The 72,089-nt window shown below is 36.7% G+C and overlaps 6 protein-coding genes across 6 annotated transcripts in view; 3 read left to right on the forward strand and 3 right to left on the reverse strand.

Moving 5' to 3' along the window:
• The window catches only part of LOC126659745 (myb family transcription factor PHL5-like), a 5,490-nt gene extending 3,013 nt beyond the window's left edge, over window positions 1-2,477 (reverse strand). Inside the window, exons 1-4 of the mRNA XM_056104127.1 lie at window positions 2,205-2,477; window positions 1,910-2,072; window positions 1,377-1,453; window positions 1,164-1,312 (exon numbers count right to left, since the gene is read on the reverse strand). Coding sequence (XP_055960102.1) covers window positions 1,164-1,312; window positions 1,377-1,453; window positions 1,910-2,072; window positions 2,205-2,477 — 662 coding nt within the window. The remainder of the gene's footprint in view (window positions 1-1,163; window positions 1,313-1,376; window positions 1,454-1,909; window positions 2,073-2,204) is intronic.
• Window positions 2,478-7,095: 4,618 nt separating this feature from the next.
• On the forward strand, window positions 7,096-8,259 carry LOC126661689 (uncharacterized). Its single transcript, XM_050355549.1, has 7 exons — window positions 7,096-7,146; window positions 7,231-7,269; window positions 7,329-7,529; window positions 7,616-7,693; window positions 7,784-7,858; window positions 7,915-7,920; window positions 8,044-8,259. Exons 1-7 carry the CDS (start codon window positions 7,096-7,098, stop codon window positions 8,257-8,259), a joined length of 666 nt encoding a protein of 221 aa, XP_050211506.1.
• Window positions 8,260-18,610: 10,351 nt separating this feature from the next.
• Window positions 18,611-25,185, forward strand: LOC126661690 (uncharacterized). Its single transcript, XM_050355550.1, has 8 exons — window positions 18,611-18,694; window positions 18,850-18,890; window positions 20,319-20,359; window positions 20,787-20,866; window positions 23,829-23,975; window positions 24,094-24,225; window positions 24,538-24,631; window positions 24,698-25,185. The coding sequence occupies exons 1-8, from the start codon at window positions 18,611-18,613 to the stop codon at window positions 25,183-25,185; spliced, it is 1,107 nt and encodes a 368-aa protein (XP_050211507.1).
• A 2,231-nt stretch (window positions 25,186-27,416) lies between these two features.
• LOC126661691 (uncharacterized) lies at window positions 27,417-28,331 on the forward strand. Its single transcript, XM_050355552.1, has 3 exons — window positions 27,417-27,658; window positions 27,843-28,020; window positions 28,116-28,331. The coding sequence occupies exons 1-3, from the start codon at window positions 27,417-27,419 to the stop codon at window positions 28,329-28,331; spliced, it is 636 nt and encodes a 211-aa protein (XP_050211509.1).
• Window positions 28,332-55,446: 27,115 nt separating this feature from the next.
• Window positions 55,447-57,761, reverse strand: LOC126661692 (uncharacterized). Its single transcript, XM_050355553.1, has 2 exons — window positions 57,218-57,761; window positions 55,447-55,484 (listed from the first exon to the last, which is right to left on the reverse strand). Exons 1-2 carry the CDS (start codon window positions 57,759-57,761, stop codon window positions 55,447-55,449), a joined length of 582 nt encoding a protein of 193 aa, XP_050211510.1.
• A 7,542-nt stretch (window positions 57,762-65,303) lies between these two features.
• On the reverse strand, window positions 65,304-69,004 carry LOC126660812 (uncharacterized). The gene is made up of 8 exons (XM_050354493.2): window positions 68,865-69,004; window positions 68,006-68,494; window positions 67,318-67,483; window positions 67,169-67,219; window positions 66,891-67,073; window positions 66,659-66,752; window positions 65,847-66,553; window positions 65,304-65,766 (listed from the first exon to the last, which is right to left on the reverse strand). The coding sequence occupies exons 2-8, from the start codon at window positions 68,467-68,469 to the stop codon at window positions 65,464-65,466; spliced, it is 1,968 nt and encodes a 655-aa protein (XP_050210450.1). The 5' UTR covers window positions 68,470-68,494; window positions 68,865-69,004; the 3' UTR covers window positions 65,304-65,463.
• Window positions 69,005-72,089: the final 3,085 nt, after the last annotated feature.

A 72,089-nucleotide genomic window follows, 5' to 3' on the forward strand; every position in this document is an offset into this window, starting at 1 on the left:
GTCTATGTTTCACTCATTCTCCATCACTTTCACCATATTTCACACATTCATTCTTCAATCTTCATGGAGACCTTAAGAAACATGCAACAAAGGCAAAAACACTTAGAAAACGAGATATATTGTGAGAAATTCTCCGTTTAGCGATAAAAAAATTCGTCGCTAAAAGCGGGATTTCCGTCTCTAAATCAGATTAGCGATGGATTAACGCTAATTTATCGACGGATTAACGATTTTTATTTTATTTTTTAAACTTAAGAAAAATAAATTATTTTTTTTAATTAAATTGTAAAAACTATTCATTGTAAATTATTATTTAATTCATCGATCACCCGATAGTTCAGCCACCGTCTCCCACATGAGCCTCTTTAATCCTCATGTTTTTCAACACTTAACTTCATCTTAACCAGTTCAAATTATTCTTATATATCTATGCATATTATATTTAACTTATAAATAAAAAGGACAAATTATTACTTTCCGCAGTTTACTCGTGTATTTCGAAATAATTATTTATTTATTTTTTAAAATTATTTTATTTAATTATTTTTTAATAATATTTTAAAAAATATAATAATTTTTTGGGTTATTTTCATAAAAAAAACACTACCTTTATATTTATTTTAATCGCGACCTTTAAGTATTGCTATATAAAACCATGACCTTTTATTTTTTTTTCCAAATCTATCATTTCGGTGTATTTTTGTTGACTAAATTCTTCATTAAACCATTGATGAAAGGTCTAAATTATAAATTAATACCAAATATTATTATTTTTTTAGTTAGAGCATGTAGAATTAGTAATTTTTAGTCAAAAAAATCAAACTAAATTTTACTTTGGTGATAGATTTGAAACAAAATGAAGGGTCGTGCCTTTAAATGCCAACTTTTAAAGATCGTGATTAAAATGAAATTTTGTGTAAAAATCATGATTTTTCATGATTTTTTTTGTGTAAAGGTCATGATTTTTTAATTATGAAATAAACTCTTCTTTATCTTCTCGAAATTATCCGCAAGAGTCTTAATTAGCAACTATTCAACTCTTTCTCTTGGATCTAATATAATATCTGAATCATGATTGAGGTTCAGGTTTTGATATCATAAGTACATTCGTCCTAAATATATATTGCGCTTCTATTTCAATAGACCAATGAGTTTATTCATACCCGGAATTATGCAATTGAAGCAATGCAGTTAGATTCATTGATGAAAAGAAAACAAAGAAAATGAATATAATGTAAGGGAAAAAAGAAAATAAGTAGGAAAGGAATATACCTTGTGTTGATTCCGGCGTATATCTAGCAATGCGATATTTCTGTAAAAAGAATTAAATGTTATCATCAACTACATGTATATGAATATATGATGATCAGTAATACCTGCAAGTGACTTTTGATATGGAAGATTGTTAATCCTTCAACACCCATCAACTTAAGAATCAACTTTGGAGTAGCCTCTACACACAAAAGTACTCTAATTAATCATCAATCATATTCGGGTTAATTCCATAAAAATTCACGACCTTTACACGAAGTTTCATTTTAGTCACGATCTTTAAAAGTTGGCATATAAAGGCACGACGTTTCATTTTGTTTCAAATCCATTAAAATAAAATTCGGTGTAGTTTTTCCGATTAAAAATTACTAATCCTACATACTCTAACCGAAAGACAATAATATTTGGTGTCAATTTATACTTTGCGTTTTTCATTAATGGTTTAATGAAGAACTTAATCAACAAAAATACATTGAAATGATATATTTGGAAAAAAAATGAAAGGCCATGTTTTTATATGGCAACTTTTAAAAGTCGTGATTAAAATGAAACTCCGTGTAAAACTCATGACTTTTTATGGAATTAATAACCCATCATATTCATTGCTTCATATGACTATTATTGAGTCACGACTTACTTTCAGCTCCCCCAAGTCGATTCACGCATTCGACAAATCTTTTGTGAAGATCATGAGTCCATCTGATGCGTGTTTTACACGCTACTGTTGCACCTAAGCAAGAATATGAAGGCTTCCTTGAAGTTGGTTTTGTAAATTCTATACTGAATGAGTGATAACCAAGCTGCAATAATATAATAAGTTTATGAATTAAACACTAAATCAATTGAACTCTCAAGAAACAAGGATATATATGAGATTTGAAATGGACATTTATGGATACATATCAATTCTTCACATAATCGAAATAACATACCTCTCGGTTTTCATGATTAAACGTAGCTAATTCATTCGCTGATTTCTGCAGTATTGGATGAAAGAAGTCACTTGTTCGATACAAATCTCGACATATCTTTTCTGCAGTCGGATTTTGATCGTCAAGATTAACCGGATCACTACGAGTTTCTTTAATAGGTAAGCTATTATCCGCTTCTCCAAATGCCATGCATCCTTGCATTGCAAACAACCAAGAAGTTGGTGGATGGAGATCATTGTTGGAGGCTCCTTCAGATGGGAAGTATAGTCCCATATTGTGTTCCAAAAGAGAGCTTTTCAATTTACAACACTCATTTTTTAATAATGACTCGGAACTTTTCAATTTCTATTATATATTATATATAGAGAGAGAGAGATAATAAAATATATATGCATATCCTCATCAGATGAACTTCAACATTAAAATAAACTTTCTGCAGCTTTTCCTTTCTTTATTTCTTGATGGACCCAAGAGAGTTGGTGTTTAATTTATAGTTTTGAAGATAGAAAATATATTTGAGAGGCATAAAATGTTTATATATATATATAAATTATCGGTAGTATTATTAAGCACAACGAAGTACGTAGTGGGAGGTAAAGAAACAAAATACAGCGAACTAATGAATGTCCGTAAAGCAATTTAAAATTTCAAAAATGTTAGTTCCCGAATAAAAAAAACGCTATTAAAAAGTCTATAGAAAACTACCGATCTGCAAATGCAACTAAAAACAAGACTCTCAATCTCCTGGATTTCATACTCGAAAACTCTTCTATTTCTAGCTTTCCAATTAAAGCAGATCATAAAATGTTAATAAGAGAGAGACATAATAATACAGCATGCATGAATCTTTTCTGCATCACATCTTTTGTACAAAACACTTGGTTTAAGCTCAAATGAGGGTTAAAATATTTATTCACTCTTCAAGTTTAATAGGGATATCAAACTCTATAGATCATTAGACTTTACTCAAATTACATAAAGATCACTAAAAAAAATTTTGTTACAAAATGATCATTGAACTATACTTTTTACTACGAAAATGTTTATGTTGTTACAAAAACAACACTAAACTTTTCGTGAATTACAAAAATGTCACTAGATAATACCTCTTATTACAAAAAGGTCATTGAACTATGTTCCTTTTTGTAAATTTGGCTTGCCACGTAAGCAAAAATGTTGCATTTTTGCTTAAAACGCAACGTTTTAAATGGCTGAACCCCTTTGTAATAAAAGTTATAGTTCAATGACTATTTTGTAACAAAAGTGTTTTTAGTGACCTTTCTGTAATTTGAGGAAATCTTAGTGATCTACAGAGTTTAATATCCAGTTTAATAGACATTCGCAAGCAAAAATATGTTCGGGACATGGGCGGAATCAGCGCTTGCCCATGATTACAAAAAAATCCTTGAACTATTTTTATAAAAACATATTAGTTAGGTATGAATTTTTGTATTATTAGCCCCTCTCAAATTTTTTCCTTCAAAAATACCTCTTTCTTTTAATTTTTCCTTAAATAGATACATTAAAATTAATATTTATAAAATTGTTCGCCGCCCCACCTATAGTTCGATTCTAGCTTCGCCCTTGAGAGATAAGGTATCTACTGTTAGCTTGAATTTTTGGATAATTTAATTATTTGAGACAAATTAACTAAATTCTAGAAAAAAATTAAATAAAATAAAGAATAAAGGTCTCAAGTTAATCAAGTGTTGATGAATTAAATGTGGAAAGCTTCATAAAGAAGAGTGTCTTTATATGTGGATATGGAAAGTTCATAATCCTTTTCAATAGATCCAAAATGGATAGGGATGAACAATGCATAATACATTTTGATGCCTCCAAAGCTCAAATAACTTCAAGAGGTTGTCAATGTAAAAATGTAACTTCAATGTGGATGACAAAAATTAGAAAGAAAAAAAGATCTATGTGACAATGCAGGCCTAATTATTGTTCTGTCAAAAGACCTTATCTTGTCTCTTATTTGATTTCTTACGATGATAACTTCCAAAATCATGTTGTTTTAGTAATTAGTCTGGGTTATTCCAGCCCGTAATTTTCCATATTTAATTGGCATAATGCAAATTTAGATTCTTACATTGTTACACTTTCAACAACAGAGTCTCTGTACTAATTAAAATGTTCACATTGGACTACTATACTCATTGTGTTTTGTATGGACGAAAATAGACTGAAAAAAATTAAAAGTTTTAATTGAATGAAATTAATAGTGTGGAAACCTAATGTCAACGTTGTCTAATGCATAAAATCAATCGTTGTAAGAGCATTTTTAATGGACTCTTTAAAATTGACAAACTCTTTAATTTAAAGAGTGTCAATAAATTAGAAGTCCAATGGACTAAGTTCTTCCGATTTTTGTGGAGCTTTCTCTTTACCCTAGTTTTCTAGAGTTAGGGTTTTTTTCTCTTCCTTGTGAAGATTTGCTATCGGATAATCGATTCTGATGCGCCCTTTTCACATGCGTCTAGCCCTTTCGTCTTCGTGGAGTCTTTTGAGGTCTAGATGGAGGAAGGTCTTGTTGAAGCATGCGCACAATTGCGCTTAACTGAGGAGGAACAACTTACTATTACGCTGGAAGATGTTGTTGATGACAACGTTGTTGAGAAAGCTGAACTCAGTCTGGTGGGTAAGCTTTTGACGCAGAAACCATACAACTTGAACCATATGAAAAACGCTTTGGCGAGTGCTTGGAGCCTGTCAAAAGGGTTTAACATGAAGGATATTTTTTGTGTGTGAGTTTGCTGCAAAGAACGACAAGTTAAGAATATTGAGGGAGGGTCAGTGGAATTTCTATAATCAACTTATTCTTCTCGAACCCATGTTCGGAAACATGCAACCCAATAACATGACTCTAAAACATTGTCCTATATGGGTTAGAATCTACAATCTCCCGATGAGCTGCAGAGGGAAAGCTGCGCTGAGCCAAATTGGTTCGAAGCTAGGTCGTGTTCTGGAGGTCGATGGTGAAAGTGGAGGGTACAACCGGTTTGAGGTCGATGGTGAAAGTAGAGACTTCTGCCAATTTCTCTTCGTGAGCTATTACCGAAGGAAGTGTTGGAGCCGTTAACCGAGCTGGATATCTTCTTTTGTGAATTAACCTCCACGTCTCTAACAGAGAAAGATTTAGAACGTATGAGGCTGGAAATCCCAAAGATATTATGCAAGCTGGAACGTATTTTTCCGCCCAGCTTTTTTGACTCCATGGAACATCTACCCGTACATCTACCGTACAAAGCTGTGATGGCAGTAGTATCGCTGGATGTACCCATTTGAAAGGTAATATTACTGAAATTTCTAAATTATGTGTATCAGTATATTAACATGTAATGTTTATTAACTGTGGCATGTGGAATCAGATATTTGAGAAAACCGAAAAAAAAAATCAGCAATATAGGGAGGGTGGAAGGAAGCATCAGTAGCGCATACTTAAATGAAGAAACCGCAAAAATTGCAGCTTATTACTTTTCAGAAGGTGTCCCAATGATACCTGAGCGGCTGCAAAGAAATGAAGTTTGTGACATTGAAGTCGACGACGATGTTGACAGACTATCTATTTTCAAGCCGCACGGGCAATCAGTGGGTGCTTGCTGCAAGAGATATCTTGAAGAGGCTGAGATTGTTGCTGCCCGCACATATGTTCTGTTGAATTGTTCAAAAATTGAAAACTACAGAAAGTAAGCTTTGATACTGCTGTCAATGTAATTAACAATAATGATTCAGCTTCTAATTATTGTTTTCTTCTTAACTAAAGGGTTTTCGAAGGCGAGTTGCGGAAAGGAAACCTCGATATCAGCACCTCGCAAATTAAAGCGAAGTTTGAGAGTGACTTTGCTTACTGGTTTCAACAATATGTAAGTATTTTACAAAATATATTTTGATTCTTTCAATAAAAAAGTTCGGATTTATAATACACTTTTACGCTACAGGTTCAAGATCCAACTGTCTGTGCTAATCCATTCATTGTCAGTCTCGCTAAAGGACCTCTTATATCAGTCAGAACATTTAAGGGGAACCATGTAAATGGATTAAAGTTTCAGACTCAAGCTTATGTGGAGGAACAACTTACGATGAATAGTGGAGTCTGCGTGAAGGGAACTCAATATTTCGATAGCGAAAATGACTTTTATGGATTTCTGACAGACATAATTGAGTTAGAGTATCCGGCGCTTCCAATGAAAACGACTGTCTTATTTAAATGCGAGTGGTTCGGCCCAGCGCAAAATTCTGGCACAATTAGTAATAAAAAATACAACATTATGGGTATTTATAACAGAAAGAGATACAATAAGTATGAACCATTCATCTTAGCCGAACATGCCGACCAAGTTCATTACCTGCCATATCCGAGTAAAAGAAGGGATAAATTAAATTGGTGGGCAGTTTGCAGGATAAAAGCGCGATCAGAACTTGACATGCCCGAGGGGATTATCCCGGCCTTTCAAGATGAGATAGAAGAAAATCCTCTCGTTGTTGCAACCGACGACAATCCGACATATTTGGCTGATCAAACTGGAGAAGCTGAAGAAGATGCATTGTTCGTGCCTCCTGAACAAGAAACAGAAAATGAGTTCATCTCATCCCTATTCCTGGCGATGACGATGTTGCTGAGGAGCAGTAGCAGTGCACCTGTTCAACCTTGGCAGCTGCGTAAGCCTGGAAAGCCCCCGGCTGTTCTGGACGACCAGGGTACGGCGAGGGTTCACCCGGACCCTACCACGTATGATTACAATTTAGTTCTTAATGTGTGTATTGTAATATGTATATATACTGAACTATGCTTATAAAATCACAGGACGATGTTGATCGACTCTGGGCTTGTTTCACGGGCTATGCGGGAGATTTTTAGGAAGTGCTGGTTCGATAATGGAACAGCATGGCGCTTCAAACAGCGGAGCAGAGAGAGTTCTACTTCCAGGAGTTCCAGGTAATTAAATTTACAGTTTAATACTTGTATGTTATGCTTTTGCTGAAAAAACCAACTCATGCAACATGTTTGTACTGTTTGCAGAAGGAGTTCTGGTGGGATAGGCCGGCGTACAGCGAGGAGGTCATCAGATAGGTCTTCATGGCCCACGCAGCCAACCGCTATAAAGACAACATCCACAGAATGAGGAGGACGAGACAGAAGAATATCTCTTGACGCAGGATATCTGGGATGCTTGGAACGCGTTTTGGGACTCAGAGAAAGAGAGGAAGAGGTCAGAAACTGCCCGAGCAAATCGGATGAGCGAGCCAGCGGGCGCCAGTTCTGGACCTGTCCGCCATACTGGTGGATCTCGCTCTGCTCTCAAGCATATGGATGTGATGGTTTGTTTTAAAATTCAGTAATTAAAATACTTAAATAACGTATTTGCTTTATTTTGATACTAATTAAAGTGTATTTTTTCTGTTAGGAAAGTCAGCTTGGCCGGAGACCGAGTGCAACGGAGCTGTACACTCGCCTTCACTCCACGAAGGCTGACAAGAAGCCAGTCGACAAGCGGCTCAAGATATGACTGTTAGTCCTTATTAAACTTATTATTCTCTAAGTTGATTTTAATAATTCTGAAATTGTATATTAGATTGAAAATGCTTGTTGGTTAGGTGCTAAATATGTTAGGGTAGATTGTTTATTTGAATTTAACAAGTTAGAAATGGTAGATTATATTGAACATGTTTATTGGTTGGATTATATATTGTAATTTGCTTGCAGGACTGGGTGATGCTCATATTATAGAAGAAATGCTGTCGAAATTTTGTTAGAAATTAGGTTTACTTTTTAATATGTTATTCATTTTAGTTGTTTTAAAACTAAACTGATATGTTTTTTATTGTTTTCTAGGAAGCCATCACTGAGAGGCTTGTTGCTGCGACACAGCCTCAAACCGGAGAGGGTAGCTCCTCGAGTCCAGCGGCAGTGGACGAGACCCAGGTGTTTCTAGACATCGAGGGCATCAACAAGAAGAAACGTGTATACGGCTTGGGTTCTGCGAGCAGCAGGTACGCCGGGATAAGCAGCACGGTGCAGCGAGGCAGCTCCTCTATGTCGTCGAAGTAGGCGGACGAGGAGGTCGAGCGCCGTGTGCAGGCCGGCATTCAGAAGGGTATGCGACTGGTTCAGGAGCAGCAGGCGGCGACCATGGCCCAGCTGATCCATGAGGAGATTGTCAAGATGATTCTTAACCTTCTTACAGAGTTTAGGCCACAGCCTCCACCTACCCCACCAGACGATGACGACACTACAACTTTGTATTGTCGTGTTAGCTTATCTTATTACAAGCATAATATGTTTTTTCTTCTTTTTTAACGTTTAAATGTATACTTTGATATTTATATATATACATATTTATTTATCTGTTTCAATTGGTTGTGATTTATAAATGATTGATATTATTGTATTTAACAGGTTTAAAACAACTGGAAAAACATAAAAAATGGCGGAAAATGGCAGAAATTTGCCGAAAAATTAGTTAATTTACGACAGACTATATACTTTTGCGACGGAATTATCCGTCGCAAAAGGTCTCAGCCAGGAGACAAATGCTGAGGCATTTGCTTCTTTAACATTTGCTCCTTTTAATTATTCTTCATTGTGATTGGCTGGCCATGTGACTTTTGTTAAGACTCTCGAACATATATATTATTCATCTATTACCAATGTTTTTAAAACCGGACCGAAAAACAAACCGACTTCATCGAGAATTTAAGGTTCGACAGGTTAAACCGGGTTAGATCGGATTTTTTAATTTTAATATTTATAAATTATTTAAATTAAAAATATATAATGTTATATATTAAAGATATGAAAAAAAAAGTATTGTTATATTTTTAAAATTTTATTTGTAAAATATAATTATACATGGACATTTTTAAGAGTATATAAAATAATTATTTATATGAAAGAAAACAATACTCTTTTTATTTTAATAAATAATAATGATTAAATTAAAGTTATATAATAAAAGTTTATAAATAAAAATATAACAATATATTTAAATAAAATTAAATATTCAGTATGTAAATATAAATTTAATTGATTGAAAAATAATAATATATTTAAATAAAATTAATTATTAAATATTTTGTATTAATTTTGTAAAAAAGAGATGGTGTGTGTTGGGAGTAATATTTTTAAAACTGGACGAAAAATCAAATCAATTTCATGAGGGGTTCAAATTTAAATTTGAATTTTAATATTATTAATAATAAAAAAATCAAAAAAATGTATGTGTTTCAACATAAATTTAATTATTTAAAACTTAATAATAAAAATACATTTTTAATCAATGCAATAATAAAATTAATATGTTGCATTAATTAAAGAAGTGTATTAATTTTATAAGGTAATTTGATATTTAATTTAAAATTTCCGTATTAATAAATTTTGTTTTTAAATATCAAACTTTTTAAATGGAAAAGGATAACAATTGTAAATGAAAGGAAATGATGTGCATAGGTACTTGAGTCTATTAGGAATTTAGGATGACATAAAGTGAAAAGTCTAATCAATTGTTAAATCATGTCTACCTTAGAAAATAGTAAGAGATATTCAAAAACCGGAGCTGTCCGTTTTTGTCCATAACCCGAATTTTTCCGGTTTGATCCGATTCTTACACAATTTTTTAAATGTTGAATTTTTATATTTAACCGGACCAGATAGATGGCCGGTTCCCGGTTAACCCTGTTCGACCGGCCAGTCCGGTCCGGTTTTAATAACATTGTCTATTACCGATCCAACTTTAAGATAGAATATATAGGATAATGGAGATCGCTTGTGCGAATCGATCCACGACCTAGCGGATTACTTATGAGAATCGATTCACAACCTAGTATATTTCTGTCAAGCGTTTATATCATTTGAATTATATTTCATTGGTTAAAATAGAATATATTTTCACCCTATATAGTAAATTGTCATAGTTAAACTTAATAAAAAAATGATTTTGTAATTTTTTTATACAAATCATGGGTTCTGTGGATAATATGTTGGTTCTGTATTTTGGTGAGAGTGAAATCTTCAATGACCTTTGTTCTTGTGGGGGAATAAAGACACCGGACCCTGATGATATTAACGTCTATCTTTATTGAAGAGTTTTGCCATTTATGAAAGATGCTATTGTTGATTTCTTTGTTGGGTTTTACAAATTTAATATATTGTCTAGAGGTGTTCATTCTTTGTTTATGGTGTTTGTTCCTAGGTGGTGGGTTCATCAATGTTAAGGACTATCGTCCTATTAGTTTGATTAATGGTATTTTTAAGCTGCTTTCCAAGATTCTTTTTAGGAGATTAGCACTTTTTCTAGCTAATGTTATTTCTAATAGCCAACACGTTTTTCTGAAAGGAAAGAGTATTTTGGAGTGTTTTATGATAGCTAATGAGTTAGTTCATTCAGCCACTAGGGGGAAGGAGAAAGTGTTGATTATCAAGCTTGACTTTCACAAGGCCTTTGATAGTATTGATTGGGACTATTTGCTATCAGTTATGTGTTCTATGAGTAAAATGGATAGATAAGATTTCCTATTGTCTTTCTATGGCAAGCATAGCAATTCTTGTCAACGGGAGTTCGGATGATCGGATCAACCTGAAGAGGGGTGTTCGCCAAGGGAACTCAATTCTCCTTATTCGTTTGTTATTGTGTGTAGGGGTTAAAGCAGATTTTGACAAATCAGGTGATCTGGATTTGACATGGGGATATCGTTATTCTACAGATCATGAGCCTATTTCTCTACTTCAGTTTGTGGATGACACTATTTTATACATTCCCTTTGATATTGAGAAGTTATGGAATTTGACCCGTATTCTTTATTATTTTGAGCTAATCTCTCTGCTGACTATTAATTTTCATAAAAGCTTTATTATGGAAATTACTGTTAGTGAGGTTGATTTTTAAGGTTAATGTTATTTTGAATTATTTATCTTGGAATCTTTTATTTCATGGGGATGTGAAGAAAACGTCATTTATTTGGAGAGGTATTTGAAAATATTTTGTTGCAATGACATTGAGGCTTGAACTGTTTTTATCAATAATTTGAGATATAAAACTTGAGATGGAGTTGTTGTTTCGCTATGGAATAATAGTTGAATTGATAATGGCTCAGCTTTTAATTTATTTTCCCGATTATATAATCTATCGAACCAAAAGGGTGCAACGATTTATAATGTTTGAGATGTGGGTTGACGTTGGAGGCGTCGTTCAAGAGGTGCAGAGTTATTACTTTTTGATAATGTTTGGACCAGTGATAGCAATATTACAGCTAGGGTGGGTCAATGTGATGAGGTTTTTTTAAAGTTCGAATTTGAAGGCCTACTCGTCTGTTTCTTATTGTCGTTTGTTATCGGAGCTAAAAGATCAAGTGGGTAAAGCTGCTTCAGCTCGGTTTGACTTTGTGGGACGGACGCCTGGATTTATTGTAAACGACGATGGTGAGCTAATTAATTCGAATAATTACAAGGGGTATATGACCATACTTTTAAAGTTAGTAATTTGCATGCATGGGTGAATATAATTTTCATGCACGTCGTTTTCAGCAAAATGTGGCAGGTCATATGGTTTTTAATAATGATGGCATAATGAAAGGGAATGGTTTGATCGGAAGAATTGGGTAGGTGGGGTGTTTATTATTCCATTCAAACGCATTTGGAAATCGCTAGCTCCGCCTCGTGTTAAGTTTTTTATTTGTCTTGCTTTGCACAATAGTGTTCCATCTCTTGATTTTTTTTGGTGACTCATTCTATTATATTCGTGGAGAATTTTGTGTGTTCTTTGTTTTAAAGAGTAATTTTGTCAGAGTTTTTCTGGCTTTAGCAGCAATCAATGGCTGGTACATGTCTCAGTTGGACATTAATATTGCTTTTCTCAATGAGGAGTTGAATGAAAATATTTACATGTTTGTTCCTCAAGGATACTCAATTCAGAGGGAGTCTCATACTACTGGTAAACTTATTTGCAAGTTACATAAGTCTCATACTACTGATACTCAATTTAGTGGCGTTTTTGCTGACGTGGTAAGACACGTGGCATACCCATCGGATGTCCAAGTCAGCAAAATTTTACCTAAAAATTTGCCCATGTTGTTTTTGAAAAGAAATGAAAGGTGATGCCCTGAATTGACACATTTTAAAAGTCTAGTTATTTTTTAAAAATCGTGTAACGTTGGTTATTTTATATGTAATTTACCCAAGTTTTTAATATTTATTTTTATTTGATTAAATAATAGTTAGTCACTTTATATTGTTATCTAGAAAAGTATATTTATTTAAATTTATTTTATTATTAATAAAAAATAGTTTTTTATGGTAAAAAAAAACTTCAATAAGATAAAGTCGAAACAGATACAAATGTAAGAAATTCGGGAAAGTTAGAAAACCAAACCCGATTACCTGACAAAGAACGAGCATTACGCGCTAACAAATACGCAGCTTCATTCGCAGATCGCCGTACAAACATAAACGATCATTAAAGTATTGTTTCGCTGACATAGCACAATCATTAACAAGCACATCTCCTTCACCCCTATCTTGGTCCCTGATGTCAGCGATAACCTCTTGCGCATCAGATTCTATGATGATATTCTTCCAATCTTTTAGCCAGCTAAGAGCTTCTCTAATGCCCATCAGTTCCACTGTTCGAGCTTCAAAAACTCCATTAAAACAAAACTGCATGGCTTGAATAATTTCGCCCGATTCATTTCTAAGAACACATCCTACTGCAGCTTTCCTCTCTTCAGTAAAAATGGCTGCATCAACGTTGGCCTTCACAAAACCAGTCGGGGGAGGCGTCCATATCACAACACCATCTCCATGCACTATGTGAACCTCGCCTGGAACAGTATGTCTGTTTCTGGCCGAGTTCCATGCAAACACTTGGTTACTCGCTGCATTCACTATCTCCACTGCCGATGCCCCTTTTTTCCCCAAACTAAATTTTTTCTATTTAACTATAATCTCCAACATATAACAGCTACAAGTTCACATCTTCCCCATATCATATAACCAGCTTTTGCACCAATTTCTTAGCTCCAGACCACTTCCCACCCCGACGTTCAAACGAGCCGCCTCCCAACACCTCCTAGCAATGGCACAATCTGTAAACAAATGCACTGCCGTCTCACACCATCCGTTGCAAACTTGGCACAACTCGTTAATGAAGACTCTCTTACGAGTCAAGTTATCAGCTGTGGGGAGGAACCCAGACATGTTCCTCCATAAAAAAATTTCGGATATGCAAGGGAACCTGGAGATTCCAGATTTTATTCCAACAGAAACCGTCCAATAACGCATCACCCTCTACTAACTCTCCACGCAAACAGCGATAAGCACTTTGCACAGTGAACTTCTTCTTCTCTAGACACAAAAACCATCCATCTTCCACCTCTCGCACACTTATGGGAACTGCTAATATGTTATCCACGTTGTCGGGGTTAAAGATATCCCGAATAATAGTTTCATCACATTCATTTGTCCCCTCCATGAACAATTGCCAAACCTTGTTGTTAAACAAATTTGGATTTAGCTCAGAAGTAACATAACCCGAATTAACTCTATCCAGCCAAGGGTCAGAGCCTATAACAGTGGATTGACCATCACCAATACTATCACCCTTTCTCATCACCTCTTGAGTTGCAAAAATACTACTCCAAACGAAGCTAGGATTACACCCCAACTTAGCCTCAAGAAAACTTGCCTTAGGGTAATATTTTGCCTTAAACACCTTGCTCGTCAAAGAATCTCGGTTGCTAATTAATCTCCAAGCATGCCTAGCCAACATGGCTAAATTAAAGTCATGAATTTTTTTAAAACCCATTCCTCCAAACTTTTTCGGCTTACAAAGTCTATCCCAACTCGCCCAATAAAGCCCTTTTCTCTCCTCTCTATTACGCCGCCACCAAAAAGAGTTCATCATTCTCTCTAACTCCCCGCAAAGATCTAAAGGAATTAATAAAACATTCATGATATAGTTGGGCATGGCTTGAGCAATCGTTTTCAAGAGAATCTCCTTACCACCACGAGAGAGGGCCTTTGCATTCCACCCCTTGATCTTGCCCCACACCCTATCTTTAATGAAGCTAAAGATTTGTCTCTTATTTTTCCCCACTAGAGAAGGAAACCCTAGGTATTTCCCTTGATCTCCCACCTCATTCACACCCAAGAATTCACAAATATACTTCTTATCATGGCCACCAACGTTCCTGCTAAACAAAATATTTGTTTTAGCGAGATTTACCTTCTGACCCGACATGCGCTCATAATCCCCAAGGATAGATTGGATAACCGCTACTTCCTCCATAGAAGATTTAAAAAGTAAATAGCAGTCATCAGCAAAAAACAAATGACTTACCGAAGGCGCACCTCTACAAATTGCAATCCCGTGCAGCGAACTCACCCTCTCAGCCTCAGACAACATACAACTTAACCCTTCTGTGCATATAATAAAGAGATATGGCGAAAGCGGATCACCCTGGCGCAACCCACGGGTCGGGATAATCGGCTCATCCCCATTAATCTCCCATATACTCGTGTAACGCACTGAAGTAATGCACTTCATCACCAAATCTACCAATTTACTATCGAACCCAAGCTTCAACATCATGAATCGCACAAAAGCCCACTCTATCTGATCATAGGTCTTGCTCATATCAATTTTTAAAGCTGAAACGCCCACCTTGCCTTGCCTTTTCCTTCTCAGATAATGGCCAATCTCAAAAGCCACCAAAAATTGTCTGTAATGAGTCTATTCTCCACAAAAGCACTTTGATTTTCAGCAATAATCAAAGGCATGAGGTGTTTCATACGATTTGCCATGACTTTTGACAGTATCTTATAAGCCACGTTACAGAGAGATATCAGTCTCAAATTCGAAACCGACTCCGGGGTTTTGATTTTAGGAATGAGAATCAACCCCGTATCATTCAGCCCTTCCTCTATCCTTCCTCTCACCATAAACGTCTGACACATAGCAACCAAATCATTGCCCACAATGCTCCAACAGTGTTTAAGGAAACCCGGATTTAGACCACCCGTACCCGGGCATTTATCGTTGTACATAATAATAGTAGCACATCTAACCTCCTCGTTCGTGATCAACCCAAAGAGCGACTCGTTGTGAGCTGCTGAGATACTACTTTCAACATCAAAATCTATCGGCTCCAACAAATGATTCGAAGAAACAAACAAAGTTGAAAAATACTTACAAATAATGTTAATGTAATTCTCCGTATTTTCAATTGTCAGTTTTGCCACATATCGTGATATTCGTAAGCGATATTATGAAGTTCAAATATAAATTTGAACTGAAATAATAATAATAGTAATAATCATTATTCGGATAATTTATTAAATTTATTGAAATTATAATATTGAATTTAAAATAATTGATAAAATAATTAAAAAGGATTAAAGTGTATTATTTGGATATATTATTAAGGATGTTTAAGTTAGTGGGTATAGTTTGTGAGCCATTTTAGGCTTTTAGCCAATTAAAAGAAAATAAAAAAACAAGAAAAAAATATAAATGATTATTTATAAACCCAATTCATGAAGCCCACTAAATCACTTTACCCATTTCCTTCATCACCTTCATATTCTTCTTCTTCCTACTATTCTTCTATTCTGCTTCAAACAAATGAGAAAACCCTAGGATTTATCAATACATAACCAAGCTTCAAACCTCCACCAAATTATTTAAAAATAACAAATTCCTCATCCTCGCTCGTCAATCTCCAAGCGGGAAGTTTCAAATCTTCAGTCGGTGAAAGTAGACGACGGATCGGTTGAACTAAACGACGTGATATTTAGAGTTTCAGTCGTTAATTACAGATGAACTTGAAGATTATGTAAGGATTAGTCGTTTAATTATTGTTTAGAGATTGTAATAGCTTATATTTTTAATTGAAAATTTGAGGGTTATTTTGAGTGATCGGTGATGATAGTTGCTGAATTCTTGATCTTTTAACTGTTATAGTTGACGGGTTTAATGTTTTATTGTATTTCAAACTTGATTGATTCGTGTGTTTCAGAGTAGTGTATTTATGGTATGGTTTTGCTTTTAGTTTCATTACATGCTCCGTTAAGATCAAGTCTCCAATATTGTCATTCATTAATGGCATACAAGGGTTGTTCATGTGTTTTCGATTTTTTTTATATATGATATAATAAGTCAAGGATTTTATTTTGTGGGCTCATGAATGTGAAATTATTTGAGTTCTTGTGCAGGTTTTAAACCTTAATATACTATACTCATTTCTTGTTTTGAGCTATTTTTTTATACATTGACTTATGTATTTTGCCTATGGTTCCTGGAAGTTTAATAATTATATAGCTACAATGTCATATTGATGGATAAAATGTGAATTGTGTATGAATGCATTGAATTTTTCTTTCATTTATTTAAAGCAATGGAATTCATAATTGTTGGATATTAAATGGAGATAAGGGTATGTGCAGCTAGCTTACTAGAAAAGTTTATAGGTTGTGTGAAAATGATACTTTAGCCACAGTTTGTAGTCATAATTTGATTTGTGGATCCTTAGCATCATTATCATGGAGAAGGAGACATTTAAATTTTATAAGTGATACCTTCGGGAATTATAATGAGCATATTTGCTCAAAGTTTTTACTTTTTTTGGTAATAAAATGTTAGAAGTGTTGAAGTTTATTTTAAATTTATAATTTAAAAAATAATTATTTGATTAATCGTTTAATGTGATTGAAACTTCGAATATATTATTCTAAATTAATATTACGTTTTAATTTGATTAAAGGTTTCATAGTATTAATTTTCATACGAATTGATAAGAAAGGGGGAAACAGATTAATAAAACTGTTTTTGAATAGGATTAGTAAACTGTTTATGAAACTGTTTTAATTCTAATAGGAAACCAGTTTTTGAATAGGATTAGTAAATTGTTTGTGAAATTGTTTTTAATTCTATTAGTAATTCTATTTTGAATAGGATTAGTAAACTGTTTGTGAAACTGTTTTGATTCTATTAGTAATTCTGTGTTGAATAGGATTTGTTAGCTGTTTATGAAACTGCTGTTAATTCTATTAGTAAAACTGTGTTTAATTATGTTATGAACATAATTTATAAAATAGTGTTTAATTCTGCTATGAGCTGAATTAATGAAACTGTTGTTATTTAAGTGTTAAATAAATTGTTTCTGATCAGTTTTTAAGATGCAGTAATTAGGGTTTTGGGGTTATTTTAATCTACTTCGAACATATTAAAATAGACCGTAATCAGTTAAGATTATTGATTTCGGATAAAGAAATTTAATACGGTTAAGTGTAACATGTGAGAAAAATTTCTGGTAATCTTATTGTTTATATGCTTTGCATGATTATTTTATATGTGATAAGATAGGATAACTAAATAAGATAAATAACAAACCCTTATTTAATATTAAGTCTTACATATACCTCCCATTGTAATAACACTTATCAAGACTTAGATTGCTATGTATAGGATATTGCCAAAAGCATAATGTATAAAGTCATCTAAGTAAGATAAGTTGGATAAAAGTGATATCCATATGTTTGATTTGGATAGATTTAACTAGGTTATCAAAATAGTTTTGAACCTAGGGTATAAGATAGAATATCAAGATTACATGTGATGTTAATATTCTATATTCAAAAATTGCATGAGATGTAATTGATAAAATGTTACCTACCTAAATAAACCACACTTAAAGTGATAAGCCAAAGCTTACTTGAAGTAGGGTGAAATATGGATATTGTCCCACTATTATTTTTCAATTGTTGAAATTATCATTAAGGGTTTTTATATGAATTATAGATATAAGTTGTGGGAATTTTATTATGCCTTTTATTAAATGCTACTTGTATATTTATTGTTGTAGAGATGGCTTCAAACATTACACATACTTTATCAGTGCGATCAATCCTTGAGAAGGATAAGCTCAATGGCACTAACTTTTTGGACTGGTACAGAAATCTAAGAATTGTTCTTAGGCAAGAAAGAAAGGAATATATCCTTGATCAACCCCTCCCTGAGGAACCAGCTCCTGCTGCTACTAGAGCTCAAAGGGATGCTTATACGAAGCATCTCAATGACTCTATTGATGTCACTTGCATTATGCTTGGATGCATGGAGAATGAACTCCAAAAGAAAATGATGGAATTGGATGCGAACACCATGATTGCTGATCTCATGGAAATGTTCCAAGAGAGAGCAAGAATTGAGAGCTTCAATACCATCAAGGATTTGCTTTCTTGCAAGTTGACTATTAGCGGCTCAGTCAGTCCTCGTGTTTTTAAGATGAAAGGTCATCTTAAACATTTGGACAGGTTCGGTCTCCCAATTGCCCAAGAGTTGGCTACGGACATTATTCTCCAATCTTTGACTGAGGCTTATGATGGTTTCATCATGAACTTCAATATGCATAATATGGAGAAGACCATCACAGAGTTGCATAGGATGCTTCAAACTGCTGAAAAGAGCATCAAGGATGAGATTAAGGATGTTCTTATGGTCAACAAGGGAAAGGGTATGAAAAGATCTTGTAAGGGCAAGGGAAAGGCTTCCAAGAAGACTAAGCCCAAGTCCAAGCCCAAGGATGAACCCAAAGCAAAACCGGCAAAGGAAGGAACTTGCTTTTTCTGCAAGGAACCTGGACATTGGAAAAGGAATTACAAGAAATATCTGGATTATCTGAAGAAAAACAAGGGTAGTGAGACTACCACTTCAGGTATTCATGTTATAGAAATTAATCTTTCTACTTTTGATTCATGGGTATTAGATACTGGATCTGAATCTCACATTTGTACTAATGTGCAGGGTCTCAAAAGGAGTAGAACTTTGACAAAAGGCGAAGTGGACCTACGAGTTGGCAATGGAGCAAGAGTTGTTGCTTTAGCTGTAGGGACTTATGAGTTATCTTTGCCTAGTGGACTTATTTTATCTTTGAATAATTGTTATTATGTACCTACAATGTGTAGGAATATTATTTATGTTTCTTGTTTGGACAAGGATGGTTTTGAATTTATTATTAGGAATAATAAATGCAGTATTTCGCATAATAACATTCTTTATGGATATGCTCCACGCAGTAGTGGTCTTTATATTTTAAATGTTGAAGACACTAATGAAAAATCAATCTATAACATCAATGCTAAGAAGTTTAAATCAAATGATTTAAACTCTACTTATCTCTGGCATTGTCGTTTAGGCCATATAAATGAGAAACGCATATCAAAGCTTCAAAGAGATGGACATTTGAGTTCATTCGATTATGAATCATTTGAAACATGTGAATCTTGTCTAGTGGGCAAAATGACAAGAACACCTTTTATTGAACAAGGTGAAGGAGCTAAAAGCTTATTGGGCCTTATATATACAGATGTACGTGGTCCATTAAGTACAAATGCTAGAGGTGGATTTTAGTACTTCATTACTTTTACTGATGATCTCAGTAGATATGGTTATGTTTATCTGATGAAACATAAATCTGAATCTTTTGAAAAGTTCAAAATATTTAAGAATGAAGTACAAAATTAACTTGGTAAAAATATTAAAACACTAAGACCTGACCGAGGTGGTGAATATTTAAGTCAAGAATTTGTAGGTCATCTAAGAGATTGTGGGATCATTTCTCAATTGACTCCACCTGGAACGCCACAATGGAATGATGTGTCTGAACGGAGAAATCGAACTCTATTGGATATGGTTCGATCAATGATGAGTCAAACTGATCTTCCAATCTCATTTTGGGGTTATGCTTTAAAAACCGTTGCATTCATTTTGAATAGAGTTCCATCAAAGGCAGTTGAAACGACACCATATGAGATATGGACTGGAAAAACTCCTAGTTTGTCTTTTCTTAAGATTTGGGATGTCAAGCTTATGTGAAGCGACTAATTTCAGATAAATTAGCATCCAAATCTGACAAATGCCTTTTTGTTGGATATCCTAAAGAAACTAAAGGATATTACTACTGCAATACTTATGAGAACAAAGTGTTTGTTGCTAGAAATGGTGTCTTTTTGGAAAGAGAATTTATTTCCAAAGGAACCAGTGGGAGTACAGTACAACTGAAGAAATTCAAGAACCACAAAGTAGCATTGTACCAAGTATGAAACCTCAAATGAATCAACAGGCAATTGCTGAACCAGGACAAGTACCACAAGGCCAAAGGAGGTCTGATAGGATACGTCATAATCCTATGAGATATGGATTTCTCATAACTGAGAATAATGATGTGATGATTGTGGAAGATGAACCCACATCCAATCAAGAGGCCATAAATAGTCCTGACTCTGAAAAATGGCTCGAAGCCATGAGATCTGAAATGCAATACATGTATGATAATCAAGTTTGGACCTTGATTGACCCGATGGATGGTGTAAAAACCATTGGGTGCAAATGGGTCTTCAAAATAAAGACTTACATGGATGGCAATGTGCATACCTATAAAGCAAGACTGGTTGCAAAAGGTTTCAGAAAAATACATGGTATTGACTATGATGAAACTTTTTCACCAGTAGCTATGCTTAAATCCATTTGGATTCTCTTGCCATAGCTGCATATTATGACTATGAGATATGGCAAATGGATGTCAAAACAGCGTTTCTTAATGGAAACTTGCTTGAGAATGTGTACATGACACAACCTGAGGGTTTTGCCAGTCTAGAGAATTCTGAAAAGGTTTGCAAGCTTCAAAAATCCATTTATGGATTAAAGTAAGATTCTCGGAGTTGGAATCTTCGTTTTGATGAAGCTATCAAAGAGTTTGCATTCATCAAGAATGAAGATGAACCTTGTGTTTACAAGAAGGTTAGTGGGAGCGCGATTGTTTTCTTAGTCCTTTATGTTGATGACATACTACTCATTGGAAACGACATTCCCATACTGCAAAATGTTAAATCATGGTTAGGGAAGTGTTTTTCAATGAAAGACTTGGGTGATGCTTCTTATATATTAGGCATTAAGATCTATAGAGATAGATCTAGAAGACTCATTGGCCTAAGTCAAAGCACTTATGTTGATAAAGTATTAAACAGGTTTAGTATGCAAGACTCCAAGAGAGGATTCTTGCCAATGTCACATGGCATCAGTCTCAGCAAGACTCAGTGTCCTAAAACACAGGATGAGCGAGACCGCATGAGTAAGATTCCATATGCTTCTGCTATTGGATCTATCATGTATGCAATGTTGTGCACTCGACCTGATGTCTCGTATGCTTTTAGTACAACGAGCAGATACCAGTCAAATCCAGGTGAAAGTCACTGGACAGCAGTTAAGAACATCCTTAAGTACTTGAGAAGAACCAAGGATGCATTTTTTCTATATGGTGGTCAGGAAGCTGAGCTGATTGTAAAGAGTTACACAGACGCTAGCTTCCAAACTGACATTGATGATTATAAATCACAGTCAGGATATGTGTTTTGTTTGAATGGAGGTGCTTTCAGCTGGAAGAGCTCGAAGCAGGACACCGTTGCTGATTCTACAACAGAAGCTGAGTATATAGCTGCTTCTAACGCAGCTAAGGAAGCTGTTTGGATCAAGAAGTTCATAACTGGATTAGGAGTTGTTCCTAGTATATCCGATCTAGTGAACTTGTTATGTGATAACAATGGGGCTATAGCACAAGCAAAGGATCCCAGATCACATCAGCGATCCAAACTCATACATAGACATTATCATCTCATTCGAGAAATCATTGAGAGAGGAGACGTGAAGATATGCAGAGTTTCGACAAATGATAATGTTGCTGATCCGCTAACTAAGGCTCTACAACAGCCTAAGCATGAGAGTCATACTAGATCCATGGGTATTACATTTAATGTAGATATGGCCTAGTGCAAGTGGGAGATTGTTAGTGATATGCACTAGGTCAATCATGTTTGACCATGTATTGACTTTATCCTTTTGTTATTTATTGATTGGCAGTTTTTATCATTTTATATTATGATTAAAATACTCAAATGGTTAATTCTTTCTAAGGTCATCAAGTATGTGACTTGATAGTAGAACCCTTAGATTTTATAAAAGAATTATATTCCATCTATCCCTAGTCTTAATAGTACATTGAGACTAGTATGATGTTGACTGATGATTATGTTTTACTAATCATGTATATGAGATATAAAGTCAAATCATAGGTGGTATTTGAGAAATAAGGCACTGGATGACCCACCTTGAGAATACTACATAGATAACTGTCATATGTAATTCTCATTATAGTTCTATTAGTATAATCCTTTGACCTTGAAATCATCATGGATTTCTACATAGCTATTTCATATTTTGATACAGTCTTACATTATCTTTAACAGGATAATGGAATAGATTGTCATTGGATATGAAAGTCACTATGTGAGAAATGTGAGTGATTGAGAAGGAATTTGTCCCTCATTATGGGGCCCTTGAAAGAAGATAGACTGAAGGAAATGCATGGCCATGCTAAATGAATTGATAAAGAGTTATCATTTTCAGTCTACTTAGAATCAGGAAACTAATGATTGAATATTATAAGGATGACAGGACTATTCCTTATATTCAATATGGATATCGAGAGACAAAGGGATTAAAATATTATTGTAAATGGTTAAATCGGATTATCGATATTCGTATAACTTGGGTAGTCATAATGTCTTGCCAGAGGCCACTTATGACTTGTGGGCTGAAATAGGGATTTCGGGCCTACTGCCAACTTTATATGAACCTGCAGGGTCGCACACAAAGAGAAGGCCCAAAACAGTTACGGGTTGTACAAGCCCAATGAAATTAAGTGATTAATTATTATATATAATTCGTAATATATATATATATGTATATATATGTATATATATATATATATATATATATATATATATATATGTATATATATATTAATTCGAAATTTAAGGATAAGTGTTTTCCTTAAGGTATTATCTTCTGAAGATAATAATAATAATTAATATATATGTGTAATTATCAAAAAGCGTTTTTAATAGACATGAATTCAAAAGAGTTATAAAAAACGTAGTGTTTGCATATGATTGCAAAACACGTTTTTGAGTAAACCCTAGATGTCCTATTTTCATATAAATAGACTTTAAAGGTTAGGGTTTTGGTTTAAGTGTTTTTGAAATAAACACAAGACAAAATCACTAAAATTTGAAATTGCTTTGTGAATCAACTGTGCTAGCACACAAGCACTAGTTTTGACTAAGGTCTGTTCGTGTGGGTACTCGTAGAGGACGCATTCTTTTGGAGGCGTTTCTGATCCGAGGCCAGGTATCACCAAAGTGAACCACCTCCTTCCTTCCTATATTGTTGTTTGAATTCGACATACAAGTAAGTATTAATTCTGTTGTTAATCTATTTATTCGAATTACATGGATCTTGGTTTGGGTTTTAGATAAATTTTTGAAATTCCGCTGTGTTATGAACCTAAAAAACCCAACAGATATCAGAGCAATGGTTTAGAAACCTAGGCCATTGCTTTACGTGTTATGTATTAAATATGTTTGATATCTAGGAAATACTGCGGCACATAGGAATCAAGTTATGTCTTTGATACGTATTCATTGTTTTCAAAAAAATTCAGCCTTCCCCTCTAGGATGTGAGTCTGTGGTGTATGTTTTGTTGTGAATATGTTTATGCTTGTGTGTTTTAGTATAGGATTATAGTAGTAGCTCGTGCAAGCAAGAGCTCGTGCTGCAGAAGCACAGAATGAGGAGGAGGCACATGATGAGGCCTCTGTCCAGGGTGGAGGAAATGAACCACTACCAGCGGCAGGAAAAGGCCGTGGACGAGGTCGGGGCAGAGGTAAGAGACAAGCTGCAGGATTACAAGCACCAGTTCAGGCACCGGGGATGCCACAACAGCAAACTGCCCCTGACTTCAATCTCAACCGGTTCCTAGCTGGGATTGATGCAATGCAAAGCAACCAAGTGGAGATGCAGAATTTGCACAGAGAACAGATGGCACAACTGATAGGGACATTATTCTGGCGTATATGCGTTTGAAGCCAACAGAGTTTGATGGTTCTGGCGACTCTTTAGATTTTCTTGAAGAGGTAGAACGGAACGCTACTTGACTTAAGACTGGTTTAGACGGGTAATTCAGCCGACAATGGGGCAGTTGAATTGGCCAGAGTGTGTGACGCGATACAGAGAGTTTTCCATACCATTATCTGTGACATAAAACTATCGGGACATGCTACTTGACTTAACTAAAGGTGACTAATCTGATGATAGACCCAATACGGGTCAATTCGAGGTTTGTGAAAGGCTTAGGAGCCGACTTCATTGGTTTGTTGACTGAGGTGAATCGAGACTTGGCACATGTAATTGATAGTGCTCGGTAAATGGAAACATCTCTGATTCAGTTTGGAAGAATTCCTGATCCTACCAGGCAGCAACAAGCTAGAAGTGGAAATACTAGTGCTGTACAAAGTACCCCAGTGCAGTTTAGTGCAGGAAGTTTTTCAGGACCTCGGCGTTGAAATTTTAATAAGGGTATACATAATGTACGATTTAACACTCTAGGAGCAGGTTCAAGCAGTCGAAGTTCAGGGAGTGCAAGAACATTACCCCCAGTTTGTCAAAATTGTAAGAGAAAACATTATGGTGTATGTCATCTTGCTACAAGAGCATGTTTTGTATGTGGCAGACAAGGTCACTTTGCTAGGGAATGTCCGATGGTGGGACAACAGGGTTATTCAACCAGTGTAGTACAACCATTTTATCACCAGCCAAGACCTACATATTCTACAGCTTCTAGACAGGGTCCAGTGGGAAGTACATTTAGTGGCCAGCGCGGTAGAGGATTTGGAGGTAGAGGCGGAGGAAGAAATGGTGGTGGTAGAGGTACTGATCAGGCTCCCCAGGCTGGTAGGGGACAAGCCAGAGTTTTTGCGCTTAACCCTCAGGAGGCTCAAGCTGCAAATGCAGTCATGCAAGGTACTCTCCCTATATATGCTACAGATGCTTTAATTGTATTTGATCCGTGTGCTACTCACTCAGTTTTGCGGTGAAAATGGGAAGATCACCTGTTTATTTGCAAAATACCTTATCAGTAACCACTCCCGTAGGTGAAAGTGTAGACAAACATTGTTTATCCGTCTTGTCCATTGAGTGTTCAAGGACGAGATTTTTTTGCCGATTTGCTGTTGCTTGAGGTATTAACCTTTGACGTGATACTGAGGATGGATTGGCTAGCACTACATTATGCGAATCTGGATTGTCGGAAGAACAGGGTGACGTTTAACACTCCTGGAGTTGAACCATTTTCAATTCAAGGTGAGAAGACAAAGTCACCTACGAGTTTGATATCAGCTATTAAAGCACAACGAATGCTGAAGGAAGGGTGTCAAGGGTTCCTGGCTATAGTGCGAGACATGAATAAGAGTCAGGGCAGTGTTTACGATGTACCAGTGGTGTGTGAGTATCCAGATGTTTTTCCAGAAGAATTACCTGGATTACCATCTGATAGAGAAATATAGTTCTGCATTGATTTGGTTCCTGGTACAACTCAGGTATCAATACCTCCATATAGGATGGCACCAGCAGAACTAAAGGAGCTAAAAGATCAATTGGAGGAGTTACTTGATCGTGGTTTCATCCCACCGAGTGTATCACCTTGGGGTGCACCAATATTGTTTGCTAAGAAGAAGGATGGAACACTACGGCTCTATATAGACTACAGACTGCTGAACAAAGTTACAATCAAGAAAAAATATCCCTTGCATAGAATTGACGATTTATTCGATCAACTGCAAGGAGCACAGTATTTCTCCAAGATTGATTTAAGATCGGGCTATCATCAATTGAAAATTCGGAATGAAGATATATTAAAGAGTGCTTTCAGAACTAGGTAAGGCCACTACGAGTTTCTAGTTATGTCATTCGGGTTAATAAAGTCACAAGCGGCATTCATGGACTTAATGAATCGAGTATTCAAGCCGTTTCTGGATCAGTTTGTGATAGTTTTCATTGATGATATGTTAATCTACTTGCATACGGAGGAGGAACACACGCATCATTTGCGTTTGGTGCTTCAGACCCTGAGAGAACACCAGCTGTATGCTAGGTTCTCCAAATGTGAATTCTGGTTAGAAGAAGTTGCATTCTTGGGACATGTGGTGTCTCAAAGTGGCATTAAAGTTGACCATTAGAAGATCGAGGCAGTAACTGAATGGAAGCGACCAAGTTCAGTCACAGAAATCCAAAGTTTCTTGGGTTTGGCAGGATACTACAGATGTTTTGTGCAAGATTTTTCAAAAATATCTGCACCTTTAACAAAGCTAACCCAGAAAATGCAAAATTTGACTTGACAGATCGTTATGAAGCAAGTTTCCAAAAATGGAAAGAATGTCTGACAACAGCGCCAGTACTAGCGTTACCGGAAGGTACTGAAGGGTTTACTGCTTATTGTGATGCTTTGAAATACGGTTTGGGACTTGATGCAGCATGGTCGAGTTATAGCTTATGCTTCTCGACAGCTGAAAAAGCACGAGGTGAACTATCCAACACATGACTTAGAACTAGCAGCGGTAGTCTTTGTGCTGTAAATCTGGAAACTACTTGTATGGTGCATCATGTGAGATATTCACGGATCATAAGAATTTGAAATATATCTTTGATCAGCGTGAATTGAATCTTAAGCAGAGGAGGTCGCTAGAGTTGTTACAAGACTATGATTGCACTATACAGTATCACCCTGGAAAAGCCAATGTAGTGGCAGATGCGCTGAGCAGAAAGTCTGCAGGAAGTATCGTGCATATTACTACATTGTGGCGAAGGCCGTTAATCAGGGATATTCAAACAGTGTGCAATCAAGGCATCTGTTTTGAGGTTTTAAGCCTTGGAAATTTACTGGCTCAATTGAGTATACGACCAACACTAATTGATCGAATTAAAGAGTTGCAAGCTGATGATCCTCAAATGAAGTGTTTGATGGATGAAGTCCAACAAGGAAAGGGCCAAGATTTCAGTATTGTCAATGGAGTATTGAAATATGGTACCAGGTTATGTGTACCAGACGATGAGAACCTAAGGCAAAAGATCATGGAAGAATCACATGGTTCAACATATAGTGTCCATCCCGGTTCCACAAAGATGTATCATGACGTCAAAGAAATGTACTGGTGGAACGACATGAAAAAGGATATAGTAGAGTTTGTAGTGAAATGTTCGACGTGCCAACAAGTTAAACTGGAACACCAACGACCATACGAATTTCTACAACAGTTACCTATTCCTTGAAATGGGAATGGATAACGATGGATTTTCTAGTCGGTTTACCAACGATTCAGCAAGGTTTGATTCTATATGGGTGATTGTCGACAGAATGACAAAATCAGCTCATTTCATTCCTGTCAAGACTTCTTATACTGCAGCAAAATTAGAACAGATTTATATTGACATAATTGTGAGTTTACACAGGGTGACAGTGTCAATTATTTCAGACAGAGGTTCAATGTTTACCTCTCGATTCTGGAAAAGTCTGTAAGAAGCTTTAGGAACGCGGTTGGATTTCAGTACCGCTTTTCACCCACAGACTGACGGACAATCTGAATGGACTATCCAAACCTTAGAAGATATGCTCCGTATGTGTGTTTTAGACTTTGGAGGTAGCTGGAATACATATCTGCCATTAGTAGAGTTCTCGTACAACAACATACCATTCCAGTATTGAAATGGCTCCGTACGAAGCATTATATGGTCGGAAATGTAGATCTCCCATGTGTTGGGAAGAACTCGGAGAAAGAAAACTGACTGGGACTGAAATCATACAGATTAATTCTGAAAAAATACCGGTGATCAAGCAGCGACTAGAGACTGCTTTCAGCCGACAGAAAAGTGATTATGTGTTTCTACGAATGCACCTATAAAAGGCGTGATACGGTTTGGTAAGAAAGGGAAGTTGGCTCCATGATATGTCAGACCGTACAAGGTAGTGTAGCGTGTGGGAGCTGTAGCTTACAAGCTAGCTCTACCACCAGACATGTCTCAAGTGCATCCGGTTTTCAACATATCGATGCTACGAAAGTACATTTCAGATCCCTCCCATATTATCCAACCTCAGAGTGTAGAAGTAAATGAAGAATTATCATATGAAAAGGAACCAGTGCAGATAACAAACACTCAAGTAAGAAAACATCGTACTAAGATATTCTGATGGTGAAAGTTCTCTGGAGAAACCACTCGGTAGAGGAGTGTACGTGGGAAAAAGAATCTGACATGCATAAGCATTATCCCCACTTGTTTTCTTAAGGTACGTGGCTAAATTTAAATTCGAGAGTGAATTTATTTTAAAAGGGGAAGAATGTAATACTCCGTATTTTCAATTGTCGGTTTTACCACGTATTGTGATATTCGTAAGCGATATTATAAAGTTTAAATATAAATTTGAACTAAAATAATAATAATAATAATAATAATAATAATAATAATAATAATAATCATCATCATCATCATTATTCGGATACTTTATTACATTTATTGAAATTAGAATATTGAATTTAAAATAATTGGTAATATAATTAAATAGGATTAAAGTGTATTATTTGGATATATTATTAAGGATATTTAAGTTAGTGGGTATAGTTTGTGAGCCATTTTAGGCTTTTAGCCAATTAAAAGAAAAAAATATAAATGAAGATTTATAAACCCAATTCATGAAGCCCACTAAATCACTTTACCCATTTCTTTCATCACCTTCATATACTTCTTCTTCCCACTATTCTTCTTTTCTGCTTCAAAAAACGAGAAAACCCTATGATCTATCAATCCATAACCAAGCTTCAAACCTCCCCCAAATCAATTAAAAATAACAAAATCATCATCCTCGCTTGTCAATCTCCAAGCGGGAAGTTTCAAATCTTTAATAGGTGAAAATAGACGACGGATCGGTTGAACTAAACGGCGTGATATTTTGAGTTTAAGTCGTTAATTACCAAAGAACTTGAAGATTATGTAAGGATTAGTAGTTTAATTGTTGTTTAGAGATTGAAATTGCTTATATTTTTAATTGAAAATCTTATGGTTGTTTTGAGTGATCGGTGATGATGGTTGCTGAATTCTTGATCTTTTAACTGTTATAATTAACGGGTTTAATGTATTTTTCTATTTTGAACTTGATTGATTCGTGTGTTTCGGAGTAGTGTATTTTATGGTATGGTTTTGCTTTTAGTTTCATTACCTGCTCCGTTAAGATAAGGTCTCCAATATTGTCATTCATTAATAGCATACAAGGGATGTTCATGTGTTTTCGATTTTTTTATATAATAAGTCAAGGATTTTATTCTGTAGGCTCATGAATGTGAAATTGTTCGCCTAGAAATATTCCAGACTCAAATCTTTGAATTTATAAATGGGAACGGTGTGAGGTTTGATGCTTTAACGGACCTATGAAGATATTCAATGGGCTTCTTTGGTTAAAAACACTTAACCACGTGATTTAAGTGGTAATAATCTAGGAGTTAATAAACTCAGACGAGATTAATACCGGAAAACTACTCCTAAATTAAAGCAATTCAGAGATTGCGGGATAAAAAGCACAGGGCTTGGTTTTTGATTGATTAATTTGTTGATACAAAAATAATGAAGCTCTGAGCTATTTATAGCTTTACAAAATCAAGATTCTTAATATGACTACAACTAATATTCCTAAAGAGAAACACTCCTAATGAGTTGCAAATTCCTAATAAAAATAAAAGCTAATCTGAAAAAGACTTTCTGTCGGGCTCAATTCCCTTGTCAAGCCCATATGATGCTCTGACCCATATATTTGGGCCGGTGTAAACAATGCCCCCAACAAACCTGAAATACTCGTTTTGGGCTTGTTCCCTTCTCAGGCCCATATTTGATGCTTCTTGACCCACACCTTTAGCCCAGATTCTGGTTTATCAAAATTTTAATGGGGTGCACATCTATAAACCGTTCGGTACCCCTCTCTACGCCATGTCACCACCAACTGTCCCCCACGATACCATGCATTAACACCATGAACCCTTCGGCTTCTACTGATTTTGCACTTTTAAGAAAATTACCGTCTCATTTGTTCGTTACCTACTTTCTCTACAATTTTCAAGACTTTCTCTCTCCTCAGCAATCTCAAACTCTCTGCAATTCTCCTGGTAAGCGCTCGCCTTCTATTTTTTATTCGCCCCCTTCTTTTTAATCGTCTCCTTTCAATTCTCCTAATCTGGGCGATTTATTTCAGGTAGCAAGGTTGCTCCTAACAACCTAGCTGAACAAGTGATTTCCAAGATTGACGAGGTCCGATCCAACGCTCCGAAACACAGAGTTCAAGGTAATTACCGACGCAGGCGATAACCAAATTTGTGTCGGCCCTATTATAATTACTGACGCAGGCGATAACCAAATTTGTGTCGGCCCTATTATCACCTCCCAAGCCACATGTGCAATCTAGCCTCTCCCTTCCATGAAGCAGCTCCTCCCTGATTCTTTCTACCTCATCAGTCATCTGTCTAGGTCGGCCCCACATTCAGAAAATGGCCGATCGAACATGCTGGGTTCTCTAAATGGGTGAACAGATTGCTTCCCTATTTCCGTCACTCTTAGATCGATGCTGGCATCTTCGACCTTATCAAGCTCTGCAAGGCGAGTAGGCCCATAGCCAAGCACTACATCATGGGAGCATCACTTTATTGGTCGACTGCCATCAACTGCTTCTGCTTCAAATCTAGACCCATGACCGTCACCCTGCTCGACCTGGCGCTTATGCTTAATATCCCAATCAACGGCGATCGGATAAACCCCAACCTCTATGCCGATATCACAAAATTTGTCCTAACCAAGGAACAGAAAAGTTATGGCTCCTTCGTGAAGCTGTTTATGGGCGAGGATCCATACAAGCAAGATTACAAGGAATATCTAGCCTTCCTAGCATTCTTCATCGCCAAATATGTGTTGTGCACCTCTTCTTTCCGAGTGACACAAGACTGCTCCCTCCTAGCCTCAGCACTCGCCGAAAGGACGCCGATGCAATCTGGGCGAGTTCATTTTGGCTCACCTGTACTGCTCGCTGGGCGATATTGCTCCTCTAAAAGACCCGCGAATTTTCAAATGTCCAGTAGGTCCACTTTGGATAGTTCAGCTCTGGCTCGCCCTGTACTTCCCGGAGTTGTTTGAAGTCGGTGCTCCCTTAAAAGCCGATCTCTGTGGATTTCAATTAATCTCGGCTGGAACTCTCCTTCCACACATACTTGACGTGCTCCAAGTATTTAACAATCACGCAATCAGATCGCCTGAATTGATTTGTCCAGCACTTCAACTTACTTATTGTCACGACTCAATCTCAGGGCCGAGACCGGCGCTAGGGAATGGGAGTGGTTGCTCCGAAACCCGTAGCAAGCCTAAAAACGTAAAATAATTTTTCGCGAAAATAAACGTCATGCATGACATACATAAACATAGACGTCATGCAGAAGCACACATGCCAGGCACACATATCCTCTGGCAATCACAAATATCACAATGCAGCAAGCGTAAACGTTTAAAACTTTAAAACGTTAAAGTTATATTTACAAAAAAACTACACATACAAGCTGACTTACAAAACACTTATCTACTGCAGCTCTAAGAGTAAAGTATTGTTTCTTTACATACTCAAAAATGCAGACTTCTGGAAGTAGGATAGAAGTCCGTTGCTTCAAAGCGTCTTTATCCTGAAAGGAAATCTGTGAGGGGTCAGTATATTGGGATATACTGAGTGAGTTCATACATTTACCAATAAGTATTTAAATAAAATCATAAACGATACTTGATCGTATGCAGCCAAGTACAGGATCCGATTGAAACCTTAATCCTCAAACATACTAATAATCAATCGAGCAACCCAATCATAAATATCAATTGCGAGTCCAACTCGCTGGTGGCCCAGCCACTATATACGGGGACTCCAGACTACACCGTAGCCGAGTGCTCTCTCGTATCAAAATCATAAACCCAATCGTAAATTTCATATTCATCATCAGCTCCCAGCTGAGTCATATCAAAACTGGTGATCACACAGTCCTATTGTCGCCCAATAGGTAGCACGTTCCATCGGATCAATACTGGTTTCAAATCAAGCATATGCAATTCAAAAAAAGAATTCGCATCGCAATCATGCAAAACAAACAATAAGCAATATAAAATATTTGCTTAAATAAATACTTTAAAAGCAAATCGTATAAACTCACAGAAAACGCTTATCCAAAATACGTCGGGGCTTTAGAACGTCAAGCTTCCCGAACTACTGGTCCAGCTGCTTCTTGCCTCGCCGGATCTAAAACAAATTTTTAAAACATTTGACTGATATCAGAATCCTATTCTAAGATTAACTCTAGACTCGAGACACGACACGCTAAACTTATTAACAGTTGTGCTCCTCACGCAATATTCCGATTAATGGTTTCTAACTCGTTTATGAATCGTATCTCTTTCCGAATCCATTCTCATGTATTGTGTCCAAATTTCACTTTTTCAAAGTCCATAGGTCAAAACCAAGCTGAAATACATCGCGTCGGATCTCGGAATGCATTCCCCATCTCAAAATGGGTTTGGCATGTCGTGTCAGGCCCTCCTCACGTCGTGAGGGCCTTCCTCACGTCGTGAGGCATGCCCTCACGTCGTGAGGGACTGCCCTCACGTCGTGAGGGACTGCCCTCACGTCGTGAGGGACTGCCCTCACGTCGTGAGGGACTGCCCTCACGTCGTGAGGACGTGATTCCGACTCCAAAACTTGATTTCGACGTGTTTTAGCTCAAAAACGACCAATTTCACATTCCCAATGATGCTACAACGCTTAGAAACATCCACAACATACAATCCAAGCTTAAAACGTCAAAAATCGAATTCAAAATCGTTGAAATAACAAAACCGCTCGAAACCTTAAACTTTAAATCGATTTTCAATCGAATTCAATCAACCAAACACTAAAACGACGAGCTTACCTTGATTACCGGTTGAAATACGATCGATTCGAGTTATAGAACGTCGAAAACGGACGAGAAACGACAATCGAACGATAAACAGTACGTTATCGTCGATAGGAACGAAAGAAAAGAGAAGGAGCTGATGGTTTGGGTTCTGGATCCTTCCTTTCTCATTCATTCTTATTTATATATTGTCTAATTGGCACTTTGGTCCTTGAAACTTTTCGAAAGTTGCAATTTAGCCCAAAACCTATCCGCGTCCAAATTTTAAACGATCTCCGATTGACTCGAGACTTTTACCACATATACTATAAATTATTTCGCGGACTTTGGCGAAATAATTTCCGTCACGGGATTTATATTTTATTTTATATTAATTTCTGAAGTTAAATCCTCAAATCCCGCTAGTTGACTTATTAAAAGTTATTCTAAATTCCCGATATAATTAAACTAAATTCTTCTTAATTTAATTTATCGGAAATCAAGACACGTGGCACGACGTAATTATCTTAAAATATTTTGGGGTATTACATTCACCCCCCCTTAAAATAAATTCGTCCTCGAATTTAAAACTAGTCACGTACCTTGAGTGAAAAGGTAAGGATACTTCTGTCTCATATCCTCTTCTGTCTCCCACGTGCACTCTTCTACGAATTGACTTCTCCAAAGAACTTTCACCATCAGAATTCTTTTCGTTCGCAATTGTCGTATCTGCGTGTCGACAATTTGCACTGGCCGTTCTTCGTAAGTTAATTCTTCGCTCACATCCACCACTTGCGGTTGAATTATTCGAGAAGGGTCGGGTACATATTTCCGAAGCATGGAAATATAGAAGACAGGATGAACTTGCGACATCTCCGGTGGCAGGTCTAGCTTGTAGGCAACAGAGCCTATGCGCTCCACGATCTGATATGGTCCGACATACCTCGGAGCCAACTTGCCCTTCTTTCCGAAACGAATAACTCCCTTCATCGGTGATACCTTGAGAAACACGTAATCTCCGATCTGAAATTTGATATCCTTTCTCTTGGGGTCTGCATAGCTCTTCTGTCGACTGGAAGCTGTAGTCAAACGCTGCATTATCAACGGTATTTTCTCTGACGTAATCTGGATGATCTCTGCTCCAGTGAGCTTCCGTTCGCCGACTTCATCCCAACAGATAGGGGATCGACATTTACGCCCGTACAACGCTTCATATGGAGCCATCTCGATGCTCGAGTGATAGCTGTTGTTATAGGCGAACTCGGCCAAAGGTAGGTACGCATCCCAATTACCTCCAAAGTCTAATACGCATAGTCGAAGCATATCTTCTAACGTCTGAATTGTCCGTTCAGATTGACCGTCTGTCTGAGGGTGAAACGCAGTGCTGAAATTCAATCGTGTTCCTAACGCGTCTTGTAAGCTTTTCCAGAAATGAGAGCTAAATACGGAACCTCTGTCTGAAACGATTGACACGGGAACTCCGTGTAGGCTCACGATCTTATCAATATACTCTTGAGCTAACTTCGCCGCCGAATACGTTGTCTTGATCGGAATGAAGTGCGCTGACTTCGTCAAGCGATCCACGATTACCCAAATGGAATCAAATCCTTTCTGCGTCTTGGGCAATCCGACTACGAAATCCATCGTGATTTGTTCCCATTTCCACTCCGGGATGGGTAACGGCTGAAGAAATCTGTAAGGTCGTTGATGCTCCAATTTGACTTGCTGACAAGTCGGGCATTTCGCCACGAACTCCGCAATGTCCTTCTTCATTCCGCTCCACCAATACGTTGTCTTGATGTCATGGTACATCTTCGTGGAACCAGGATGAACGCTATAGATCGTTCCATGAGTCTCCTCCATGATCTTCTGTCTCAAGTCTTCCACATCTGGAACGCACATTCGATTTCCGTATTTCAGTATCCCGTTGACAATACTGAAATCTTGACTCTTTTCTTGTTGAACTTCCTCAATTAAATGCTTCAATTGAGGGTCGTCCGCTTGCAACTCTTTAATCTGATCTATCAACGTCGATCGTATTGTTAGCTGAGCCATTAGGTTTCCGAGAGATGAAATCTCGAGCTCTACTCCTTGGCTAAACATCGTATGAATCTCGTTGATTAGCGGCCTCCGCCAGGTCATTGAGACATGCGCGAGACTTCCTGCCGACTTCCTGCTTAATGCATCCGCCACGATATTGGCCTTGCCTGGATGGTATTGTATCGTGCAGTCTTAATCTTTTAATAACTCCATCCATCTCCGCTGTCTGAGGTTCAACTCTCGTTGATCAAAAATGTACTTCAAGCTTTTATGATCTGTAAAGATCTCGCACGTGGCGCCGTATAAATAATGTCTCCAAATCTTCAGCGCAAAAATCACCGCTGCTAACTCTAGATCATGCGTCGGGTAGTTCGTTTCGTGCTTCTTGAGCTGTCGCGAAGCGTATGCAATCACTCTACCATGTTGCATAAGGACGCATCCTAGTCCAACTCTTGATGCATCACAGTATAGTGTGAATCCTTCAGTTCCTTCTGGTAGCGCTAAGACTGGTGCCGTCGTTAAACACTCTTTCAGTTTCAGAAAACTGAGTTCACACTGGTCCGTCCAGTTGAATTTCGCGTGCTTATGAGTTAGCTTCGTCAAAGGTACAGCGATCTTTGAAAAGTCCTGTACAAATCGTTTGTAGTATCCTGCCAAACCAAGGAAACTTCTAACTTCCGTAACTGATTCAGGCCGCTTCCATTCTATCACAGCTTCGATCTTCTTTGAGTCAACCTTAATGCCACTTTGTGAAACCACATGACCTAAGAAAGCCACTTCCGTTAGCCAAAATTCACATTTCGAGAAATTAGCGTAAAGCTGATGCTCTCTTAGCGTCTGTAGTACTATCCGCAAATGCTGAGCGTGTTCTTCTTCTGTACGCGAATAAATTAAAATATCGTCGATAAACACGATCACGAACTGATCCAAGTACGGTTTGAATATCCTATTCATCAAATCCATGAAGGCTGCTGGGGCGTTCGTTAATCCGAACGACATAACAAGAAATTCGTAATGTCCGTATCGAGTTCGAAAAGCCGTCTTCTGAACATCATCATCGCGAATCTTCAGCTGATGGTAGCCTGATCTCAAGTCGATCTTGGAGAAGTACTTCGCTCCTTGTAACTGATCAAATAGATCGTCGATTCTAGGTAACGGATACTTATTCTTGATCATCACCTTGTTCAGCTGTCGATAATCGATGCATAGTCGAAGCGATCCATCCTTCTTTTTCACGAATAGCACTGGTGCACCCCACGGGGATACACTCGGTCTGATGAAACCACGATCAAACAATTCTTCTAGCTGATCCTTAAGTTCTTTGAGCTCTGCTGGCGCCATACAATAAGGAGGTATCGATATCGGCTTTGTGCCAGGAGCTAATTCGATGCAGAACTCAATCTCGCGATCTGGGGGTAATCCAGGTAATTCCTCTGGAAAAACGTCTGGATATTCCGACACCACTGGTACGTCGCTTAAGTTTACACTTTTCTTCTCCATGTCTCGTACTATCGCTAAAAATCCTTGACATCCTTTCTTCAACATGCGACAAGCTTTAATAGCTGAAATGATACTCGTAGAAGATTCTATCTTATCACCCTGAATTGAAACTGGTTCAATTCCAGGCTTGCTAAACGTTACCGTCTTCTTCCGGCAATCCACATTGGCATAGTGCTGAGCTAGCCAATCCATTCCTAATATAACGTCAAAAGCTAATACTTCGAGTAAAATCAAGTCAACTAACAAATCTAGTCCTTGAACTCTCACAGGACAAGACGGATAAATAATACTAACTTCCACACTCTCACCGACTGGAGTAGCTACGGATAAAGGGTTCCTAAGATACGCTGGTTGCATTCCTAACTTACTAGCAAAGCTAGGCGAAACAAAAGAATGCGTAGCGCCCGGATCAAATAAAATTAGTGCGTCTCGAGAAGCGATAGGAAAGGTACCTTGCACCACAGCATTGGAAGCCTGAGCCTCCTGGGGATTCAGTGTAAAGACCCTGGCTTGACTCCCGCCAGCCTGCGAAGTTTGACCAGTACTACGACCTCCGCCATTCCTTCCTCCTCGATTTGCGTAACCACGGCCTCTCTGGCCAGTGAAGGTACTCCCTGTCTGATCATATCCTGACGCTATCTGCTACGCTGTTCTCTGCTGCTGATAAGAAGGCTGTACTACAGTAGTCATTGAACCCTGGGGCATCTGCCTCGGACAATCTCTAGCAAAATGGCCCCGTTGACCACAGTTAAAACATGCTCCACTAGCATTGTAGCACGCGCCGTAGTGCCTCCTATTACAGTTCAGACATAAAGGCACTCCACCTCCCATGTCACTCATCGATCTGGCACTAATTCCGGTGCCTGAAGTACTGACTCTGGTTCCATATCGAGCTCCCTTATTTCTCTGCTGACGCGATGGGGGTCGAGAATAACTCCTAACGTATGATTGGGTAGGTGCGCTCTGTACGCTACGGAACACATCACTCCTCACAGGCGCAACATTGGAGGGATCGGGTATCTTCCCAAAACAGATCAAAGAAACTTCCATTTGCCTAGCGCTATCGATCAGTTGCACTAGGGTTCTTCCGATATCCGACGTCAAACTCATAAATTCAGCTCCTAGACCCTCTACAAACCTTGTGTTCACTCTGGCTGGGTCTGTAGTCAGGTCTGGTGCAAACCTACTCACTCTGGTAAACTCCGTCACATACTCTTGCACAGATCGATTGCCTCTACTTAGGGTCAACCACTGACTACGATAACTCTCCGTCACCGCATATGGCAAGAAGTATTCTCTAAAATGGTTTGCGAATTCAGCCCAGGTCATAGTGTCCATGGTTGGCTGAATGTGCTGTTGAAACCAATCTTTGGCGGGTCCTTTCATTGACATTTCCACCATAATGATGGTCTGTCTCTCATTAGCTTGCAGACGTCGAGCGTTACGTTCTACTTCTTCGAGGAAATCGAGAGCATCGCCTAAGCCGTCATACTTAGTTGGCTTAAGGCGCATATAAGCCAAGATGATGTCTCGGTCAGTAAAAGCCACATTGCGTAACTGTTGCTGCTGTAGTTGTTCACGATGCATGTTCTGCACCTCAGCCTGATTGGCTTGCATAGCCGCAATTCCTATAAGAAACTGATTCAGATCAAAACCCACAACATTAGGTTCCTGGGCTTGCGCTTGCACTCCAGGTGCCTGCGCCTGGGCCTCTTGGCCACCACCTCCTCCACCCTGAACAGAAGACTCATCTTGAGCTTCTGGATGGACATCATGCGCCCCTTCTATAACGTTACGTGCTGCAGCGGCAGCTTGCTCTACTTCTTGTCTTTGGTCAGACATCCTGACCAAGACAAACAGCGTTACTTAGCCACATAATCGCATATTATCGCAAACGCATATCGTATTAAACGCGCATCTCATCACATGCGAACAAATACGTAAGACAGACTCACATCCTAGAGGGAAAGCTGAAAGTTTGAAAATCAAACGAATACTTAACAAAGACAAGACTCGAAATATGTGTTGTGCACCTCTTCTTTCCGAGTGACACAAGACTGCTCCCTCCTAGCCTCAGCACTCGCCGAAAGGACGCCGATGCAATCTGGGCGAGTTCATTTTGGCTCACCTGTACTGCTCGCTGGGCGATATTGCTCCTCTAAAAGACCCGCGAATTTTCAAATGTCCAGTAGGTCCACTTTGGATAGTTCAGCTCTGACTCGCCCTGTACTTCCCGGAGTTGTTTGAAGTCGGTGCTCCCTTAAAAGCCGATCTCTGTGGATTTCAATTAAACTCGGCTGGAACTCTCCTTCCACACATACTTGACGTGCTCCAAGTATTTAACAATCACGCAATCAGATCGCCTGAATTGATTTGTCCAGCACTTCAACTTACTTATTGTCACGACCCAATCTCAGGGCCGAGACCGGCGCTAGGGAATGGGAGTGGTTGCTCCGAAACCCGTAGCAAGCCTAAAAACGTAAAATAATTTTTCGCAAAAATAAACGTCATGCATGACATACATAAATATAGACGTCATGCAGAAGCACACATGCCAGGCTCACATATCCTCTGGCAATCACAAATATCACAATGCAGCAAGCGTAAACGTTAAAAACTTTAAAACGTTAAAGTTATATTTACAAAAAACTACACATACAAGCTGACTTACAAAACACTTATCTACTGCAGCTCTAAGAGTAAAGTACTGTTTCTTTACATACTCAAAAATACAGACTTCTGGAAGTAGGATAGAAGTCCGTTGCTTCAAAGCGTCTTTATCCTGAAAGGAAATCTGTGAGGGGTCAGTATATTGGGATATACTGAGTGAGTTCATACATTTGCCAATAAGTATTCAAATAAAATCATAAACGATACTTGATCGTACGCAGCCAAGTACAGGATCCGATTGAAACCTTAATCCTCAAACATACTAATAATCAATCGAGCAACCCAATCATAAATATCAATTGCGAGTCCAACTCGCTGGTGGCCCAGCCACTAGATACGGGGACTCCAGACTACACCGTAGCCGAGTGCTCTCTCGTATCAAAATCATAAACCCAATCGTAAATTTCATATTCATCATCAGCTCCCAGCTGAGTCATATCAAAACTGGTGATCACACAGTCCTATTGTCGCCCAATAGGTAGCACGTTCCATCGGATCAATACTGGTTTCAAATCAAGCATATGCAATTCATAAAAAGAATTCGCATCGCAATCATGCAAAACAAACAATAAGCAATATAAAATATTTGCTTAAATAAATACTTTAAAAGCAAATCGTATAAACTCACAGAAAACGCTTATCCAAAATACGTCGGGGCTTCAGAACGTCAAGCTTCCCGAACTACTGGTCCAGCTGCTTCTTGCCTCGCCGGATCTAAAACAAATTTTTAAAACATTTGACTGATATCAGAATCTTATTCTAAGATTAACTCTAGACTCGAGACACGACACGCTAAACTTATTAACAGTTGTGCTCCTCACGCAATATTCCGATTAATGGTTTCTAACTCGTTTATGAATCGTATCTCTTTCCGAATCCATTCTCATGTATTGTGTCCAAATTTCACTTTTTCAAAGTCCATAGGTCAAAACCAAGCTGAAATACATCGCGTCGGATCTCGGAATGCATTCCCCAGCTCAAAATGGGTTTGGCATGTCGTGCCAGGCCCTCCTCACGTCGTGAGGGCCTTCCTCACGTCCTGAGGCATGCCCTCACATCGTGAGGGACTGCCCTCACGTCGTGAGGGACTGCCCTCACGTCGTGAGGGACTGCCCTCACGTCGTGAGGGACTGCCCTCACGTCGTGAGGGACTGCCCTCACGTCGTGAGGGACTGCCCTCACGTCGTGAGGGACTGCCCTCACGTCGTGAGGGACTGCCCTCACGTCGTGAGGGACTGCCCTCACGTCGTGAGGGACTGCCCTCACGTCGTGAGGGACTGCCCTCACGTCGTGAGGGACTGCCCTCACGTCGTGAGGGACTGCCCTCACGTCGTGAGGGACTGCCCTCACGTCGTGAGGAGCATCCTCACGTCGTGAGGACGTGATTCCGACTCCAAAACTTGATTTCGACGTGTTTTAGCTCAAAAACGACCAATTTCACATTCCCAATGATGCTACAACGCTTAGAAACATCCACAACATACAATCCAAGCTTAAAACGTCAAAAATCGAATTCAAAATCGTTGAAATAACAAAACCGCTCGAAACCTTTAACTTTAAATCGATTTTCCATCGAATTCACTCAACCAAACACTAAAACGACGAGCTTACCTTGATTACCGGTTGAAATACGATCGATTCGAGTTATAGAACGTCGAAAACGGACGAGAAACGACAATCGAACGATAAACCGTACGTTATCGTCGATAGGAACGAAAGAAAAGAGAAGGAGCTGATGGTTTGGGTTCTGGATCCTTCCTTTCTCATTCATTCTTATTTATATATTGGCTAATTTGCACTTTGGTCCTTGAAACTTTTCAAAAGTTGCAATAGCCCAAAACCTATCCGCGTCCAAATTTTAAACGATCTCCGATTGACTCGAGACTTTTACCACATATACTATAAATTATTTCGCGGACTTTGGCGAAATAATTTCCGTCACGGGATTTATATTTTATTTTATATTAATTTCTGAAGTTAAATCCTCAAATCCCGCTAATTGACTTATTAAAAGTTATTCTAAATTCCCGATATAATTAAACTAAATTCTCCTTATTTTAATTTATCGGAAATCAAGACACGTGGCACGACGTAATTATCTTAAAATATTTTGGGGTATTACACTTATCCACCATCCTGGTTATTTGCCGGTTGGGACGTCGAGAATATGGAAGAGGCGATACAAGCTGATCTAAGACTGAAACTTGATGGTCCATACAGGGGAAGCGCCCTGAAAGCAAGAAGTTTAATCGCCGGTTTAGGCTATGAACGCAGTGGGGCAGAACCATATTGCCTGAACTATGTTTCTCGTCAGTTCGGCTTCTACCAAGGAATTCCTTGTCCTTTATTGATCGCCTTCAATAATCGCGGGACCCATGGAACTTCAATTGAAAACTATTCCGAACTTCAATACATTACTCGTCTAAACAAAGCTTATCTCGCACCTTTATCCGAGTTGTCTCGCCCTAGTGTCAGCCCTTCCCGTACCTCGGAATTCACCAACTAGTGGACTTCCATCGTCCAAACGTATTTTTACTTGTCACCTAAAGAAATTCTTGCACTTCATAATTTTGATTTGCCTCCTTTAACCAGAAAACCTACTCATGTCGATTTATTTCTTTTGCAGACTCCAAAATGCCAAACTTTCACAGGTATTTTCAGTTACCGTTTCGAAATTTCTCTCTTCGAACGTTTTTATAAATTCAAATTCGACCCTTTAGATCGCCCAGGAATGAATCTCAAAATGCAAGAACATAGGAGAATAGCTCAGTCTAATATTAAGAAAAAATGGGACAAAATCTGGAAAGAAAAATATAATCACCTGTGTTACCCACTCTTTATAGAAAACGTTCGGCCTAAATTTAAGTATAAATCACCACATATCCCTAAATGTAACTTTACTTCAGCTGCCCCAATTAATAAACCTAAGAAAAAGAATCCCAAAGTAGACTTAACGGACTTGGGTGTAACTTATACTTGTATCCGATGTCCACGTCCTTACCAAGAAACCATAGACGAACTGGTGCGCATCGGTTACCAGAGGATCCCAGGTATTGGCGAGTAAATTTTTGTCTTGTATTTATCAAAAATGTCTTTGTTTTAACACTTTCATATCTTCATTCGGAATTCCTCACTTCGAGAAAGAAGACAATTGGGACAACGATCATGAGGCGGAAAACCTAGCAGCAAAGAAGACAAAAAAGAAAAGACCTGCGAAAAACTCAACCAAGGAGCCAAAACCGAAGAAGGGACGATCTGAGCCCAAAGAAAATTCTGCCAAAGAATCGGCCGAGAAAAAAGGTTCCTCAATGTTTGACCCATCCCCAGCGGCCACTCCCTCTCAAAGCTGTCACTCGTCCTCGAAGGGCGATACCCAGATTGGGGGCGATAGTCAGAATATGGATGATTCCCAAACAGCTGAAGGGGTAGGAAATACACAAACATCCTTAGCCACTAGTTCTCAGACTCCAAATGTTTCGGAGATTTTTAGGAGAATGGAAACTTCCATGCTGTTATCGCCCTTAGCCCCAGAGTACCTCAACCTCCATCTGAAGTCTAAAGCTCCTACTTCCAAGGTATGTCCTTCAGAGCTCTTTGTTTAAACTTTTGCCTAGCAGCTGATTTTTTACTGTGGGCAAACATGGCAGATCCCACTATCGACAGCTAAGGTGGACGATGTAGCGGCCAAAGCAGCGGCTTTCCTTGACTCCTATAGTGACAGCATGACCTCGCCACCATCTCTGCGAGTGACGTTTTGACGAACACAAACAGTCTCCCTTCCACCAACTAGGAAGATCACCTTGATGTGATGGCGCAAATGAAGAAGGCTGGCATCACCCTTTCCAAGTCTCCCGAAAGCGTCGAAAAATTGAAACAAGCTGCTACAGCTTTAGCCGATGCCCCTGCTGAAATCTTAAATGATGAAGCCCGTTTTGTAGTGGCAAGTTTATCGGCTTCCATTCCATCTTTTCAAAGGATGTATCATGACTCCGTGTCCATCCAAGCCGAACAGGACAGGTTGAATCGGCAGGAGCTTGAAGCAAAGGAAAAACTGGACTCCCTTAATGCTACCGTGAAGTCGGCAGTCGCAACACTTCAAGATCGCCGCACACATGCAAAGGATTGGGAGAAAAAATTACAGCCATGCAGCTTGAGCTTGACTCAGAGCAAAAGTTCATCGAGATCTGGAGATCTCATTGGATAAAGAGATGGTGGAGGGCCTGGAAGTGAAAAAGATTCGGAGCCAGCTGAAAGAGGAGCTTAATAAAATTAAGCCAAAAAGTGAAGTGGCGAAAACAGAATACAATCAAGTCCTCAGTGAACTAGGGCACTTGTTTTCGCCATTTCTAAAATTCTTGTAATAATTCTAAGTTTGAAACAACTTTTAGCAACGTTTGAATATTAATACTCTTTTCATCGGCCTGGTGGCCGTATCTTTTGATGTTTTGCAACAATTTGAATATTTTGTTATATTTTATTCGGCCAGAGAGCCGAATTATGGGTGTTTTATAATGTGCATTGCCTAACCACTGTCTTTATCGGTCTAACAAGTCTGATATATATGTATTAAAAAATGTTACATAAATAACTTGAGAAAAATGGAGAACCTGTTGAAAAAACTCAATTGTAACTATGTATGGCCGAAACAAAAGTCATGTATTCTCTCTTGCGTATATCGGCCTAGACTAGTGGGCAAATTATTCTTTGTCAGCTCGGAACAATTGTCGGTCAATATTTTCCCAATAGCTAGGGACATACTTTTTCAAAAACTCGCCTTTAATCGCCCTCTCATGCTCTTCTCCGTCAATGTTTGCTAAAACATAAGCACCACCAGTTAATCTGGTTGTCAGGATAAATGGTCCCTCCCAATTCGGAATCCATTTGCCGAATCGTCTATCTTTGTGTCCAATGGGTAATAATGCTTTCCACACCAAATCGCCCACGGCAAACGACTTTGGTTTCACTCGCTTACTATAGGCTTGCTCGACCGTTCTTTTCTGTGCTTCAAGATGGCCTAATGCCGTTAACCTTTCTTCATCCAAATCAAGGGATTCTATCACCATCTTCTCGAAATAATCTGAAACGATTCGGTGTCTGGTTTTGTTCGGCCCTTCTGTAACTCTGTTCGGCAATAGATTGCCCAGAAAAGAGTCTACCCAAGTTCTCCATTGCTTTGCTGAGACTATCCAAGTTGTTCTGGATCTGCCTCTGGACCGATGCTTGATCGGACATGATATTCCTCATCACCTCCGACATCTGATGCATTGCCCCATCAAACATTTGTTTGTTCTCCTGGGCAATCTCGCCCCTCATGGCCGAGAAATCGGCCTGTGATAAGGAACGGCGAGATGGAGGAAGCTGGCGTGAGTAGTCCATCGAATCATCGGTCGCATCATCATTCTTGTCCGACGGGAGGTTTCCATCAGTGACCAAAGGATTCGGCCCTTTGCCTGATTGATTAACCTGCTGCTTGTCTTTGGCCATGATTTCTGATATATCCGAATCAAAATTGTCTACTCCGTCACCTTGCTTCAACTGTTGTCGGCGTACAGACCGAGCATGCCTGGAATCGTCCTTGAAGTCCATTTTTGTGCTAACCATAAACTAATGTCCCTAGTTGACTCGCCAAAAGATGTTCACCTAGATATATTCTGGACTCGAATCTTTGAATTTATAAATGGGATCGGTTGGGGATTGATGCTTTAACGGACGTATGAAGATATTCATAGGACTTCTTTGGTTAAAAACACTTATCCACGTGATTTAAGTGGTAATAATCTGGGAGTTAATAAACTCAGGCAACATTAATACCGGAAAACTACTCCTAAATTAAAACAATACGGAGATTTCGGGATAAAAAGCACTGGGCTTTGTTTTTGATTGATTGATTTGTTGATACAAAAATAATGAAGCTCTGAGCTATTTATAGCTCTACAAAATCAAGATTCCTAATATGACTGCAACTAATATTCCTAAAGAGAAACCATCCTAATGAGTTGCAAATTTTTAATAAAAATAAAAGTTAATCTGAAAAAGGCTTTCTGTCGGGCTCAATTCCCTTGGCAAGCCCATATGATGCTCTGACCTATATTTTTGGGCCGGTGTAAACATAAATTATTGGAGTTCTTGTGTAGGTTTTAAACCTTAATATACTGTACGCATTTCTTGATTTTAGTTATTTTTTATACATTGACTTATGTATTTTGCCTATGGTTCCTCGAAGTTTAATAATTATATAGCTACAGTGTCAATATGATGGACAAAATGTGAATTGTGTATGAATGTATTGAATTTTTCTTTCATTTATTTAAAGCATTGGAATTCATAATTGTTGGATATTAAACGGAGATAAGAGTATGTGCAGCTAGCTTACTAGAAAAGTTTATAGGTTGTGTGAAAATGGTACTTTAGCCACAATTTGTAGTCATAATTTGATTTGTGGATCTTTAGCATCATTATCATGGAGAAGGAGACATCTCAATTTTATAAGTGATACCTTCGGGAATTATAATGAACATATCTGCTCAAAGTTTTTACTTTTTGGGTAGTAAAATGTTAGAAGTGTTGAAGTTTATTTGAAATTTTAATTTAAAAATAATAATATTAAGTTTATAAATAGTTAAAAGTACTGATTTAATAGCCAGGGATTATAAAACGAGTTATTAAAAGTGTACAAAACAATAATTTTATAAGTTAGCTATATGAATGCTATTATGTGTTGTATTTGTGGTTTGTGTCTAGAATCAATTTAAGAGTTAGGATTTCAACATTTAAATTGTATTTTGACGTTTTAATTCTAATTTAGATCCCACGAATTCTAGAGCCTCTGGATCAGAACCCCAGGCCAATTAACAAACCATAAAGGAGTTCTATTTTTGGAAAAAGCGGTTTTCTGTGAGTTTGCAGTTTTACTTTTGAATATTAATGCAACGTTATTTAAATTTCTGAATATTTATTTTAAATCGCATTGCATTCGATATTTAAAATTGATATAGATCTGATGGAACATGATTTCCTATTGAATGGCAATAGGACTGAGTGCGCACCAGTAGTGATCGTAGTACAAATAAGTAATGATTATTTATATGTCTAAGGCGACGGTACATAGCTCACGGCCTAGACCTAACAGGAAGATCTGAGGTGACGGTACGTAGTTCACCGCACAGACCCCGATACAGATCTGAGGCGATGGTACAAAGCTCACGGCCCAGATACTGTAAAATAATAAGCGAAAGTCTGTGACGACGGTACAAAGTTTACCGTCCAGACTTCTTTGGAATTCGATTGAGGTTTATTGGAATATTCATGTACTGAGGTTTAGGGTTTCATTCGGATATTGTATCTGGCTGCATTGCATAAATTATTTATCATGCGATTTATTTTATTTAATGTTCATTAGTTATTATGCGAACTCACTCAGTTTTTACTGACCCGTTGTTTTTCACCCATTTAAGGTAAATAGTATTTTGGCGTGATCAGACTTACATTACTTCTTCTGGAAATCAGTAATTTGTAAAGTAAAGAAAATATTGTTTACTTCTAGAGCCGCAGTAGTTTAGTAGTTTAGTAGTTTAATGGTCTGGTTTTGCTGTACAAACTCTGATTTTGAAACTACTACTGTTTGTATATTATTTACGGTTACTGTGTAGTAGTTGTTTAACTAAATGGTTATCGGGTATCACTGATACCGTGTTTGTGTATCATGATGTCGTTATGTTTGTTACAGGGTAGTTTGTGATACTTGTTACTGGTGCTATTGCTCTATTTTCAGATGTTATACTGCCAGTTTTTCTGAAAACAGTTTTATAACTCATATAATGTTTTTTTTAAACGCGAAAAATTAATAGTGAAATTTAGGCATTCTACGGGTTTCGGAGCTACCACTCCCATTCCATAGCGCCAGTCTCGGCCCGAGATTTCGGGTTGTGTCAAAGGTGGTATCAGAGCAATTGTCTAGAAACTTAGGCCATTGCTTTACATGTTATGTATTAAATATGTTTTATACCTAGGAACTACTGCGGCACATAGGATTCGAGTTATGTCTTTGATACGTATTCATTGTTTTCGAAAATTTGCAGCCTTCCCCTCTGGGATGTGAGTCTGTGGTGTATGTTTTGCTGTGAATATGTTTATGCTTATGTGTTTTAGTATAGGATTATAGTAGTAGCTTAAAGTGAATTATAATTATGAGGATGGCTGATCAAAGGCAAGCAAGAGCTCGTGCTGCAGAAGCACATAATTAGGAGGAGGCTCATGATGAGGCCTCTGTTTAGGGTGGAGGAAATGAACCACTACCAGCAGCAAGAAGAGGCCGTGGACGAGGTCGAGGTAGGGGACAAGCTGCAGGAGTACAAGCACCAGTTCAAGCACCAGGGATGCCACAACAGCCAAATGCCCCAGACTTCAATCTCAACCAGTTCCTAGCTGGGATTGCTGCAATGCAAACTAACCAAGTGGAGATGAAGAATTTGCATAGAGAACAAATGGCACAACAACAACAACGAGTTGGTGCCAATGCTGATAGGGACATTATTCTAGCGTATATGCATTTGAAGCCAACAGAGTTTGATGGTTTTGGCGACGCTTTAGATTTTCTTGAAGAGGTAGAACGGAACGCTAGACTCCTTCAAGCTGATGAAAGGAAATCCATCTTGCTAGTTGAAATTCCAATGAAGGGATCGGCAAAAAACTGGTTTAGACGGATAATTCAGCCGACAATGGGGCAGTTGACCTGGGTAGAGTTTGTGACGCGATAGAGAGAGTTTTTCCTACCATTCTCTGTGACAAAAAACTATCGGGACAGGCTACTTGACTTAACTAAAGGTGACCGATCAGTACAGGAGTACGTGACAGAGTTCACCAGGTTGAGTCGTTTTGCGCCTGATCTGATGATGGACCAAGTACGGGTCAATTCGAGGTTTGTGAAAGGCTTAGGGTCCGACTTCATTGGTTTATTGACTGAGGTGAATCGAGACTTGGCACATGTGATTGATAGTGCTCGGCAAATGGAAACATCTCTGATTCAGTTTGGAAGAATTCCTGATCCTACTACAGCTACAAGCCAGAAGTGGAATTACTAGTGCTGTACCAAGTACCCCAGTGCAGTTTAGTGCAGGAAGTTTTTCAGGACCTCGGCGTTGAAATATTAAGAAGCGTAAACGTAATGTACGATTTAACACTCTAGGAGCAGGTTCAAGCATTCGAAGTTCAGGGAGTGCAGGAACATTACCCCCAGTTTTTAAGAATTGTAAGAGAAAACATTATGGTGTATGCCATCTTGCTACATGAGCATATTTTGTATGTGGCAGACGAGGTCACTTTGCCAAGGAATGTCCGATGGTGGGACAACAGGGTTCTTCAACCAGTGTAGTACAACCATTTTATCACCAACCAAGACCTACATATTCTATAGCTTCTGGACAGGGTCCAGTAGGAAGTACATTTAGTGGCTAGCGAGGTAGAGGATTTGGAGGTAGAGGCAGAGGAAGAAATGGTGGTGGTAGAGATCCTGATCATGCTCCCCAGGCTGGTAGGGGACAAGTCAGAGTTTTTGCACTTAACCCTCAGGAGGCTCAAGCTTCAAATACAGTCGTGCAAGGTACTCTCCTTATAGATGTTATAGATGCTTTAATTTTATTTGATTCGGGTGCTACTCACTCGTTTTATTCACCGTGTTCTGCGGTGAAAATGGGAAGATCGCCTGTTTATTTGCAAAACACCTTATCAGTAACCACTCCCGTAGGTGAAAATGTAGACATAAACATTGTTTATCCGTCTTGTCCTGTGAGTGTTCATGGACAAGATTTGTTTGACGATCTGCTCTTGCTTGAGGTATTAACCTTTGACGTGATACTAGGGATGCATTGGCTAGCATTACACTATGCGAATCTGGATTGTCGGAAGAAAATGGTGACGTTTAACACTCCTGGAGTTGAACCGTTTTCAATTCAAGGTGAGAAGACAAAGTCACCTACAAGTTTGATATCAGCTATTAAAGCACAACGGATGCTGAAGGAAGGGTGTCAAGGGTTCCTGGATATAGTGCAAGACATGAATAAGAGTCAGGGCATTGTTTACGATGTACCGGTGGTGTGTGAGTATCCAGATGTTTTTCCAGAAGAATTACCTGGATTACCATCTGATAGAGAAATAGAGTTCTGCATTTGTTTGGTTCTTGGTACAACTCCGATATCAATACCTCCATATCGGATGGCACCAGCAGAACTAAAGGAGCTAAAAGATCAATTGGAGGAGTTACTTGATCGTGGTTTCATCCGACCGAGTGTATCACCTTGGGGTGCATCGATATTGTTTGTTAAGAAGACGAATGGAACACTACGGCTCTGTATAGACTACAGACAACTGAACAAAGCTACGATCAAGAACAAATATCCCTTGCCTAGAATTGACGATTTATTTGATCAACTGCAAGGAGCACAGTATTTCTCCAAGATTGATTTAAGATCGGGCTATCATCAATTGAAAATCTGGAATGAAGATATATCAAAGACTGCTTTCAAAACTCGGTTTGGCCACTATGAATTTCTAGTTATGTCATTCGGGTTAACAAATGCACCAGCGGCTTTCATGGACTTAATAAATCGAGGATTCAAGCCGTTTCTGGATCAGTTTGTGATAGTTTTCATTTATAATATTTTAATCTACTCTCGTACGGAGGAGGAACACAAGCATCATTTGTGTTTATTGCTTCAGACCCTAAGAGAACACCAGCTGTATGCTAAGTTCTCCGAATGTGAATTCTGGTTAGAAGAAGTTGCATTCTTAGGACATGTGGTGTGTCAAAGTGGCATTAAAGTTGACCCTAAAAGGATCGAGGCAGTAACTGAATGGAAGTGACCAAGTTCAGTCACATAAATCTGAAGTATCTTGGGTTTGGCAGGATACTACAGATGTTTTGTGCAAGATTTTTCGAAAATCTATGCACCTTTAACAAAGCTAATCCAGAAAAATGCAAAATTTGACTGGACAGATCGTTGTGAAGCAAGTTTCCAGAAATTGAAAGACAACAGCGTCAGGAGCAAGTTCAAGCAGTCGAAGTTCAGGGAGTGCAGGAACATTACCCCCAGTTTGTCAGAATTGTAAGAGAAAACATTATGGTGTATGCCATCTTGCTACAGGAGCATGTTTTGTATGTGGCAGACAAGGTCACTTTGCCAGGGAATGTCTGATGGTGGGACAACAGGGTTATTCAACCAGTGTAGTACAACCATTTTATCACCAGCCAAGACCTACATATTCTACAGCTTCTAGACAGGGTCCAGTGGGAAGTACATTTAGTGGCCAGCGCGGTAGAGGATTTGGAGGTAGAGGCGGAGGAAGAAATGGTGGTGGTAGAGGTACTGATCAGGCTCCCCAGGCTGGTAGGGGACAAGCCAAAGTTTTTGCGCTTAACCCTCAGGATGCTCAAGCTTCAAATGTAGTCATGCAAGGTACTCTCCCTATATATGCTACAGATGCTTTAATTGTATTTGATCCGAGTGCTACTCACTCGTTTGTTTCACCGAGTTTTGCAGTGAAAATGGGAAGATCACCTGTTTATTTGCAAAATACCTTATCAGTAACCACTCCCGTAAGTGAAAGTGTAGACAAACATTGTTTATCTGTCTTATCCTTTGAGTGTTCAAGGACGAGATTTGTTTGCCGATTTGCTGTTGCTTGGGGTATTAACCTTTGACGTGATACTGAGGATGGATTGGCTAGCACTACATTATGCGAATCTGGATTGTCGGAAGAAAAGGGTGACGATTAACACTCCTGGAGTTGAACGTTTTCAATTCAAGGTGAGAAGACAAAGTCACCTACGAGTTTGATATCAGCTATTAAAGCACAACGGATGCTGAAGGAAGGGTGTCAAGGGTTCCTGGCTATAGTGCGAGACATGAATAAGAGTCAGGGCAGTGTTTACAATGTACCAGTGGTGTGTGAGTATCCAGATGTTTTTCCAGAAGAATTACCTGGATTACCATTTGATAGATAAATACAGTTCTGCATTGATTTTGTTCCTGGTACAACTCCGATATCAATACCTCCATATCGGATGGCACCAGCAGAACTAAAGGAGCTAAAAGATCAATTGGAGGAGTTACTTGATCGTGGTTTCATCCGACCGAGTGTATCACCTTGGGGTGCACCAGTATTGTTTGCTAAGAAGAAGGATGGAACACTACGGCTCTGTATAGACTACAGACTGCTGAACAAAGTTACGATCAAGAACAAACATCCCTTGCCTAGAATTGATGATTTATTCGATCAACTGCAAGGAGCACAGTATTTCTCCAAGATTGATTTAAGATCGGGCTATCATCAATTGAAAATCCGGAATGAAGATATATCAAAGAATGCTTTCAGAACTGGGTATGGCCACTACGAGTTTCTAGTTATGTCATTCGGGTTAACAAAGTCACAAGCGGCTTTCATGGACTTAATGAATCGAGTATTCAAGCCGTTTCTGGATCAATTTGTGATAGTTTTCATTGATGATATTTTAAATTACTTGCGTACGGAGGAGGAACACACGCATCATTTGCGTTTGGTGCTTCAGACCTTGAGAGAACACCAGTTGTATGCTAGGTTCTCCAAATGTGAATTCTGGTTAGAAGAAGTTGCATTCTTGGGACATGTGGTGTCTCAAAGTGGCATTAAAGTTGACCCTTAGAAGATCGAGGCATTAATTGAATGGAAACAACCAAGTTCAGTCACAGAAATCCGGAGTTTCTTGGGTTTGGCAGGATACTATAGACGTTTTGTGCAAGATTTTTCAAAAATCTCTGCACTTTTAACAAAGCTAACCCAGAAAATGCAAAATTTGACTAGACAGATCGTTGTGAAGCAAGTTTCCAAAAATGGAAAGAATGTCTGACAACAGCGCCAGTACTAGCGTTACCGGAAGGTACTGAAGGGTTTACTGTTTATTGTGATGCTTCAAGAATCGGTTTGGGATGTGTCTTGATGCAGCATGGTCGAGTTATAGCTTATGCTTCTCGACAGCTGAAAAACCACGAGGTGAACTATCCAACACCTGACTTAGAACTAGCAGCGGTAGTCTTTGCGCTGAAAATCTGGAGGCTCTACTTGTATGGTGAAACATGTGAGATATTCACGGATCATAAGAGTTTTAAATATATCTTTGATCAGCGTGAATTGAATCTCAGGCAAAGGAGGTGGCTAGAGTTGCTAAAAGACTATGATTACACTATACAGTATCACCCTGAAAAAGCCAATGTAGTGGCAGATGCGCTGAGCAGAAAGTCTGCAGGAAGTCTCGCGCATATTACTACACTGTGGCGAAGGCCGTTAATCAGGGATTTTAAAACAGTGTTTAATCAAGGCATCAGATTTGAAGTTTCAAGCCTTGGCAATTTACTGGCTCAATTGAGTATACGACTAACACTGATTTATCGAATTAAAGAGTTACAAGCTAATTATCCTCAAATGAAGCGTCTGATGGATGAAGTCCAACAAGGAAAGGTCCAAGAATTCAATATTGTCAATGGAGTATTGAAATATGGTACCAGGTTATGTGTACCAGACGTTGAGAACCTAAGGCAGAAGATCATGGAAGAATCATATGGTTCAACATATAGTATCCATCCCGGTTCCACAAAGTTGTATCATGACGTCAAAGAAATGTACTGGTGGTACGGCATGAAAAAGGATATAGTAGAGTTTGTAGCGAAATGTCCGACGTGCCAACAAGTTAAACTAGAACACCAACGACCATTCAGATTTCCACAACAGTTACCTATTCCTTAATGCAAATGGGAAAGGATAACGATGGATTTTGTTGTCGGTTTACCAAATACTCAGCAAGGTTTTGATTCTATATGGATGATTGTCGACAGAATGACAAAATGAGCTCATTTCATTCCTGTCAAGACCTCTTATACTGCAGCAAAATTGGCACATATTTATATTGACAGAATTGTGAGTTTACACGGGGTGCCAGTGTCAATTATTTCAGACAGAGGTTTAGTGTTTACCTCTCGATTCTAAAAAAGTCTGTAAGTACCGCTTTTCACCCACAGACTGACGGATAATCTGAAAGGACTATCAAAACCTTAGAAGATATGCTATGTATGTGTGTTTTACACATTAGAGGTATCTTGAATACATATCTGCCATTAGTAGAGTTCTCGTACAACAACAGCTACCATTCCAGTATTGAAATGGCTCCGTACGATGCATTATATGGTCGGAAATGTAGATCTCCCATCTGTTGGGAAGAAGTCGGAGAAAGAAAACTGATTGGGGCTGAAATCATACAGATTACTTCTAAGAAAGTACCGGTGATCAAGCAGCGACTAGAGACTGCTTTCAGCCGACAGAAAAGTCATCCAGATCCAAAGAGAAAGGACATAGAGTTTCAAGTCGGTGACTATGTGTTTCTACGAGTGTCACCTATGAAAGGTATGATACGGTTTGGTAAGAAATGGAAGTTGGCTCCGAGATATGTCGAACCGTACCAGGAGTGGAGTGTGTGGGAGCTGTAGCTTACAGGCTAGCTCTACCACCAGACATGTCTCAAGTGCATCCAGTTTTCCACATATCGATGCTACGAAAGTACATTTCAGATCCCTCCCACATTATCCAACCTCAGAGTGTAGAAGTAAATGAAGAATTATCATATGAAGAGGAACCAGTGCAGATAATAGACACTCAAGTAAGAAAACTCCGTACTAAAGAAATTCTGATGGTGAAAGTTCTCTGGAGAAACCACTCGGTAGAGGAGTGTACGTGGGAAACAGAATCTAACATGCGTAAGCGTTATCCCCACTTGTTTTCTTAAGGTACGTGGCTAAATTTAAATTCGAGGGTGAATTTATTTTAAAAGGGGAAGAATGTAATACTCCGTATTTTCAATTGTCGGTTTTACCACGTATTGTGATATTCGTAAGCGATATTATGAAGTTTAAATATAAATTTGAACTAAAATAATAATAATAATAATAATAATAATAATAATCATTATTCGGATAATTTATTAAATTTATTGAAATTATAATATTGAATTTAAAATAATTGATAAAATAATTAAATAGGATTAAAGTGTATTATTTTGATATATTATTAAGGATATTTAAGTTAGTGGGTGTAGTTTGTGAGCCATTTTAGGCTTTTAGCCAATTTAAAAAAAAAGAAAAAAAAAATATAAATTATGATTTATAAACCCAATTCATGAAGCCCACTAAATCACTTTACCTATTTCTTTCATCACCTTTATATTCTTCTTCTTCCTACTATTCTTCTTTTCTGCTTCAAAAAAACGAGAAAACCCTACGATTTATCAATCCATAACCAAGCTTCAAACCTCCGTCAATCTCCAAGCGGGAAGTATCAAACCTTCAATCGATGAAAGTAGACGACGGATCAGTTGAACTAAACGGCATGATATTTAGAGTTTCAGCCGTTAATTACCGAATAATTTGAAGATTATGTAAGGATTAGTAGTTTACTTGTTGTTTAGAGATTGTAATAGCTTATATTTTTAATTTAAAATCTGAGGGTTGTTTTGAGTGATCGTTGATGATGGTTGCTGAATTCTTGATCTTTTAACTGTTATAATTGACGGGTTTAATATTTTATTCTGTTTTGAACTTGATTGATTCGTGTGTTTCAGAGCAGTGTATTTTATGGTACGGTTTTCCTTTTAGTTTTATTACCTGCTCCGTTAAGATCAAGTCTCCAATATTGTCATTCATTAATGGCATAAAAGGGATGTTCATGTGTTTTCGATTTTTTTTATTTATGATATAATAAGTCACGGATTTTATTCTATGGGTTCATGAATGTGAAATTATTGGAGTTCTTGTGCAGGTTTTAAACCTTAATATACTGTACGCATTTCTTGTTTTTAGCTAATTTTTTTATACATTGACTTATGTATTTTACCTATGGTTCCTAGAAGTTTAATAATTACGTAGCTACAGTGTCAATATGATGGACAAAATATGAATTGTGTATGAATGTGTTGATTTTTTTTTTCATTTATTTAAAGCATTGGATTCACAATTGTTGGATATTAAATGGAGATAAGGGTATGTGCAGCTAGCTTACTAGAAAAGTTTATAGGTTGTTTGAAAATTGTACATTAGCCACAATTTGTTGTCATATTTAATTTGTGGATCTTTAGCATCATTATCATGGAGAAGGAGGCATTTCAATTTTATAAGTGATACCTTCGGAATTATAATGAACATATTTGCTCAAAGTTTTTACTTTTTCGGTAATAAAATGTTAGAAGCGTTGAAGTTTATTTCAAATTTTAATTTAAAAAATAATAATAATAAGTTTATAAATAGTTTAAAATGTTGATTTAAAAGCCAGGGATTATAAAACGAGCTATTAAAAGTGTACGGAACAATAATTTTATAAGTTAGCTATATGAATTCTATTATGTGTTGTATTTGTGGTTTGTGTCTAGAATTAATATTAGAGTTAGGATTTCAACATTTAAATTGTATTTTGACGTTTTAATTCTAATTGAGATCTGACGAGTTCTAGAGCCTCTGGATCAGAACGCCAGGCCAATTAACAAACCATAAAGGAGTTCTATTTTTGGAAAAAGCGGTTTTCTGTGAGTTTGCATTTTTACTTTGAATATTAATGCAACTTTGTTTAAATTTCTGAATTATTTATTTTAAATCGCATTGCATTCGATAATTAAAATTGATATAGATCTGATGGAACATGCTTTCCTATTGAGTGGCAATAAGACTGAGTGCGCACCAGTAGTGATCGTAGTAGAAATAAGTAATGATTATTTATATGTTTAAGGCGACGGTACATAGCTCACGGCCCAGACCTAACGGGAAGATCTTAGGCGACGGTACATAGTTCACGGCCCAGACCCTGATACAGATCTGAGGCGACGGTACAAAGCTCACGTCCAGATACTGTAAAATAATAAGCGCAAGTCTGTGACGACGGTACAAAGTTTACGGTCCAGACTTCTTTGGAATTCGATTGAGGTTTATTTGAATATGGGTTAATTTCATAAAAATTCACCAACTTTACACGTTTTCTCAATTTAATCACGTTATTTAAAACTACTCATAAACATACATCAACTTTCATTTTTTCCCAAATTCATACATGGTGTTGACGTGTCACTCATTCATTGGTAAAAAATATTACACCTCAGCAAATTGCACCAATGAATTAGTACCACGTCAGCACCGTGTATGAATTTGGGAAAAAATGAAAGTTGGTGTATGTTTTTGAGAAATTTTAAAGCATGTGATTAAATTGAGAAAACATGTAAAATTGGTGAATTTTTATGACTTTATCCCTTTGAATATTCATGTATTGAGGTTTAGGGTTTCATTCGGATATTGTATCTGGCTGCATTGCATAAATTATTTATCATGCGATTTATTTTAATCAATGTTCATTAGTAATTATGCGAACTCACTCAGTTTTTACTGACCCGTTGTTTTTCACCCATTTAAGATAAATAGTATTTTGGCTTGATCAGACTTCCATTCCTTCTTCTGGAAGTCAATAATTTTTAATGTAAAGAAAACGCTATTTACTTCTAGAGCCGCAGTAGTTTAGTGCTCTGGTTTTGCTGTACAAACTCTGATTTTGAAACTACTACTGTTTGTATATTATTTATGGTTACTGTGTAGTAGTTGTTTAACTAAATGGTTATCGGGTATCACTGATACCGTGTTTGTGTATCATGATGTCGTTATATTTGTTACAGGGTGGTTTGTAATACTTGTTATTGGTGGTGTTGCTCTGTTTTAGATGTTATACTGCCAGTTTTTTCTGAAAACAGTTTCATAACTCATATAATGTTTTTTTAAAACGCGAAAAAATTATAATGAAATTTAGGCTTGTTACGGATTTCGGAGCTACCACTCCCATTCCCTAGCGCCGGTCTCGGCCCAAGATCTCGGGCTGTGACAGTTTGTTATGTCCTTCTCAGCTGACTTCCACTCTCCCTGCTCATCTCGCAGCTTGGAGATACGATTTCGACGCTTTCTATCTGACGCCACATTATGGAAAAACTTAGAATTGGAACCTCCTGCCTTGAGCCAAAAAAATTTAGCTCGCTGTTTCCAGAACACTTCCTCTTCCTCTGGAAGATTATGAAGATCGGAGGTACACCTGATTAAGCCCCGAGCTCCTTCCTCATCAGCTCTATTCTGCATTGCCTCAATCTGGACCTTCTTAGCCTCTATTCTTTTAGAGAACTTTGGCATAATAGCTTTTCCCCATCCCTCCAAAGCTGCCGAAGTAGAGCTTATCCTATTCAGAATTGGTGCGCACAACTCTAAATTCCATCCTGCCTCGACAACAGAACTACACTCTTTCCTTGTAACCCAACAGTTTTCAAACCTAAACCGACGATACCGACGAGAATGAGTCTCACCGACCAAAGACAGTAAAATTGGTTTATGATCTGACGTACTAATACTCAAGTTAGTCACAAAAGCATCGCGAAACATATCCCTCCAGTCGTTGTTACAAAGAGCTCGATCCAGTCTTTCCTGAACCCATCATGTCGAGCCTCTACCCCTTTCCCACGTAAAATCACAGCCTTTCGAACCAATATATGCCAAACCATTCTCGAAAACCGCATTACGAAACCCGTTAATCATCCACATTGGCTAATTTTACCCGCCTTTCTTCTCATTTCTCTCTCTTCAGAAGATCATTAATATCCCCAATAATACACCACGGCATCGAGTACTGCTTACTAAGATCTTTCAACAAATGCCAAGAATCTTTCCTGCGAAATCTCTCTGGAAACCCGTCGAACCCAGTTAGCCTCCATTTATTGACATTGGGACTACTAATTGTAACATCAGTAAAACTTGAGCACTTACTGTTAAGATCAACTTCAAACGACCCTTTCCACAAAAGAACAATCCCACCTCTATGGCCCACTTTATCCACACATAGCACACCATCGAACTCAATAGCAACTTTAATAGTTTTTTTTTTTGGATGAATATATAAAAAAAAATTATATTTGCATTAAGTTGTTAAAATAATAAAATAGTGTAGCAGCATAAATTTAATATGGTGACAATATTTCAGAATTAAAGATAGAGTTTGTGGTTGGAGAAAAACTTGTTATTTTCATATAAAATTATTTCAATTTAGAGATGGATTGGATATGGATCATGTTAATTTTGTTTATTGTCCATTAATTTCATAAGGAGACTCCTCAAGTGCTTTGGAGTTTCTATATCAACCGACTCCTTATAGGAGCAATCATCAAACTGAAAGAATAGAACAATTTATCAATAGAGCTGTCTAGCGATGCAGTGTTGCACAATCCAATAGAGCATATCAAGCATATTAACCATATTAACAGAGCTAAATGTTTCAAGGGTAAGACAAATCACATTTTAAGGGTTTCAAATCTATATATAAATCATATTAACATAGTAAGCAAAATCACATTAACAAGATAATCCAAATCACATTGTAAGGATTTTAATCTAATACATATCGCATTTAGGGGTTTAACCATATTAACTAAGCTAAATGTTCCAAATCTATATACAAATTGCATTTTATGGTTTCAAATCTAAATGACCAGACAAATTCACATTTGAGGGTTTCACTATTGCGACTGACATTTCAAACATTTAAAGGTTTATTAGCTAAATGTTCTCCAAAAACAAAGCACATTTGTATATATACGTGCACGTCTGTATGGGCATCTCCAAAATCGTCTTCCTAGATTCTTATCTATATAAGAAACATAATAAGTAGTTGTTCCAAAATGATTGCATAATTTAAGCGTAACTCAACTTAAAGAAGATATGTATGAGTAAGTTTCATTTGTGCCTGTAGCTTCAGGTACTTTGAACTCTCTTGGTGTACCAAACAACCGTTTACATTCTTCTAACATTAAAGTAGGGACGAGTTGAAGAGAAATGAAAAGAAAAGGAGGAGTTGAAGAAAAATGAAATGGTAATGAAAAAAATTAAAAATTAGGGTTCATGTTTGAGAGAAAAGAGAGATAGAACGATGGAGGCGGAAGAAAGAAAATTTAGATTTAATTTGTAAGTAAGGAGCAAAACGGCGTAGTTTTGTTGTAAAAAAATGGAACGGTTCGTTTTAATTGAAACAGTACGTTTCAAATATGGCAACAAACGTGGCCTTTCCAGCTTCCAACTCAACAAAATTGTACCGGTAAAATATCGATGCATCGATTTGCCAAAATTGCAAAATTTGTTGATGACAATGCCAAGTTTTAAATTTTATATTGTAATTATAAATTAAGTCAAATTCGTGAATTAATTTGGAAGTTACCCATGAAATTATGAAGATAGTTTGATAATTCTATTGTAAATTTGACAATAAATGTGGTGGTTTTTTCCCCTTTTTATGGGACAATAAAAGTGTGTATTTTTTTTTATCTTTATAGGAGAGAGGGAGGAGTAGTTTATAAATTTAGTATGTTCGATTAAAACAAAACTAATTCATTTCATTTGCAATTTTTATTTAATATAATAAAAATTGTAAAATCTTAATAGCTTTAGCTAATAAATTATTACCTAAAAAAAATTAGTGTCAACTAGTAAAGACAGAACTGCTAATTTTTAGAAATGTCTATGTGATGAGTGAACAAGGTACTATCAAATGCAGGCTTTTGTTGTTCTTGTGTTTGGAGATACAACTTTGAGAATTTTAGGAAAAATACTCTGTTTTTTAAAGTATTTACAAATCCTACCTCACTTGTCAAAAGTTAGACAAAATACTCTTCATATTCAGTTTTTTATATTTTTACTCTTAAAAGATATTTTTCTTATTTTAATACCTGAATCTTTCAAAAAAAATACTCAAACTCCTTATAATGTTTATTTTTTACTCTCTGGATTTGCCATTGTTTTCATTCACAATGCTTTTAGGGCTCAGAAAATCTTTTATTAGATAAATAAGTTCCTTTCTTTTCACGATGATGCTTCCTCTAACGCCGCCGCCTCTGCCGTCCCTACGGTCGCTGCTGCCGTCCCTGGCTGTCGCCGCTCGCGTTTAAAGGATCCGATTTGGATCTAGATGGATCTGCAAGTACTAATTTTGCATTTGCTCATCCTCAAAAAGAAGACGATCACATTATTGAATCTCGCCGGCCGTCTACGGTGAGAGAAGGGAAGAGCGGTGGTCATAGAATGACCGAGATTGATGAAGCTGAGGTGAATGTAAAGTTTATGATTTCCTGTTTTGTATGAAAGTTGAATTTTCGGTTTGTTTCTATGAAAACAAATATAAAGAAAATGGAGAGATAGGTATGTGTTGTAATAATGGTGGTTTTGATGGCTATTCAGATGGCAGAAGCACCAGTGCCAACCCCAACATGTGATGCCACTACTTGTTCCCATATTTTTTACATTTTTGGATGTTCTTGCTTTTTGGCTTCTTTTGAATTTTATGTTATGCAATTTTTTTTAATTTTTTTGTCAAAAAAAGGTATGGTAAAATTATGATAAGGTTATTTGTATTTCTGATTAATTTCATGTTTTGAATTTATATGTTTTAAAAATTTATTATAAGGTTATAGTGAGATTATAATAAAACACATAAATTAATTTTATTATGATAAGGTAAATGACGAGATTATGATAGTGTTATGATATTGAAAATGTTATGTAAATTTTTGTAAATTACGTAAAATAATTTATGCAAAATTTATGATAAAATTATGATAAATTTATGATATTATTATAATAAAACTATGATAAAATACCTAAAATACTTTTACATAATAAAATTATGACAAAGTTATAATAAGGTTATACTAATATTATGCTAATATTATAATAGAATTATGATAATATTATTATAAAGCACGTAAATAATTTTGCATGGTAAAATTATGATAAGGTTATGCTAATCTTATGATAATAATATGATAAGTTTATGATAATATGACGATAAGGTACATAAAATAATTTCTCATAGTAAAATTATGATAGGTTATGATAATGTTATGATAAGTTGCGATAATATTGTGATAAAGTCATGATAAAGTTATGATAAAATACGTAAAATAAATTTGCATTGTAAAATTATGATAAGATTATGCTAATGTTATGATAAGTTTATGATAATATGATGATAAGGTACATAAAATAATTTTGCATAGTAAAATTATGATGTTTTATGCTAATGTTATGATAATGCTATGAAAAGTTACGATAATATTATGATAAAGTCATGATAAAATTATGATAAAGTACGTAAAATAAATTTGCGTAATAAAATTATGATAAGGTTATGATTATATTATGATAATATTATGATACTTTTACGGTAAGATTATAATAAGATTATCTAATTCTTCATAAATTACATAAAATAATTATACAAAATAATAAGAAATGTTATGCAAAAATTATGATAAGGTTTATTGATAATATTATGATATTTATGATAATATGATAATAAGGTTGATAATATTATAATAATTATAATAAAGTACGTAAAATAAATTTGCAATGATTTATGATTATAATATGATAAAGTTATGATAATATTATGATACATTTATGATAATATTGTAACAAAAGTTATGATAAAATTATCTAATTCTCCATAAATTACATAAATTAGTTTATATAAAAATAATGAGAAATGTTATACAAAAATTATGATAAATTATTAATAAGATTATGATAAAGTTATGATAATATTATAATAATATTGATAAGAATATGATAAACCATGTAAATAATTTTGCATAATAAAATTATGATAATATTATGATAAAGTACATAAAATAATTTGTATAATAAAATTATGATAATGATAAATTTATGATTAGATTATAATAATGATAATATGATGATAATATTGTGACACTGTCATGATAATATAATGACAGTTTTTTGTATTAGTCATGGTAAAAGTATAATAATATTATGCAAAAATTATGGTAGAAAATTAATAAAAACATCTAATATTTTAAATAAAATAATTATATTTATAGTTAAATTAAGAATAAAGAAAAAAATTAAATAAAGATATAAATCTGCATAATCCAATCATATGTAAAAATAATGAAAAAAAAAACGATAAACAAATAATAAGAGAAATCAACGAATTAATTTGTGGAATATTATCAAAAAAATATCAATTAATTAATTCTGTTTAATTTAGTACTCAAGATTATTTTTTGAGTGCAGGTGTTGTAATTAATCAATTTTCTTTAAGTTTGTAGCTAGTAATTAATTTTTGAGTGTAGGACATGTAGGTGTCTTGTGTGTGCAAGTGGTGACATGAGAGAGAAAAAGTCATGTCAGAGCATGTGTTATTTGTTGAGAGTAATATCACAAATATTTATATGCGGAGAGTAAAAATATTAAGTTAATAAAAATGTGAGGTATTTTTTGTGAGATTTCCGTTGTGAGGTAAAATATATAAATATTTTGTTATTCTAGGTAAATAAGTAAACTTCTCTACAACTTTCTATACTTAAATGGATGGGATTTTTACATAATTACCTTTTTTAATAGGTTCATTTGTATTTAAATTATTTTTTCAATTGTTTGGCAACATTACGATTTTCGAGAAGAAGTACTTGCATTTATACTCTCTTTTTTCCAATCTTACCAGGTCAACAAATTGTCCATGTCCCTAGCCTCTGCCATATTTTAAATCGTATCAATACTCCAGTACACAATCTTTCTTAATATTTAATATTTTATGCTTAATGTATAAGTTGCATGCGTTTAATATTTAAGTGAACTTCTCATTAAAGTTTTACTTTTTGAGTGTCATAATCTCATCTTTAGATGCAGAACTCATCTAATTTAATATTTTCAACTGTTTTATTTTATTTTTTTATACTAAATTACATGATTTGGTAAAATAATAGCTATCTTTCGTCTAAAATAAGATAATTATATGAGGTTATATAGTATGTATTAATGATAATATTGCATTAATCTTATTTTATTATAACTAATTGTCAAGTCAAAATATATGCAAAGTTCAGTTTTTAAACAAGATTTTTCGGAATTGATAAATCAAATAAAAAGAAAAAGAATGTTATCTAATTGTAAGTTAGTAAAGAAAGTCAAAAATGAGAAAACCAAAAGGAATTTGAATTTTATAACTTAAATGGCTCAGTTGAGATCAAAAAATCATCAGCTAATTATAAATAATTATACTATCATATAATTATTTGATCATTCGCGTCGCTTTCCGTTACATTTTGAAGGATTCTTGGTTGATTTTTGTTTGCTCATCGGTAGCTCTTTGATTCATTTTTATTAGCCGATTATTAGTTGTTCTTTGCTTTATTAGAGATAGTTTAGCAGTTGATCATTGGTGACTCATTGGTGGCTCATTAATTGCTCTTTGTACTTGTTGTATTTTACTTTTATTTTGGTTTATTTTAGTTAATGATTCAGTTTTAAAGTGTTTGAATACAGTTACAATTGTTTAATAATATTCTTTACGTTTATAACAATTTTTATATTATGGAAACTGTCTTCATATGAATAAATATTTTAAAATAAATGAAAATTAATCATTAAAATAATTATACAAAAAAAAATTATGATGAAAATAAATTTAAAATGTTAAATTAAAAAAAAAAGCTAAAATGCCAGGTATATGCATATAAGATATAATTGTTTAAATTAAAAAAAATTGAAAGTGAAATAAGGTTTGACTATAGGAGACAAGTGTCTAATTAACAAAAATTAAAGAAACAAATGTTTAATTATTAAAGACAAATGTCTATAATTAGCGAACAGGTGTCTAAATACAAAAAATTCAAGTAAAATATATGTATAAAATGATAAAATTTAATAAATAACATTAATCATGTAGCGATTTATTTAATTTGAACTTATAAAAAATGAATTTATTTTAATATTTATTACGTTAATAAAATTGCATAATAATAAAATTAAAAATTTACTACAAATGAAATCATAATATATATATATATATATATATAAGAAAATAAAAATATGTTTTGACGAAAATTTAAAAATTTTTGTAAGAAATAAAAAAGTTAGCACACAAAAAAATTAAAAATCTATATTGATTTAATAATATTAAAATGAAAAAGATAAATATTATACATAGTAGATGTACGATGTAATATAAGAGATACACACTAACAATGATAGAAACAACAGGTGTTAAGAAAAGGCATAATTTTACAAAGAAAAAGACAAAAAGAAGCACGATTGTATATTTATATTTCATGAGAGTAGTTTTGCAAAGTCTAGCAAAATAAGAGTATACAGCGTTATTTCCTCTAAATGCATTTGGGATCATAGATGGACCGAACTGCTAGCAAGTCAGCTTGGCATATGGCTCCATAAGAGCACGGTTCATATTTGTTTGTATCATAAACAAACCGAATACAAATTTAATTTATGTTCATTTATTTAGACAAACTGAACATGAACATACTTGTTTATATTCACGAACAACTCGTTTAATTGTTCGTGAATGGGCTCGATTAAAAGTTTGTTAACGAGCTTGTATAAGAGCTCAATAAAATGTTCATGAACCAACTCATACAAAAACTCGATAAAAAATTGACAAACTAAAATCGTATTTAAATTAAACATAAAATATTTTTTAATACACTAAAACTATATTGTTTTAAATAACATTGCATAGTTTTGATTTAGAAAAAACAAAGCTACATTGTTTGTTCTTATCTACTAAACAAATGCTCACGAGGAGTTCGTCAAGGTACGAACACAGGTTGAACATAAACTAAACGTGAACACTATAAATTTTAAATGAATCGAATATGAACACCTTATTTAAATCGCGAATGAATATGAACCAAACATGAACACTTCATTCATATAACGAGCCGAACATGAACACCTTAAAGCTCGGCTCAATTCGTTTACAGCCTTGAAGGCATTTACCATATCACCATTCTCCTGGAACATCAATGCAACTTTAAGTGCAGAAAATAATAAATTTCAAGAGCCAAGAGAAAAGGATTTGGCCTGCCAGTCAGGAGTGAAACTCAGCAAAGCACAGCATTGGTATATGCAAGAAAGTATAAACATATGCACTTCGATATTTAGTCAAGATAATAATATTGGACATTTCGAAATAATTCAAAAACACAGAATACAACAAAACAAAACCACAAGCCATATATTTGTAACCTCATCAGTGAGAAGCAGAGGAACTATTGAAGATAAGCTAGAATCCAGCCCATCCAGCAGGTTGGTTAGCTGCCTGACTCTCCATAATCTTTGTCCTGCCCAAGTGCTGACTATCATTTCCTTCATTTCTGGGTCTTGATGCCTGAGTGCCACCACCAGCAACAGCTGAAAAATTATCGGCTCCGAAACCCCAGGATTCAAATTCACCCTTCTGCGCATTTCTGGACCTGACAGATTGAGGATTCTTGCCCTTAGACAAAGACTGCTGCTTGGGATCATCTGCAAATGCTTTCCATGGCTTTGGCTCCGGACTAGGGGTACTAGACTCAGATTCCCCTTGCTGCACCAGAGTAAATGCTTTATATTACGTAGAATCTAATTGGGTACGTGTAAAATAAAATACCAAAATCAAGATGATACCAGAGTATTTGTTGATGACTGCACTTTTACGGAGGCCTGGTATTTAATTGGTGATGGAGTTCTGGCAGATTTGGCTTGCTTTAGCTCTTGTATCTCTTGCCTCTGGGATCGGCAAATGGCAGACAGCTTTTCATACTTGGATGTCACTTCTGCCTTCTCTAAATTTGCCTGCTTTAACTGCTCCTTAAGCCTTTCTATTTCGGCTTCCAAATCTTCTTCCTTTACTGATTTATTGTTGCCAGCTCCAGATGTCAGCTTATTCGTATCAAATTCAGCAACTAAAGTATTAAAAGCTTCATCTTTAAATAAAGATGTGCTATCGGTCTTTGATGCTTTTGGCCTCTCCATGACACGGTCTTTGTCTTTCTCGAAGAAATTAATTTCAAAGTCTTTGGAACTACCATCCTGAGATTTGCCATGCACATTCCTCCGAGGAGCATGATTTTGAATATTTTCTTCATTAGAAGGGCTAGAAGCTTTTCTTAAAGAATGATTTTCGGGTGGATTTCTGTCCTGTCTTGATGTGCTATTGCTAATTTCTTCATCAAGTTTAGGTTTGCGGTTTTCTTCAAGAAAGGAGTCCTTGGCGTGTTGAGAGGACCAGAAAGCACCAAGCCGCCCCCCACTTCCTCCAGAACCAGATGAAGGTGGAGGTGGAGGACTTCTTTGAGGCATTGCATGTGACCTATTTGCAGGCCTTAAACTACCTACATGTTCAAGAGATAATGTCAATGCAAAGGACATTTTCTATGATTATAAAACATTAAATGCCTCCTAAAATATCGACATCAGTTTAATGAAAATACATTCACCTTCATGTCCACCGGAAGAATGCATTTCAGGTGATCCGTCAGGCAATGACTTCTGCAGATTAACCGGTAACTGCTCGTTAACACGGAACCACACCTGTGACCATGGGAAAAGTATCCCAGTATCAGTAAACACAGCGTTAGAATTTCTGATAATGAATTTTCCATGAATATGGATGATCTAAAACTAACCTAAGTTCATGGAGATGAATTGCCAATCAAGCAAAGCTCTTGCCTGCGTGATGTCTGGTCTGTCATCTGGAGAAGCTTCAAGCATGTCCCTGATCAAGTCTGTTACTGGAGTGCTGTATTTAGGCAAATCCGGAATGCGATAGTTTCCATTTAATATTTGCAGCTTTGATTCCCCGTCAAATGCATTTTTGAAGTAGCATATCCGAAAGAGCAGACACCCAAGGGCCTGAAAAATGCGACATCAGAAACTTGAGTTTTTAGGTTTGAATTGAGTGTTTGGTTTTTTCTGAATCACAATAAAGATACACAGCAATGACTTACCCATATGTCTACCTTCTCACTGATGGGATCCCTTCGCAGCAAATCCCACATCTAAATCAAGCCAAAGAAGAAAGACTGAAATCAAATTAAAAAAATAAAATAAGAAAGCAACCAGAACATTATGCGCAAACAACAAATCCTCATTCAACCTCAGGCGCTCTATAGGCAGGCGTTGTGTACTTTCTGATGTTGTCTTCTTCAATACCCATTTCTTCAGGCTTCTCAAAGCGCTTGTGATTGGTAGATGTACTTCCAAAATCACACAACTTCCATGACCCATCAGGCCCCAAAAGAAGGTTCTCAGGTTTCAAATCTCTAGAAATTGCACAGTAGAAGAACGAAATTGGTTAGACAAAGAGTCTAACCTACAAAGAAAAAACATAAGTATTTTATTCTATCTATTAGGTATGAACCTCCATCCGTGTTATTCGATCTAAGGGGTTGATCTAATCTAAGAAAAAAGCAGAAAGATTCTCTAACATATCGAGAAGCAATTGAACCTATCTGATTAAACACTACTTGTTGGTTGATTCAAGTCGATTGTATTCCCTGTCGCATCATTGTTTCGGATGCTCGCAAACTTACAAGACAGATATGCAATCAAAACCCATGACTAAACAGGATAAATCTACATAGCATGCCATCCTGAAATACACATCTATCAAAAACAATCACAGCATAAATCCACAGAGAGATAGAAAATAACAATAGACCATAGATAAGTAATCCTAACATATAACAATATATCAGCCTGAAGAAACAGTCTGCAGCCGACGTAAGATCACCACACAGCAGGATATAAGACAATAATAAAGCATAAAATATAACTTTGTTTACCTGTGAGCAATAGGCGGTGACTGAGAGTGCATCGCATAAACTGCATTACATGTGTCTCTGAATATGGAAAGAACCTGCTTCTCCTCAAAATATCCTGCACCTCTGCTATCGAGCACAGTGACCAAAGACTTTTCACAAAATTCCATTACAATGAGAGCCTCTTTAGTCCTTCCCCGATCTAAGATGGCATGCGCACAGAGCATGGCAACATTGGGATGTCCTTTGAGTGATTTCATGACATCAATCTCCTTCAACGCAAGTTCCAGCGACTCCTCATCGTTGCATATGATATGCTTTAAAGCGTATTGCTTTGATGCATGAACAGCATCAATAGCTAAGTAAACACAAGAGAAACCTCCCTCAGCTATAGCATTTCGTACATGGATCTTAAGGTTCCCAACATCGAGATAGCGACCCTCAAGCCCCACGGGTTCCTTTTGTGTAAAAGATTTGAACCTCCACATTGTTCCGATACAAGAAATTCCCCGCCTACATAGGAATGAAAAAGCATTAACTTTAAGCATGACGCAGTTCAATTAAGTATTCAAGCTCATTTGAAAATCAATGACAAACAGTCCAAGCTCACAAATCACAGCCGAAATCTTTGTAAGCTCTCATAAACATGATGCATAAACTAGGTAGCACGTGTCCCGTTTCGGAAACCTTTCGGACATTGTTTTTAAAACCCTCAAAATAACACTGTTTCGCGGTGTCCGTGTTCGTGTCCAAGTGCTAACTAGAGCATAAACACTAGGAATGAAGCTAATTGAGATCTATGGTTACCCGATTCACAGGAATCCCTAAGTTATAATTAAGATCTAAGAATACAAGAACTGAAAATCAAATAATAATTAATTACCTGAGATGGATTTGCAGAGCAATAGATGTATCTTAATTGTTAGATCTGAAAAGAGAATTGAGAGTTTTAGTTGAGAGACGTGAACATAAATCCATCTCTAGGACGCGTTCGATGTTCATTTTGTTTGGATAAATTCTTAAATCACCTCCTCAACTTTCATCTCCATCTCAATCCCATCCACTTTTACAGTTTTGAATAATTCACCCCTAAATTCACTTTTATTTTAGACCAAATGTCCAAAAAAAAAACCAATTTTGCTTCTTTTTCAATATATTCTAATTTTTTTAAATAGTCAATTATACACTGAGACAACTTCATATCACTATTTATAATATTTATTGTAAAAAACATTTAAATCCAGTTATATATATATATATAACATTACAGATAAGAACTAAAACTATAACCCACAAATATATCTAATATCGTTTCGGTACGACGAATCTCTATAACCGATCCCCGACCATTAGTCAACATAAATAATCGGGTGAGTTCCAGGAAACGAATCTACCACCGGCGCCCTCACTAGGCGAGACGTATCTCAAACCAAATCCATACCAATGATTTTACCGGTGCACACGTAGTTTCGATGATGTCCATCGAGTAATTCATTTCAATCCATATCCATAATGGTTTTCAAAAACATTTAGAAAGTTACATAACAATTTATATAGCAAAAATACAATTTACATAAAAGCGATAAATTGTAAATATAAACTCACTGCTTGATATTTCCGTGAAAACCTGGCAAACAATCTAATCATGGTTCGCCTCTGAAGAACGAACAGTCAACGAGTCTAAACAAATGTAAATAATTATTAAAACGGACTCTAATTCTAGAGAGTACTAAACACCACATAGGACTAGCACAAGCCATAAGTTAAGGTATAGCCACACTGAGTAAACACAATACTCAAATAATTATAAAGTTAACAACAAGTCAAGTCTATTGAGTTTGCACTTTAAAATCCATTCTGAAAAATATTATTACTTATTAAATAATAAATCGAATCAATTTTCAAATAGTGGATTAGCCGAATTACCAGTAACTACCAAGCTAACATCACATGTCGGTGACCGAAGTCTAACCCGACCCGACCATTTGATCAAAAATATAAACCATAGTTTATAATTCCAAAATAATACTTTTGGTAAAATAATAATAATAATAATAATTTATAATTAAAACAGAATTCAATAGTTTTAAACAAAAGCAATCATTAATCATAATTAATTACTTAACTAAAATAGGTTAAGTAAATGTTTTAAGCCTAAACCGTAAATTTAGCCAAATTAGAACGCCAAACCAATATTTAAAATAAACAATAATTACCCAAATAATTATATAAATATAGGTTATACTATAATTATCTTTTTCATATTATAATTAACAATACAATCCAATTAGGCCTAATTCTTAAAAAAAACCCACCTTATAACATTTTTTCATTTATACTCTGCCCTAGGAGAAAGTTCATTTGTACTTTATTTTTAATTTTTCGTTTTCATATCTACCCAAAAATTTAATTTTTTGACAATTTAATTGATTAAAGGATGAAAATATTAAAAATAATTAAATAGAAGGGTTATATCATTTTTTTCTGTTTAAAACATACAAATAAGTCCTTCAATTTAAAAAAATGTTTAAATAAATCCTAAAAATTAATTATATTTAAAAAAATTATTAAAAAACTAGATAAATTTAAAATTACTCCCGACCCACTATCGTACTCTTCCAATTTACGCACCACTACATATTTTTTTATAAAAAAACTAAGTTTTTTTATTTTATTTTTTCTGTCTTGCTCGAGAGGAGGAGCAGACCTTAGGAGGAGCACAGATCTGCTCCTCCTTCACATGAAGGAGGAGCAGATATGTGCTCCTCCTTCCATGTGGAGGAGGAGCGATAAATAGGAGAATTTTTCCTGTAAGAAGAAGAACTATTGAAATTGCGCGAAATCTTCACAAATCGTTATGCACAAAAGATGACAGCCTATGAGAGAATCCCACAATATCCTACCGTATTACCCGTTTTCCTAACCCGGTCTGGATATCCTACTCAAATTCCAGCCTATTTAGTTCCGCTTAAGCTGCGTATTCTGTTCACGCGCTACTAAGCCTTATGTGAAGATCTGCTCCTCCTTCACATGGAAGGAGGAGCACAGATCTGCCCCTTCTCCATGGAGGAGGACCAGCGGGTTCCTCCTTCGGACTGAAACTCGGAATTTTTTTTATAAAAATTAAATAACTTTGCGGTTTTTGTATTTAAAAAATTATTGATAATTAATATAAATTAAATTATTTTTATATGTTTAATTTTGTAGAGCAAAAGATATTTTTGTACTATTAATAAGGTGGGGTTTTTTTAAGTAATAAGGTGGGGGTTTTTAAGTAATTAGGCCATCCAATTATAATTAAAACAACATTATTTTTCAGATTTGAAATAGTATTGTCAATTAGCAATTTAGCAATCAAAACGATAATAGAAGGCTTGGTTTCAAATCAGCAATAAATCAAACTAATAATTTCAAATTTTAAATGTTCAAACAAAACAAATTAAAAATCATAATAATAAGTAATTTAAAAGCCAAAGATGACTTCCATATTAACATTAATCATACATCGAGGTGTCAAACGACTCTGTCGATAAGAGCTCTTGGGAGTCATCAGCATGTTATCCCCGGCGTAACTTTGATCCGCTGAACAAGATCCCTCCCACACAGGACTCCCGGATCACTACGGCCGACTTTCGTCTCTGTTTGACAGGTCGGTCCCACAGTCAGGCAGGCAGGCTTATACCATTACGCTCACGAGCAGAATCTTTGCTTGAGCCTACCTTCGCACACCTCCGTTACTCTTTAGGAGGCTGCTCATTCTCCAAAGCCGACACCACAAAAGATTTAAGCCTTCCTCTTCGGAGCGGAAACGGACCGGTCCAACAAATTGGGAGAGAATCAATAGATTCCTTTTCGGGAGCGATTCATCCTTCCGGAACGCAGCATACAATTCTTCGTTGTACCGCGCTCTCCAAGTGTGCTTGTTCTCCCCTTCTTCCTACCCTGATGCAGGCCGGAACTGTTCGAGAAAATCAAAGCGGGCCATGGGGGACTTACCCGAGCTATAGACAAAGAAAGAATTTGATAGATAGAATAGGGCACTCAAACATCAAAAAGAGGGCTACTTCAGTATGAATAGTAACATATGAATTGAAACTAACGCGACGGT

This window comes from Mercurialis annua, linkage group LG8 (assembly GCF_937616625.2).
Source record: "Mercurialis annua linkage group LG8, ddMerAnnu1.2, whole genome shotgun sequence".
Taxonomy (NCBI): Eukaryota; Viridiplantae; Streptophyta; class Magnoliopsida; order Malpighiales; family Euphorbiaceae; genus Mercurialis; species Mercurialis annua.

Bases quoted from the DNA above. Each gene is read 5' to 3' on its own strand.
- LOC126661689 (XM_050355549.1), top strand. From the start codon at position 7,096: ATGGCGCTTCAAACAGCGGAGCAGAGAGAGTTCTACTTCCAGGAGTTC. The intron at 7,147-7,230 runs GTAATTAAATTT...TACTGTTTGCAG, and splicing joins TCTACTTCCAGGAGTTCCAG to AAGGAGTTCTGGTGGGATAG. The intron at 7,530-7,615 runs GTTTGTTTTAAA...TTTTTCTGTTAG, and splicing joins TCAAGCATATGGATGTGATG to GAAAGTCAGCTTGGCCGGAG.
- LOC126661690 (XM_050355550.1), top strand. From the start codon at position 18,611: ATGGAGAAGACCATCACAGAGTTGCATAGGATGCTTCAAACTGCTGAA. The intron at 20,867-23,828 runs GTTTGCAAGCTT...GTTTTAGTATAG, and splicing joins GTCTAGAGAATTCTGAAAAG to GATTATAGTAGTAGCTCGTG. The intron at 23,976-24,093 runs GTAAGAGACAAG...TGCAATGCAAAG, and splicing joins TGGACGAGGTCGGGGCAGAG to CAACCAAGTGGAGATGCAGA.
- LOC126661691 (XM_050355552.1), top strand. From the start codon at position 27,417: ATGGGAATGGATAACGATGGATTTTCTAGTCGGTTTACCAACGATTCA. The intron at 27,659-27,842 runs GTAAGAAGCTTT...ATACCATTCCAG, and splicing joins TCTCGATTCTGGAAAAGTCT to TATTGAAATGGCTCCGTACG. The intron at 28,021-28,115 runs GTGTTTCTACGA...AAGGTAGTGTAG, and splicing joins GCCGACAGAAAAGTGATTAT to CGTGTGGGAGCTGTAGCTTA.
- LOC126661692 (XM_050355553.1), bottom strand. From the start codon at position 57,761: ATGTTTCGCGATGCTTTTGTGACTAACTTGAGTATTAGTACGTCAGAT. The intron at 55,485-57,217 runs GTCACAGCCCGA...ATAATTCCGAAG, and splicing joins TGAGAAGGACATAACAAACT to GTATCACTTATAAAATTGAA.
- LOC126660812 (XM_050354493.2), bottom strand. From the start codon at position 68,469: ATGTGGAGGTTCAAATCTTTTACACAAAAGGAACCCGTGGGGCTTGAG. The intron at 67,074-67,168 runs GTAAGTCATTGC...CGCATTTTTCAG, and splicing joins GTGAGAAGGTAGACATATGG to GCCCTTGGGTGTCTGCTCTT. The intron at 66,753-66,890 runs GCAAGAGCTTTG...CCATGGTCACAG, and splicing joins ACAGACCAGACATCACGCAG to GTGTGGTTCCGTGTTAACGA.